Consider the following 72,089-nt stretch of genomic DNA (forward strand, 5'->3'; position numbering starts at 1 on the left):
GGTTACGATATTTCCAGATTTTAAAAGAAAAAGCATCAATTTTGCCCATACTCTTGCCTCTGATCTGGCTGACTGTTGGCAGCGTCACAAACTGTGAAATAACAGGTTCTTTTGGCCCATTAGCCTACTGTCCAATATACATGATGGTGGTGTTGGGGGGGGTATATTTTAACATTTTATATTTTAAAATTGTGGCATGTTGTTTAAAAAATGATTATTGAAAGCAGCTCTTTGTCAGGAACCTCGGCAGTAGAGCTGGGTGCCACACATTTCATTCAATGACACTTTCCCTATATTTTACTTATTTTGACTGAGAAATGCTTTATTGACAATTTTGATAACCCTTCACTTTTAATCCAGGTCTGTAGTGTGAAATGTTCTCAGCTGTGTTTTTGTTTAAAAATGTTTTCCAAATTGTAGCTGTGTTTAATTCATATCCAGAAAAATATATATTCCAATATAATATACTCAGCATAAACATTTTACATAGATTCTATATTTTTGGTCCATCCATGACATATTACTAAAGTAGCCTATTTACTGTTGTTGATGTGGGTCACTTGCTGTTAGCCAATTCACTTTCTCGTACCAGGAGAGCTGAAAGGAACGAGTATTATTCCCTACCTTTTTCACCAAGTCAATTTGAGGCATTGGTCTACCCTGCTCTTTAATTTTAATTTTTTCCTCGAAAGGAAGACTGGCAAATGGCTTCGCCAAAATTAAATCAGCAATGCTTGGCATCCGTGCGCAGCTTTCTTGCTAGCTGACTAGCCCCCTCAAGTTCAGTCACTCAAATAAACAAAATTTCTGGAACTAAGATAGCAAACTTGACAACACTATATTTACACTTTATTTACAATGAAAATATATACAAGCTAAAAAAGCTGGTAGAAACCGTATGTAATCAATGAAATCGAAATGTAAGCTGATCTCTTACAATACACCACAGCACTTGCAAATCCGCATGGGACTGAACTGAAATTCACCGCTGCCTGTCTATAGTTGAAACGAGCTGTCAATCAAAGAAAATATCCGGCCGCTTTCACCAATCACCAGTCTCCTCGTGGAAACTGCCATGTCCCTCCCATGTGAGGCTTGGAGTCCGTAGGTGGGCATTTTCACAGTATTTGTCCAATAACCGTCTTGCATTTTGAGACTGAAAAGCGCATAGCTCCCAAATGCCATTGAAGTCCACTGAGGCTGGGAGTCCGTGGGACTCCGTGGGCGGGCGTTTTCGCAGTATTTGTCCAATAACCGTCTTGCATTTTGAGATTGAAAAGCGCATAGCTCCCAAATGCCATTGAAGTCCACTGAGGCTGCGCTGCATCGCGCTGTCACGAGGGGGAAAAACTCACGCACACATTAAAGTTATAAGGGAATGATTTCGCACTGTAGTTGGGTTGATCACATATATTTTTATGATTCTGGATCTGAAATAGCAATGTTATAAGGTCGGCTATAACATAAGCCTAGCGCAATTCATCCTACACGATGTTCGTCATTTTTAGAGGAGGCTGAGCCTCCCTCGTTGTCTTAGAGCAATCACCCGTGATATATGCAAATGCGCACTTTGTAGTCCTAAGCCTCTCTCAGATTGACTTTCCAATCAGGACATATCCGTTGTCGCTGGGATCAATTCCAGACATGGAAAAACTTTCTTCATTCTTGTTTGGACTAATTCTGTTTTCATGAAAACATTCAAACATCCTGATGTTTGAAACCAATGGAGACATCGTACACATCACAACCAATGCAGACCTCTCTCACGATAAGCAACACTGGCACAGATGGTATTCCTCCTGACACAAATGTAATTTTCATCTAATTTGCTCAGGGGATGCCATTTGCTCTGAATAAAACAAAACCTAGTCTTACCCATTCAAAGATAAAATGTTCTGAGCAGCAGACCAAAGCAAAACATGGCCAGAAGTTCCCAAGCACTGAAATTTTCACCTGGGTACAAAATACACAGACGGGGGGAAAATAAATTAAAATACCAGAAGCAATTTAAAACTGCAAATGGTTTTTCATTGTTGGACATCAGTTTACCCCTTTAATACCTTATGTTGCATTATGGTGCCAATTACTGTATGGTATTAAAAACTCTCCTAGTAGGCATTAGTACTACATTATTACAGGACTTTATTACAAGAGAGTGATCTGAAGCATTCGTGAATAGTTAGGCTTCAACATAATGGCATGTACCTGATGCTCCTGGTCGCTAAAGAACGATTCTTATGAATCTGTAACAAAGGTTTCTGTCTGCATTCCTATATTTCTATCTCTACCTTTGTGTCTGATGGGTCTATGTTTGAGGGTCAACCTGTGTCAAACATTTCACTGAAATTTTCAAAGCAAATTTCATTGTCCACTTATGTCAAGGACAGCAGTGATATTTTGTTCTGTTCAATTTATATGTAAAATGAAAGTCAATTTGAAATGCAATTAAAAATCCCAGACTAAACACAAAGAAAATACCAGAAACAGAATGGCAAATTCAGAAACACAACAAAGAAACAATTTGAAGAGTTTGGTTCCAAAACATGATAAATCCACTGTAATGAAATATATATATATATATATATATATATATATATATATATATATATATATGTATATTTTTTTTTTTTCAAAAAATTGGAAGCATGAAAACCACTATTTTCTGTGATTTTTTTTTATTTTATTGGAAAAAAAACTGATTATTTTCCCCAACATGCAATATATCCATTACGTTTTTTTCTTCCTCCCAAAATGCTTTCAATCCATTACATCAGTTTTATATATATATATATATATATATATATATATATATATATATATATATATATATATATTGTGTGTGTGTGTGTGTGTGTGTGTGTATGTGAAATATAACTACAAACAAGAAGTCAAGTTGATCTACACATATGGCAGCCTCTGAACATGGACCATCTCTTATCCTGGACCACAGATTTTCCCAAATTGAATTCACTTGGGGAAGCCATGGCTCAATGGTGAGAGAAGCAGCTTTGGGACCAAATGGTTGCTGGTTTGATTCCTTGGACCAGCAGGAATGGCTGAAGTGCCCTTGAGCAATGTACGGTACCTAACCCCTAACTGCTCCCCAGGGTGCTTTGGCTATATGGGACATATAAATGTTTATTTGTATAGCACTTTTAACAACCAATATTGTTGCAAAACAGCTTTACAGAAAATGTAAGACTTTAAACATATGAGGTAATTTTATTCCTAATTTATCCCCAATGAGCAAGCCTGTGGTGATGGTGGCAAGGAAAAACTCCCTCAGACGACAGGAAGAATAAACCTTGAGAGAAACCAGACTCAAAAGGGAACCCATCCTCATCTGGGTGATAGTGTGATTATAAATAACTTGCTTCTATATTTGTTTCCTATATAGTCACAAAGTATAACTGTGTAACCAGGAAATTCATGATAGTTTTAGCATGAAGTCTATTTTGTTGAAGTTATCAAGTGTTCATTGAACACAGATATGTCAAGAAAAACACAACAGCAAATTCAAAACATAAAAAAGTAGAAGACTCCATTCTCCTCTCAGTCAAGTACATACCTCTGCCAAGCAACATTTTCAACATTTGCATCAAAATCTAATCAGTTAGATTTTTCTATCAAATCGGGAACAGGTGAAAAAAAAAATCCTGGCTCCACATACATTTCCAGATTTGCATCAAAATCTAATAAATTGTTCCTTGGCCCTGGCCCATCTTTCCTCGAAATTTCATCAAAATCCATTCATTCCATTTTGAGTTTTGTTGGGAACAAACAAACAAACAAACAAACAAATGGAGGTGAAAACAGAACCTCCTTCAACAAAGCTGACAGAGGCAAAAAAAAAATCCAAAACACAACATCAGATTAAGGAAAAAAAGTAAATAAATAAACAGACACCCTCTCCCCCACAAAAATGACAGCAAAACCAAAAAACAGACTAAATAAATAAATAAATTAATTAATTAATAAGCAAGTGTTGTCAGGCAAAACAAACCGTGCCCGGTAGCACTTATGATAAATATATCTGCTCCTCGGACCTGCCTGATCCATCCTGATGCCCTATGTCTGGTTGTAGTCTCAGCACATTGCTCCTGTGGAGGACGGCCCCATATGGACGGTTGAAAGTCACACTTGGAAGACGCTCTTGATTCTTACAGTAATGCTTTTGTGGCTGAGGACTACAGTTGACTTGCTAACTTTGGGACTGCAGTTGTCATGAACAGTTTTGCACTCAAGTTTCCATTAATGAAGAGTTATAACATCAACAAAACTGACTTCATGTTAAAACTGTTAATGTTATAGTCATGTTGTCTGTTGTTGTCCAGGTGAGGATGGGTTCCCTTTTGGGCCTGGTTCCTCTCGAGGTTTCTTCCTCGAGTCGTCTGGGGGAGTTTTTCCTTGCCACTGTCACCATGGGCTTGCTCATTGGGTATAGATTAGGGATAAAATTGGCTCATGTCTTGGGTCATTCAGATTCTGTAAAGCTGCTTTGGGACAATGTCTATTGTTAAAAGCGCTATACAAACAAACTTGACTTGACTTGAAGGAAGATATCATGAAAAAAATAGGTACCCTATGGATACATGTAGCTACTGCTTATAAAAATAAAATTGTTTTCTGATATCATGTCGATAAAGTAAATATAGCATATATATTTACTCTATGAGGCAGTAGCCACAAAAATGAAGCGTAATCCAAAAATGAAAAATTTACAAATCACAGAAGTAAAATATACCAAGTGTCATTATTCTATTCTTACCTCTTACAGTTTTCGAAACTGAAACCTCTGAACCGAGGCTGACATACATACGCTGTCGCCATGACCCAAACTCTTATTTCCTGGAAATGGCCCAGTGCTAGAGCTCAGTGGAACGCACTTTCCCTCTGTAATGAGCATAAACATGTCTGAAAGTGATTTCTTTAGTCTCATCCATTTATTTCGAATGGTGAACCAAATTGTATACACTCACCGGCCATTTTAATCGGAACACGTGTACCGTATGCACATGCGCAGTGTGCGATCGTTACTCACTTACATTCTTACAGTACGATGACATAGTGGCTAGCACCTCTATTTGAGGCAGTAGACACAACAAAAACGATTTTGACCTTTTTGGTGACCTTGACCGGATAACCCCCAAAATGTTGGAGGTTCTATTTGAAACCAGTGCCCATCTATCCTGAAAGTTTCATGAAGATTTTATCCAGCCATTTTCTTGTAATATTGTTTACAAAAAAAAAAACAAAGAAACCAGACCGAAAACAATACCTTGCCCTGCTCACTCCGTAGCCGGTGAGGTAATAAATAATAAAAAACAGAACATCGAATTCAGAAAGCAGACAGTAAAACTAAAAACACAGCAGAAAGCAGAAAGCTGAAGAATGCTTCCAGTTCAAGGAAATATGAGCATGAACTCATATTTCTACTGCTTTTATATGTGCTTATTTTCATCGAACGCATCCATATTACAGTATGTTGTTTTAGATACTGTATGCTGTCAGCACTGCCCTCCATCATCCAAACACTGAAATCCTGCCAAAAGGAAGAATTACTTCTCAATGTAATCAAATGAGTACCTTCACGTTAAATCTGTTTCTCCTGAATAATTAGAGGAATAATTCTCTTGACTAATTAGTGTAATTTTTTCCCCCATGTGATAGACATATGCCATCAACAACAATCAACAACAAGCATTTTCACTAAGGACCTACCCGTTCTGTTCAGAGCTAATCTTGATGTGTTGTTGAATTTGCTGCTTGGTGTTTGGCTTACTGTTGCATTTTTTTTGGTTTGTTAAAGTGTTTTTCATTTGCACGGGTCATATAGAAATGACTGTGGGACTCAAATCTTGTCCCATTCTTATGAGTCTTTTGATGGAGAGAGGAAACCCGTATGAAACAATATTCCGAGTGTGTGTGTGTGTGTGTGTGTGTGTGTGTGTGTGTGTGTGTGTGTGTGAGAGAGAGAGAGAGAGAGAGAGAGAGAGAGAGAGAGAGAGAGACCACAGGCTTAATATGACCTACTTTTATCAGGATAGCAAGGCAACTCGCTCTAATATAATACTGCATCAAAGAACAGTCCTGCAGGTCTGACGTTTATGGATTTGTGCAAACAACTTTTCTCAGTCCGCTCTGCAGAGAAATAGAAAATCAATGATGCAGCTAAGTTTTGTTCTTTTTGAATATATTGGGAACGATAGATACAATATGATTATGCTTATGGTTAGCTTGGAAGGATAAAAAAAACATGGAGAAAGCAATAAAACTACAGTCGGTTATGCTAATAAGTGGTTATTACTGTTGTGTGCGATTAATTTTTAATTATGTATTTCATAAACAGATGAGCCACCATGAAAATGCAAAATTAATATCTACAGTTATTTATTTAAACAGTGTTGCAGGGTGTACAGAGAATCAGTGTCTTATTGGAGATTTTCTTCAATTGTTTTGCTCTTTATGTCCCACCTATATTACATTTAACTACGGGAAAATACTTGGTGAGTCCCCTGACTCTTCCAAGGTGACTGGCCATTAATCCTATATTTGCATCACGATTGTGCCCTGGTGTGTCACACGCCTTGCTGTCTCGCCTTCTGAGCCACTGACTCCTTGATTTAGAGTTCTTCTGCCTCATCTGCCATTCCAGACTTCGTGCCCTTCTAGGGAGATGATGGCTCCCTATCATTGTTGGACCCCTCACATAGTTTTTCTCACCAGCCGAAGTGAGGTACCAGGGTGTGCCCACTGGTGTGCACTACCAGCTTCTTGGAGGCATATGCGAGAGTTGCAGCGGCCCTTGTCCATGTCCATATTTACATAGACATGCAGCTGATAAGGTGCCAAAGGTAGTACTCCTCAACAACTATACTACACCCCTAACAGATGAGAGTAGATGAGATGCAACAGCAGCTTTTAGAAGACAAAGTAGAGGGTAAGTGGAGAAGAGGGAAACAGTGAAGGACATGGATGCATGATATTATGGACTGGATGAAAATGAACTATGTCCAGTGTGTCCGTACAGCTCAAGACAGACAGAAATGGAAATCCATCATTGTCGACCTTCTGAGAAGATGACACTAATGAATGAATGAATGAATGAATGAATGAATATATTACATGTAAATAATATTGGCTGGCTTTTTTTAGTGGTATATCATATTCCATTCAGCAAGCATGATATTGAATGAGTCAAAGATGAGTAGCTGAATAGAATATATCTGATATACCACAAAAAAGCCAGCCAATATTATAATTATTATACATACACACTCTCTTCATATCAGCATTCTCGAAGGCCAATGCAAGCTTACCCGCAAGGTGGCACTGGTAGCGCGGCAGTGAAGTAACCTTCCAGCCGGTGTAGCGTTCATCAGTAGTGTTAGCGAATGCGAATAAAGTGATCAAGCCAGTGTTAGCAAGAGCAAGTAGCACAGGCTAACGACTGAGAACCTAAAATTTCTGTCTTCAGACTCTTCTTCCATGCATGCTCGCTACAGTATTTTTCACTCAGACTTAAGTATTCATTTCCCTATGTAATTTACTTATTTTTAAAATCAATATCGACAACTACACACAATGGAACGACCTGGCAGCCAAAATTCTCTCAAAATCTTTCTCATTAAATGAAACCTGGTCGCCATGTTTATTTACAAATTGTGAAAGTCACTCACTAGCGTGGAAGTTTTACGGTACACCTCTGACGTGTCTCTTTTCCAGTTTTTCGATATCCGTTGGTATGTTTTTCTCTTGTGAATATGTGTGAAGAATATCTAATGAAGTTTATTGACAATGTGCAATATCGTAACAGTATTGCACGTTCATTCTCCATTAAGTAGAGTGACATAATACACGTAGCAATTGTTATCGATATGCTAACAATATTGCATGCTATCAAACCAAATGAATGAAACCCGCTAGAAGCTAATAGAATACATGTTTTTATTCCATCAAAAAAAGTGTCCTGCATGTATAATAATTATGAATATTGTATGTTCATAAAGTAAATGTTAAAGAAATTTATTCATTGGTAAAGTGTTCATCACAACAAGCTATTTGTGATTTAAAACATTAATTTCACTTAAAATTACAACATCAACAACAACAGCAACAACAAAACCATACAGCACTTAGGAAACAGCATTTATGCCGATCCCAGCTAATTTAAACTGTACTTTACCTTCAAATATAATCAATAAAAGACTTTAAAACAATGTTACAAAGGCTAATCTTGGAATTATCCTTACAGTTGTTGCCAGGTAAAGGAGAGTAGAAGCAGAACAAAGAGAAACGTTGTACGTTTCAGTTATTTCTAGATCCTAGTGAAAGTGTAGATTCTTTCATCACCAATCATTGAATCTAGCTTCAATGTCAAGGCAACAGTTTTTCCTTTGAAATCATTTCAACTCTTGGAAAAGACTGTTCTGCCATGGATGAATATGCCTCAAAGCCCGAATCTCCACCTGCCCTCCCTGTGAGAGTCGGTCTTCTCATTTCTGACAAGATGAAGTCTCCATAATGACACTGACATCTTGCTAATAAACTTCAAATTTGGTTATGCCACCATTTCATTATAATTGTAAACCCATGGCTTCATCCTGAACAGGCCTGCACAAGTTGGAACTGAAATTGAGCACGTGAGTGGAAAAAAGAAAGAAAGGGAAAAAAAACACATTTGGAGGAGAACAGCATTTCATCTCTGACAGAAAAGAGTGTGAGGCAGGATGGAAATCATATCACAGTGATTCAATAACAAGATTAAGGCATAGCATATAGACTTTAATAAAGCTATCTGCAGAGACATGCAATGTATTCCGATTCACAATTATGAGCGAGTTGAACAATGTCAACTGAATTCCCAACGGATAAAGTTTTCAGAAGTTTGCTTTGTGTTTTGGAGTGCACTTTCACTACCTAAAGTTTGAGGACAAACAAACACACGCAAACGTTCACAAACACTAGACATGTTCTGCAAAGAAAATGTCTGGTAATTAACTTTATCTAATACACACACACATGCAGTAAATAAAAAGAAATAAAAAAATAAAATCCTGCTTGCTAATTAACTTGATCTAGCACAGCGATAGAACGACATAGATTCAAACAGAGCGAGTCCTTTTTAAAAAAGTTCTCTGCGATCTTCCTTCCTGACTCGTCCTCTTTTGTGCCTCCACAGGCTGCTGTAATTACTGACTAAGCATCACAACAATTAATGATAAACTCCCTTGCTCCCTACCAACAAAATCGACCATCTGGTTCACTAATTGACTTTAATTAATTGTGTCATCCTAAATTATCAGCCTGTTTATTGAGTAAATGAATGAATCGAAGAATGAATGAATTACTTCTTCTATTCTTTGATTCAGCTAGAACCTTCAGTAGTCACCACTGTAGATGCTAAACTACAGTCTACAATCAACTGCACTTTTTTTTTTTACCTCGCCTGCAATGGAGTAAGCAGGGTGAGGTATTGTAATCAGTGCAGTTTGTTTGTCTGTCTGTTTGTTTGTCTGTCTGTCTGTTAAAAATTTAGCATCTAGACAGTTGCACCGATTGACTTCAAAGATTCAGGGTAGGTGGGCAATGGTCCATAGATGACCTGATTAAATTTTGGGGGTAATCGGGTCAAGGTCACCAGAAAGGTCAAAATATTTTTTTTGTTTTGCGATAAATTTCTTCAAATTCATAATTTTGACTTCAAACCAAAATCAAAATGTGCATCTTTCAATTCTGCTTCCAACCATATGATGCATGATGGGTAGCTTGGACAGTCTCCATTGCAGTTGGGGAATAAGGTCGGGGGGGTCAAGGTCATCGGTCAAAATAACATTTCCATTATAACTCAAAAACGGTTGCCGATAGAAAGATGTTAACTATTATGAGCATATAGGAACTCCCATATAGCCTTCCATTTGGCACCATGATCTTTGACCTTGAGTGACCCTGAAAGGTCAAACTCAAGTTCACAGATTTTCAGAGGGCTATAACTTGAAAATGGTTAATGATAGCCAGATGTTTATCATTATCAACATATAAGAAGTCCCATATGGGCTTTCATTTGGCACCATGACATTTGACCTTGAATGACTTTGAAATGTCAAACTCAAGGTCATGGATTTTCATAGGACTATAATCTGACAGCTGATGATTGAGAAATATTACCATTATCAACATATAGGTATAAAGTAAGTGCTGCCGGGTGAAGTTTGTCTTGCCTGGCAACACTTGTTTTGTTTGTTTTTGCTTTAATGGTACATCATGATGCTCACATACTCAACACTCAGATAACACAGACCTCCTCCATGACCAATAGTCAGGTTTTCTATTATATCTACAGTATATCTACAACTACTTTATATATCTGGATTTATTCTATCCACATTCACTGGATATGAGCAATTGCACACTCTGATTGGCTAATCTACTACTAGGCTATCAGCTCCTATACCGTGAGTAGAGAAAAACAAAATGGTGGAGCATGTTGCTGAACCAACTGAGGACAAAATAAAAATTCGACTTGAAAACAAAACTAAAAAAAAATGTAACAAAAATATTTAACAGTAATAATGTATATATTTTTATTTTTATATTATTATTATTTTTATTATTATTATTGCATTTTTCACAAATTACTCCTGTCATTTCGCTGGCTTGTTTACATTCTAAGAGGAAATTATTTTGTCGGATGTTTTGGAGAAAGTTTTTATTTATTAAATTTGCAAAAAAATAAAAATAGAAATGCTCTGTTTCTCAAAATCTAGTGAATGTGGATAGAATAAAACCATTATTCAACTCAATCTCATCGTACATGGTTTATAGCCAACTCAGAGCAATGTGCCTTGTCGGCTATCAGCTCATGTACGACTCAATTTCATGGAATGACTGTTAAATATTTCTAAAATTAGAATTATTTGCCTACATGTGTATCCCAGAGCATTGCTGGTACCCATGAACATGAAGGTAATTGTGATATGGAGTCATCATATTTCTACACTGGCTGTTTTTTTCACACTTGAACTTGACTGTGATCTAATGGATTTTAAAACATATGTCAAATGCTGTATCTTGCAACGTTGACAAAAGAGAAAACTAATCCATGAATCCGCCCTATGACTCAGATCTGCTACAAAATTTAATTGGTTCTTCCTTGTTGGATGCTACACCCAGCCACCAACTTTTATGGAAATCAGGTTGGTCAGTTTTGTGCAATCCTGCTTACAGACAGACAAACAAACAAACCTCACTGAAAACATAACCTCCTTATGGCAGAGGTAATGAGCAATGTAAACCAAAGTGACAGAAATAAAGCTTCTGTGAGGTTCAGGTCTTGAGTAGTAGAAAAGCTAATGCATGTATGATGTGCCCGTGCCTGTATAAAATAAGCATTATATGTAAATAAGTGCTCTAGTTATTGAAATCTTCCAGAATAATGATTCAGTGTAGTTCTAAAACTAGACCACACTTACTCCATGGTGGACCCAGCACCGTGGGAGGGGGCGAAAGGGGGCGTCGCCCCCTCGTGGCTACAGCCCCGCCCCCTCAACGGAGACTCAGATCACTTAATTGTTTTCTTATGAAAATATAATGTATTATAGACGTATTAATAATTTGCATTTTCAAATACAAAATATTAAGTGGTTGCGCATTGCACAAAAATACATTTCACATAAATCACTACTAAAACTGGCACAGTAGAACAAATCTGATTGGTTGTTATGACATTTACAAGTGGACTGTCTCTGCAATATCCTGTAATATGCAGTCAAGTTTATGGGAGTAGTCTTTCCCCCACCAAATTAAACAAATTCAATCACAATATTGTGAATCCATTTTCTTTCTTTGTAGGCTAAGTTTATCTCCGTTTATGTTGGTGTATGTGTTCATATATGGTCTGCTTTGTGCGCAAATAGCATAAGAATATGTGTCGTTGATGTCACCCCCCATGCAGCGGGGGTGAAAATTCATCACTTCAGAGTGTTTTGTCCCCTACATGCCTAAACTGGGATCGCGGATTAAGTGGTTAGCGTTGACTCGGTGCGAGTCAGGAAACCTATTACTGGTGCAGCCGCGGGGTCTGTTGATTTTTTTTAAATTATGATTTTGGCCGCCGAGCCAAGTACCTTAGACTTGCATTGACGTTTTGTTTTCATGCTGCGGAGCTATTTGTAAGTATTTTAAATTTAAAGGACTTGCCTGTAGGTTTGTGTGTGTTGTTTTTGTTTGGCATCTTTCCGGTTGTAACGCGTGTCTGTGAGAAAATTGGAGGGGAGGGTTAACAGGTGGGCATGGGTGTTGATAAAGCGCAACTGCCCTGGCAATATGTCACATGATTTTCCCGTACTAAAGCAACCTTCGGGGCCGTGGTTTTGTGGTTGGCGCAGTTAATTGTTTGAAACATGTTGTCAGACTGCCATCACTACTACACACTATATGAAAAATATTTGCCCCCTTGCGATTTCTAATTGCCCCCTTAGTAAACTGTTCCTGGCGCTGGGCCTGCTCCATGGATGAATGAGACACTTGGTTTAAAAATAAATACATAAACACAGTCAAATTCCCAAAAGAGCTTCTTGGTTGATGCAATTTGACATTTTCTCCTGCAATGGCTCCTATCTTTTAATCATATCTCTCTGAAATATGCACAGCAATGGCAAGGGACAAAATTCCAAATGAGATTACTAATACAGACTGAGTAACTTTAAACTCTTCCAAATTGGTTTGAGATGTGGAGAGAACTTAAAAAAAGTTAAAAGAGCCCAAATCCAATATAAACAAGCAATTAGACAGCATGGATACAATAAGGAAATCCATTTTACACAATTTTAGGATCTATCATTCAGCTGGTAAGGGTTGCAATGGATCTTGCAACCCAAAATTGGGTACGAGGTGGGACTACACCCTGGGAATTCATAGTTAATGGCAGAAGGAATTTGCCTCAGCATCATCATCAGGTAGCCTAATGGAATGTTTACACTTCTATCTGTCCTGGTAATAAATATTATTACAGGGTGTTTCCAAAAAAATGATATTATTTCACAATCTAATAACTTTGCCAATTCTCATTCAAATGACCTCAAATTTTAACAGCATGTGTGGAAACAGGTCAAAAAGTTATTATTATTTTTGTTTGCTTGGTTTGTTTTTTATATTTTTAGGTATAGAAATGCCATTCACTGGAAAAGAAAAGGCATTTTGTGTGTTAGAGTACGCTCGAATACAGTCAAACAAGACTGTGCAGAGTGCATTTATGAGAGAGTTCTCTAAAAATGCACCAACTACAATGCAGATTTGGACATGACACAAAAAGTTCAAAAAGGAAGGCTGTATGTGCAGGGCAAAAGGATCTGGATGAACACCAGCATCGGAAGAGATGGTTGAGCGGGTTCACAGATATTGAAAATTTGTGAAATCATTCATGGAATTCACATACCTTTGAATTTCTCATTCAAAATTTGAGGAATAAATCTTATATTGCTCAACATTAAACCTGTTCAGTTTCATTTGCCTAGACTATGTAGTTTCTGGGATATTTACATCTCAAATAATATCACATTTCTTGAAACACCCTGTACATTAATATTAATCACAATAACATGAATATAATGAAGTTATTCCATGAAATTGAGTTGTACATGAGCTGATGGCTGACAAGGCGTGTAGTGCTGACTTGGCTAGAAGCCATGTACAATCAGTGCGTTTACATGCACATCCAAATCGAGCTGCTGTCGGTAATCGAGCTAAGGGTCCCAGGAGGGGTGCCAGAGAAATCCAATCCTACATGCACACAAGGAAATCGAGCTATTGTGTGAGGTACATTGTGCACCTGAGCCACAGGTGGCGCTACACGCCCCATTGTGTTGGTACACTTCCGGTTGTCGTCATGAAGAAGAGCTATTCAAGAGTATAAACAAAGTTATCAGCAGTGTTGCCAGATACTGCTGATGTTTTCCAGCCAAAACATGTTAAAATCCGCCAAAATGCACTTAAAACCGCCCAATCTGGCAACACTGGCAGTTCCGTGCTCAAGCTGTTAGGCTTGCTCTAACAGACTGTATGGCTACAAACTGTCCTGCGCAGACCACTGTTTTGTAAGACAACTTATTTTGCACAATTGTATATTTTTCTAAAGTCCATTTTTTGCTTACAAAAAAAATATTTTTTTTTGCTTACAATTTAACTTATGTCTTAATAAACACACAAAAAGTTCAATTGTTTTGTTTTTATTGACATTCTTCAGATGTTGGACATATATACACACACACACACACACAAATACAATGACTTGTTTATGTACACAATTCACAGCTATGCAACAGCTGTACAGATGTATTTGGTGATACAGTAAGTGAGCTAAATTTTAACAGTGCAAACAATGCCACAAAAAGAAAAGATTCATGCTGTTGTCATGATTCGTTGTCATGCCGACCGAGGCTGTTGTGTTTCCCGCTTGTAGTCTCGTCACTCCCGGAAGGGGCAGTGCTGAAGTAAGTACGTAGCTCGACTACGTAGCTCAATAGGGTATACATGCACTAAGTAGCTCGGCTAAAATCACATAATCTAGGTCGTGTAGCTCGATTACGCGAAATCAAGTTCGGTTCGATTTCAGCCTAGCTAAGGTGTTTCCATGGCATTTAGAACTTCGATTTCAGTCGAGCAATGGCAGAAATTTGATTTTCTCTATGTGCATGTAAACGCACTGAGTGAGACTGAGTGGAATAATTGTTTTATTAAATCCACATTCACTGGATTTTGAGAAACAGAGCATTTTTATTTTTTGCAAATTCAATAAATAAAAATCTTTATACAAAATGTCTGACAAAATCATTTCCACTTCGAATGTAAACAAACTGGCAAAAATCACAGTAGCAATTTGTGAAAAAAGCTATAATAAAAATTCTTGAAAAATAAAAATAAAAGATATGTTCTTACTTTTAACAAATACTTTTATTCCATATTTTGTTGCTTTTTTTTGTATTTTTTGTGGTTGTTTTTAAGAAGAATTTTTATTTCGTCCTCGGTTGGTTCAGTAACACACACTATCATTATGTTTTTCTCAGCTCATGTTACATGAGCCGATCAGCCTAGCAGGAGAGTAGCCAATCAGAGCACGCAATTGCTTATATCCAGTGAATGTGGATAGAATAATGTCAAATATTTGTGATGTGAAATACTTGGTGTTAGAGTTCCCACTTAACTTACTGTAATGTTTCTGCAAGGTTGGGGAGAACCAGAAGAACCTGGAGGAGCCTGACAAGGAGAACATACAGTTGCGGTCAGAAGGTTACATACAGTGATATGAATGTCATCTTGGAAATGAATGTCATGGCAATATTTGGCTTTCAGTAATTTCTTTGAATTGTTCTTTTTCTGTGGCAGAATGATTGTACAGCATACATCTTTTATATTAAAAAAAACACTAGAATTTGGTTTACAGTTTTAATTTTCTTTGGGTTGGATTGACCAACACACAGTAAAATGGGAAAGTCCAAGGAGCTCAGTGAAGATTTGAGAAAGAGGATTGCAGATATACACAACTCAGGAATCTCTCTTGGAGCCATTTCTAAACAACTGCAAATTCCAAGATCAGTTCAAACAATTGTATCCAAGTTATTGTGAGGTGTAGTCACTTTGCCAAGCCACTTTGCTTCAAGAAAACCTAAACTGTCACCCTCAGCTAAAAGGTAATTGGTTTGGATGGTCAGGAACAACCTGGGAACCACCATGGCACAGCCCTGCCATGAACTGGAAGCTGATGGATTACTGTCTACAGTTCAGATCACCATGGACTAAGAGGCTGCTATCCAAGAAATAACCCCCTGCTCCAAAATTGACACCTTCAAGCTTAACTAAAGTTTGAAGTTGACCACACAGACAAAGAAAAAGCCTTTTGGAGGATAGTTGGAAGGTCAGATGAGACAAAGATTGAGTTGTTTGGCCATTATGACCACCATGTACAGAAGGACACTCTACCAGCTGGTGGTGGTGGTAGGATCATCATGCTCTGGGGCTGTTTTGCTGCCAGTGGAACTGATTAATTGCACAAAGTGGATGGAATAATGAAGAAGGAGGTCTATCTCAGAATTCTTCAGCATAAACGATCAGAAACTTGAACATGACTTGGGATTTGGGAGTTACAACAGGACAATGAACTCAAACACGCATCAGAGCTGGCTGTGAAGGATAAAGCAGGCTAACATTAAGCTTAAAACAAGGACTGACCTCAACCCTATTGAAAATATATGGACCCTGCTAAGTCGAGTCCATGCCATGAAAAAAAAGTAAATTTAATTGAATTCTACCAATTCTACCATGAAGAGTCATGAAATATCCAACCAGAATTCTGCCAGAAGCTTGTTCATGGTAAACAAAAATGTTTGGTGAAGATGCATGCTGTACAATCATTCTGCCACAGAAAAAGAACAGTCCAAAGAAAAAAAAAAACCCTGAACACCCAAATATTGCCATGACATTCATATCTATGATGCCACTCATATAACGATATGTAAACTTCTGACCACAACTGTATGAAGCTCCTTCCATACAGACACCAACCTGAGCTCTGGATCGAACCAGAAATCCTGCAGCTTTGAGGCAGCAACATGACACCCTTTCAGATTCAGGGTTTCACGTCATAATCTGCAGTCAGAAGTGCAGATCCGGTTCCTTTTTGCCTTGCTTGTTTTTTATTCTTTTCTCTGTATGTTTCTCTCTTGTCGTTTTTGCGTATGAGGTCATATTAGTGATGAAAATGAAGGAGAGGCTGTCTGACAGAAAGGGAGGCACACAGATCTCAGAATAGACATGAACTGCATTCTTTTTTGTCTGCTCTGAGTCTCGCCATTGCCTTGCGGTGGCTCTTTTAATCCTGACTTCCTGTGCCCTGCTTTATCTAGGTCAGAAATGTTGTTGTTCTCTTCCCTTTTGCTCTGTCTGACTCATATTGCACTCTAATTTAAGCTCAAATGCCTTCTGCTTTTGTATACCAGGGATTTAATCATCAATCAACCTATTTTTCTTTCTTTCTTTTTTTTTTACATGTGCCTTCTGATTAGAAATATACCTCATATACTTCTCGAATACACACACACACACACACACACACACACACACACACATATATATACAGTGCTCAGTGTAAATGAGTACACCCCCTTTGAAAAGTAACAGTTTAAACAATATCTCAATGAACACAAACAATTTCCAAAATGTTGACAAGACAAAGTTTAATATAACATCTGTTTAACTTATAACGTGAAAGTAAGGTTAATATTATAACTTAGACTACACATTTTTTCAGTTTTATTCAAATTAGGGTGGTGCAAAAATGAGTACACCCCACAACAAAAACTACTACATCTAGTACTTTGTATGGCCTCCATGATTTTTAATGACAGCACCAAGTCTTCTAGGCATGGAATGAACAAGTTGGCAACATTTTGCAACATCAATCTTTTTTTCATTCTTCAACAATGACCTCTTTTAGTGACTGGATGCTGGATGGAGAGTGATGCTCAACTTGTCTCTTCAGAATTCCCCAAAGAAAATAATTTCTTTACACCACAAAGGTGAAGGCTACAAGAAGATCAGCAAAGCTTTACTTATCAGTCAGAATACTGTAGCAAAAGTGGTACAAAAATTTAAGAAAGATGGAACTCCAACCATCTCACAGAGACGTCCAGAATATCCACAGAAGTTAACACCTCGACAGGAGCATCTTCTGATGAGAAGGGTTGAAGAAAATCGGCATGCAAGTTCACTGCAGGTATCTAAAGAAGTAGAAAGCCAAACTGGGGTGACTATTTCCCGTGACACAATACGGCGTACACTGTAGAGGAATGGCATGCATGGATGCCGTCCACGAAAGAAGCCTCTCCTAAAGCCCAGGCACAAAAAAGCCCGCCTAGAGTTTGCCAGGGCCCATGCTGACAAAGATGAAGACTACTGGGACTCTATACTCTGGAGTGATGAGACCATGGTAAATGGTTTTGGAACTGATGGCTTCAAAACTGTATGGCGTCGCAAAGGTGAGGAATACAAAGAAAAATGCACGGTGCCTACAGTGAAACATGGTGGTGGCAGTGTCCTTATGTGGGGCTGCATGAGTGCTGCTGGTGTCGGGGAGCTGCATTTCATTGATGGCATCATGAATTCACAGATGTATTGCTCTATACTGAAAGAGAAGATGCTACCATCACTCCATGCCCTTGGCCGTTGTGCACTTTTCCAACATGACTAAACACACATCTAAGGCCACTGTTGGATTTCTGAAGAAGAACAGGGTGAAAGTGATTCAGTGGCCAAGTACGTCTCCTGATCTGAACCAAATCAAACACCTATGGGGAATTCTGAAGAGACAAGTTGAGCATCACTCTCCATCCAGCATCCAGTCACTAAAAGAGGTCATTGCTGAAGAATGGAAAAAGATTGATGTTGCAAAATGTCACCAACTTGTTCATTCCATGCCTAGAAGACTTGGTGCTGTCATTAAAAATCATGGAGGCCATACAAAGTACTTGATGTAGTAGTTTTTGTTGTGGGGTGTACTCATTTTTGCACCACCCTAATTTGAGTAAAACTGAAAAAATGTGTAATCTAAGTTATATTATTAACCTTATTTTCCCGTTATAAGTTAAACAGATGTTATATTAAACTTTGTCTTGTCAACATTTTGGAAATTGTTTGTGTTCAATGAGATATTGTTTAAAATGTTACTTTTCAAAGGGGGTGTACTCGTTTACGCTGAGCACTGTGTATATATATATATATATATATATATATATATATATATATATATATATATATATATATATATATATATATTAGACTAAATGCTGTTAAGTGTTTTTGGTCTGCTTCTCAATAATGTATATCTTATTTTCTTAACACTCTGATAAGAGTCCCACATGCAATATGTCTTGTGTGTTGGCTTATTTATCAGGTGGCACTGATAAATGGGCCACAGCCAGTTGATGATAAATATTATTTAGTCTCTGGTGATTAAACTGCAAAGGAAAAAAAACCCCTGTTGTCGTGTTACATTGCAGAAGGTACAAACAGCATAGATAAGCACAGCAGATGCATGAATAATGCGGTTGGATGAGTCTTATTCACCAATTTATTCTGGCTCTCTTCCTGAAGAGAGCTCCCATGGCCCCCACATCACAGGGAATTAAAATTAAACAATCAAAAATATATATCACGACCTTGACCAAATGATTTGTGACTCCTCCATTAAACAAGTAATATGATTATTTGGTGACCTGAAATGGTAACTCATCCAGTGTGTATTTCTGCATTGAAAGCAGTGTTCTCGGTCTAGGTTCAGGATCCATAAAGAATCATAATGAATGATAATATGATAATAGTACTATGATCTATCTATCTATCTATCTATCTATCTATCTATCTATCTATCTATCTATCTATCTATCTATCTATCTCTGCATGTTAGCACAGCAGGTATTGCTCCAGGCATAAAGTTCTAGGGCTCATTTCTGAACTTGGGGTACAGTCTAGGCACTGTATGGCATGTTCTTTCTCTGTTCATGTGAGATTTTTCTCAGGATGAAAAAAAAAAAATCAGTAGGTGAACTGACTTCCATAAATTGCACCTAAGCTTGAGGGCAGATTGCAGGTGTGGCATGGCTAAGATGAAAAATAGCATATATATATATACATATATATATATATATATATATATATATATATATATATATATATATATATATATATATATAGTGTCTTGCAAAAGTATTCATCTCCTTTTGTGTTTGTCCTGTTTTGTTGCATAACAAGCTGGAATTAAAATGGATTTTTGGAGGGTTAGCACCATTTGATTCACCCAACATGCCGACCACTTTAAAGGTGAAAATTGTTGTTTTATTGTGACACAAACAATAATTAAGATTAAAAAAAAGAAATCTGGAGTGTGCATAGGTATTCATCCCCCTCAAAGTCAATACTTTGTAGAGCCACATTCTGCTGCAATTACTGCTGCAAGTCTCTTGAGGTATATCTCTATTAGCTTAGCACATCTAGCCACTGGGATTTTTGTCCATTCCTCAAGGCAAAACTGCTCCAACTCATTCAAGTTGGTGTACATCAATCTTTAAGTTATACCACAGATTCTCAATTGGACTGAGGTCTGAGTTTTGATTAGGCCATTCCAAGACATTTAAATGTTTCCTTGTAAACCATTCCAGTGTAGCTTTAGCAGTATTTTCAGGGTCATTTTCCTACTGGAATGTGAACTTTTGTCCCAGTCTCAAACCTATGGCTGACTCAAACAGGTTTCCCTCCAGAATTGCTCTGTATTTAGTGGCATCCATCTTTCCTTCAATACTGACCAGCTTTCCTGTCCCTGCAGATGAAAAACATCTCCACAGCATGTCTGTGAAGATTCTCAGTCATCCAGGTCATAGTAACTGTGGGTGGTAAAAGAGAGCAACTGGACTTGCTTGAAGATTCTTGAAGACGCTTCACCTCTCATCCGAAAGGCTTCTTCAGTTCTGTCTGACTAGTAGGGAGTATCAGGTATTTATCCTCTCATGGATGAAAAGCTCATCTAAGGTGCCGTTGAGTCATCCTGTTGGTGTGGGTCACTGGGGGCTGGATGTGAACGGCCTCGAGAGTCATTAGGGTGATCAATGGATTGCCCGTTAAGGTGATCAATGGAATGCTGATTCTCTCTGTCCTCTTGTGAGTCACTGAAAACAGCTGGGTTTTGGTGTGCGTTCAGTTGTCTGGGAAGTGTGCCAAGGACTGCATTGTAGGTGGCTGATAAATGATGTCTTAGACCCCCACCTCTGTTCAGTGATGGCCGTTCCAGGTTGACAAAAATGGCTTCTTTAACTCCTCGCTCATACCAACGATCCTCTCTGGCTAAAATGCGTATGTTGCAATCCTGAAATGAGTGTCCTTTGTTGTTAAGATGAAGGTAGACAGCAGAGTTCTGGCCTGAGGAACTGGCTCTCCTGTGTTGAACCTTGCGCCTGTGAAGCGGTTGTTTAGTTTCCCCAATATTCGAGTCCGTGCAATCCTCACTGCACTGAATGGCATACACTACGTTGTCCTGTTTGTGTCTGGCTATTCTGTCCTTAGGGTGGACCAGTTTCTGCTTCAGGGTGTTACTGGGTCTGAAATGTACCAGAATGTTGTGTTTGTAGAAGATCCTCCTGAGTTTCTCAGATAGATCAGAAATGTAGGGAATGACAATGTTCTTGTGTTTGTTCCTGTTATCCTCCTTGTCCATTATGTGCCTTTTTCTTCTCTTGAAGAAAGACCAGTTGGGATACCCGCAGTTCTGAAGTGCTTTCTTGATGTGATTCTGCTCCTTCACTTTTCCCTCTACCATTGTAGGGATGTTCTGAGCCCTGTGTTGCAAGGTCCTAATGACCCCCAATTTGTGTTCCAGTGGGTGGTGAGAGTCGAAGAGTAGGTACTGGTCTGTGTGTGTGGGTTTCCAGTAGACCTCGATGCTAAGGCTTCTGTCTTGTCTAATGTGTACATCACAATCCAAGAAGGCTAGATTATTCCCACTGACGTCCTCCCGAGTGAAATTGATGTTGATATCCACTGCACTGATGTGCTTAGAGAAGGCTTCCACTTCATGGGTTTTGATTTCATGGATTTTGATTTTAACCCAGGTGTCATCCACATATCTGAACCAGTGGCTGGGAGCAACTCCTGAAAAAGTGGTCAAAGCTTTGAGTGAAGAACTTATCCAACAGGGTACTCACCCAACCAGAGAAAGATGTTTTATCCAAGGGACTTAACTTTGCAGTTTATATTAATGTGCTCATACTAATACATTATTCGGCCTCTTACAAGAGTAACAGTTCATTCAGAAGGACTTGTACAGTCAAGCCAGAAAGTCTGCACACCTCTTTTACCTTCTCCACATTTTATGATGTTACAGACTTATTGTACAATAGGTTGAGTTCAATTTTTTGTCACAGAATTCGACACAAAATATCCCATAATGACAAAATGAAAGCAGGTTTTTAGACATTTGCGCTCATTTATTAAAAATCAAAGTGTAAAATATCATATGTACACAAGTGTGCAAACCCTTTGATATGACACCCAAAAGTGAGCTGAGGTGCATTTTATTTCCAGTGATCCTGCTTGAGATGTTTCTACAATTTAATTGGAGTCCACCTGTCGTAAATTCAATTGATTGGACATGATTGGGGATTGCCAACACCTGCCTATTGTTAGGACTGGGACTGTTTTGGCCTCTAGAGGCCGCTGTTATTTCCTGTTTTTTGTCTATGTTTGTTTTGGCCTCTAGAGGTCACCACTGTGTCCTGTGTTTTGTGTTGGTGTTGATTGCCTGTTTTCATTAGTGTCACCTGTTTCCAATTTATTTTGTGTATTTATACCCCCTGAGTTCAGTCCTCTTGTCACGGAGGCTTTGTGCTGTTATGTTTAGCTCCAGTTACCTCTGTTCTGTGTTCCTTGCCGTTGTCTCTTTGGTTTTGCACTTTGCTTTTCTTTTTGGACTTTTTGGACTTTGTGTTTACTGTTTTTTGATCTTCTGAGCACTGGTATTTTTCCTTTACTTTTCTAGTTTTTTGCTTTTGTATTTAACTTTGACCTTTTGGATATTTTATTTTTCCCTTCATCTTCTGAGCATTTTTTGGATTATATTTTTGTTTGGACTGTCTCATCTCTCATCTCATTATCTTTAGCTGCTTTATCCTGTTCTACAGGGTCGCAGGCAAGCTGGAGCCTATCCCAGCTGACTACGGGCGAAAGGCGGGGTACACCCTGGACAAGTCGCCAGGTCATCACAGGGCTGACACATAGACACAGACAACCATTCACACTCACATTCACACCTACAGTCAATTTAGAGTCACCAGTTAACCTAACCTGCATGTCTTTGGACTGTTGGGGAAACCGGAGCACCCGGAGGAAACCCACGCGGACACGGGGAGAACATGCAAACTCCGCACAGAAAGGCCCTCGCCGGCCACGGGGCTCGAACCCGGACCTTCTTGCTGTGAGGCGACAGTGCTAACCACTACACCACCGTGCCACCTGTTTGGACTGTAAATATTGTTAATAAACTTTTTGATACTTTTCTACTTCTGCCTCATGCCTCTTCACTTGAGTCATCCCCCTGGTGGCCTAGTGGGGGTTTGCTGGATTATCACACCAACGAACCAGGTTCGAATCCCAGCAAAACCCTAACAGAAAGACTCCGTCATGACCGACTCAGCAGAGGCTGCTTCAACTGTCTACCCGGCCAACCTTCAGGGAATTATGGCAGCTTTGACACGCTTCGGAGCGACCATGGACGCTCATGGACGAACGCTCACCAGCCAACGTGAGGCCCTTGCTCGCCACGAGGAACTGCTTCAGCAAATTGGGAAAACCCTGGCACAGCTGACACCTCTGCCTGCATCTCCTCATCCTGATCCAGCTCCTGTTCTTGCTCCAGTGCCTCCCGCCACACTGTCTCCTTCACCTCGCGAACCCAGCCTTCCTGCACCACAGAGGTATGACGGCAAGCACGGTGAGTGCCGGGAGTTCCTTACCCAGTGCCAACTCACCTTTGAGCTCCAGCCTACCACCTACACTATGGATCGCTGCAAGATCACCTTTGTGATAACCTTGTTAGCTGGTAAGGCACGAGCTTGGGCAACAGCTATCTGGCAGAGACGGGGACCCGAGTGCTCTGATTTTGAACTATTTACTGAAGAGATGCTTCGGGTCTTCGACCAGGCGGACATCAGTACCGACGCAGCCAGAAAGCTCATGTCCATCCGGCAAGGAGGAAGCGTCGCAGATTACGCCATCTCGTTCCGGACGCTCGCAGCAGTAAGTGGATGGAACGAGACTGCCCTGGTGTCAGCCTTCCACCATGGTCTGTCTGACCCCATCAAGGACGGCCTGGCCTCTATTGGATGCCCAAGTGACCTCGAAACTCTCATCTCACATTCTACTCGTCTGGACAACAGGATGAGAGAACTCAGCCAAGTCCTGAGCCCCCCCAGCCTCCCTACCTCTACCTGGAGCCCGTCTACCTCCTCCAGTGACTGTCCAGAACCCATGTAAGTGGGTCGTACTCGCCTCTCCGCATCTGAGAGGGAGCGCAGAAGGAGGGACAAGTGCTGCATCTACTGTGGCAAGCCTGGTCACTTCCGAGCATCATGTCCCGAACTCTCGGGAAAAGGACCGCCCCATCCAGCCAAGGGAGGGTTGTGACGGGGCCTACCCTCTCTCCCGGACTCCCTGGCCAAGGAATCTACATCCCGGTCTCCATCTCCTGGGGTGAGTCTGTCCACTCTTGTCAAGCTTTGTTAGACTCAGGGGCGGCTGGGAACTTTATGGATATTCACTTCACCCAAAGTATCAATGTCCCGACTGCACCTCTTGAAGTCCCACTGTCTGTGTCTGCCCTGGATGGCCAAGCCTTAGGTGACGGAAGAGTCACCCAAGTTACTTCTCCAGTCTTCCTCCAGTCTCAAGGTCACAAGGAAGAAATATCCCTGCACCTGATTCCTTCACCTGAGTTCCCAGTTATTCTAGGCCTTCCTTGCCACAACCCTTGCATAGACTGGGTAACTAGCCAGGTTGTGGAATGGGGCCCTGCATGCCATGCCTCTTGTCTGCTCTCTAGCTCTCCTGTGTCTCCTGCCAAGCCCCCTGATCTCACTGAGTTATCTCAAGTTCCCACAGAGTACTGGGATCTCAAGGAGGTCTTCAGCAAGAGCAGGGCCGCCGTTCTTCCTCCGCACTGGGCCTACAACTGTGCCATCAACTTGCTCCCTGGGACTACCCCTCCTCGTGGCAGACTGTTTTCCCTCTCTCAGCCAGAATGCAAGGCCATGGAGGAATACCTCAAAGACACCCTGGTCTCTGGGTTCATTCGACCCTCCACCTCACCTGCTGGTGCCGGCTTCTTCTTTGTCGGCAAGAAGGATGGGGGGCTCCAACCATGTATTGACTACAGGGGCCTGAACAAGATCACTGTGCGCAACCGATATCCCCTTCCGCTGATGTCCACAGCTTTCGACCTGCTCCAAGGTGCCACTGTCTTCACTAAGTTGGACCTACGGAATGCATACCACCTCATCCGTATCCAACAGGGAGACGAGTGGAAGACTGCCTTTAACACCCCGTCTGGGCACTACGAATACCAGGTGATGCCCTTCGGACTCACCAACGCACCAGCTGTTTTTCAGGCCCTAATCAGCGACATCTTGAGGGACATGATTAACCTGTACGTTTTTGTCTACCTCGACGACATCCTTAACTTTTCCAAGACCATGCAGGAGCACCGCCACCATGTCCGCCAGGTTCTCCAGAGGCTGCTACAGAACAATCTGTTCGCCAAGGCCCAGAAATGCGAATTTCATGTTCCTGAGGTCTCCTTTCTGGGTTTTATTGTACGGACAGGCCAACTCCAAATGGACCCAGCCAAGACCCTGGCCGTCCGGGACTGGCCCACTCCCAAGTCCGTCAAAGAGGTTCAGCGGTTCTTAGGATTTGCTAACTTCTACCGCAAGTTTATCAGGAACTTTAGTTCTGTAGCAGCACCCATGTCGGACCTCACCAAAGGGACAGGTGGATCTTATGTCTGGTCTCCTCAGGCGGAAAATGTGTTCAAAGACCTCAAGGACCGCTTCTGCACGGCACCCATTCTGGTCCTCCCGGACACCTCCCAACCATTCATTGTGGAGGTGGACACCTCGGACAGTGGTGTCGGCGCGGTGCTCTCTCAACGTTCGGAAGGAAAGCTGCACCCCTGCGCTTACTTCTCCCACCGCCTGAGTCCTGTGGAGTCCCGGTATGATGTGGGGGATCGAGAACTGCTAGCGGTCAAATTGGCCCTTGAAGAGTGGAGGCACTGGCTGGAGGGAGCGCAACATCCATTCCTGGTTTGGACTGACCACAAGAACCTGGAGTACCTCCAGCAAGCCAAGAGACTGAACCCACGACAGGCTAGGTGGGCCCTGTTTTTCAGTCGGTTTGACTTCACCCTCTCGTACCGCCCCGGCTCCAAGAATACCAAACCTGATGCACTGTCCAGGCTGTTCTCTGCCACTAACAGGGAGAGTGAAGTCGGGCCTATTATCCCTGTGTCCCAGATTGTGGCCCCTGTCCGCTGGGGTATTGAGGAGGCTGTCTGACGAGCCCAACGCCAGGACCCCGGTCCTGGGACGGGGCCACCGGGCCTCTTGTATGTCCCACATCAAGCCCGGGCCAAGGTTCTCCAGTGGGGTCACTCTTCTCCTCTCATCGCCCACCCGGGAGCTCGGAGGACCCTGGATTTCCTGAAAAGACGCTTCTGGTGGCCTAACATGGAGAAGGAAGTAAGGTCATTTGTCCTGTCCTGTGAGGTCTGCACCAGAACCAAGAACCCACGACAGCGTCTCCAGGGTCTCCTGCATCCTCTGACCATTCCCCGGCGTCCCTGGTCCCACGTGGCAGTCGACTTCATCATGGGTCTCCCTGAGTCTCAAGGTAACACTGTCATTTTGGTTATAGTCGACAGATTCTCAAAGGCCTGCCGCTTCATACCACTGTGCAAACTCCCTTCTGCTCTTGAAACAGCCAAACTTATTTTTAATCATGTCTTCCGAGTCTTTGGTCTCCCACAGGACATCATCTCAGACCGAGGGCCCCAGTTCTCCTCCCGAGTGTGGCACGGGTTCTCCAAGGTCATCGGAGCCACTGCCAGCCTCTCCTCTGGGTTTCACCCACAGTCCAATGGTCAGACGGAGAGGCTCAACCAGGACCTGGAAACCACCCTGCGAGGCCTGGCTATGGATAACCCGACATCGTGGAGCACCTGGCTGCCATGGGCAGAGTACGTCCACAACACCCTGCAGTCATCGGCCACCAAGCTGTCGCCATTCCAGTGCCAATTCGGGTTCCAGCCACCTCTGTTCCCAGACTAGGAGGAGGACGCGGGGGTGCCCTCGGTCAACCAATATGTGAGACGGTGTCGCAAGACCTGGAGCAAGGTCAGGAAGACCCTCATCCAGACCTCCAGAACCAACCAGACTCAGGCCAACCTCCATAGAAGACCTGCCCACGCTTTCCGCCCTGGGCAGTGGGTTTGGCTGTCCACTAAGGACCTTCCGTTGCAGGTGGAGAACCGCAAGCTTGCTCCTCGCTACATTGGCCCCTTCAAGGTGGTGCACAGGGTGAACCCTGTCTCCTACCGGCTCCAGCTGCCCTGGACTCTGAGGATCAACCCCACATTCCATGTTTCCCTGTTGCGGCCCGTACTGACGTCCACGTATGCCCCTGCCCCTAGGAACCCCCCACCCCCCCGCATCTTCCCGGGTCAGACTGTGTTCACCGTGCATCGCCTGCTTGACTCCCGCCGGGTCCGCGGCGGGCTGCAATATCTTGTGGACTGGGAGGGCTATGGTCCTGAGGAGCGCTGCTGGGTTCCCGCTCGGGACGTCTTAGATAAAGAACTGTGTCGGGACTTCCATTCGGCCCATCCGGATCGCCCTGGGAACGTCAGGAGACGCTCCTGGGGGGGGGGGGGGGGGGTGTCCTGTTAGGACTGGGACTGTTTTGGCCTCTAGAGGCCGCTGTTATTTCCTGTTTTTTGTCTATGTTTGTTTTGGCCTCTAGAGGTCGCCACTGTGTCCTGTGTTTTGTGTTGGTGTTGATTGCCTGTTTTCATTAGTGTCACCTGTTTCCAATTTATTTTGTGTATTTATACCCCCTGAGTTCAGTCCTCTTGTCACGGAGTCTTTGTGCTGTTATGTTTAGCTCCAGTTACCTCTGTTCTGTGTTCCTTGCCGTTTTCTCTTTGGTTTTGCACTTTGCTTTTCTTTTTGGACTTTTTGGACTTTGTGTTTACTGTTTTTTGATCTTCTGAGCATTGGTATTTTGCCTTTTCTTTTCTAGTTTTTTGCTTTTGTATTTAACTTTGACCTTTTGGATATTTTACTTTTCCCTTCATCTTCTGAGCGTTTTTTGGATTATATTTTTGTTTGGACTGTAAATATTGTTAATAAACTTTTTGATACTTTTCTACTTTCGCCTCACGCCTCTGCACTTGAGTCATCCCCCTGGTGGCCTAGTGGGGGTTTGCTGGATTATCACACCAACAATGTAAGGTCCCACAGTTGACAGTGCATGTCAGAGTAAACACCAAGCCATGGGGTCAAAGGAATTATCTGCAGACCTCAGAAACAGGATTGTGTCAAGGCATAGATCTGGAGAAGGGTACAGAAAAATTGCTGCAGCTTTACAGGTTCCAAAGAGCACAGTGGCCACCATCATTTGTAAATGGAAAAAGTTTGGAACCACCAAGAATCTTCCTAGACCTGGCCACCTAGCCAAACTGAGCAATCGGGGAAGACAGGCCTTGGCCAGGGAGATGAGCAGGAACCCGAGAGTTACTCTGACAGAGCTCTAGCTTATCCTTGTGGAGATGGGAGAACCTTTCAGAAGATCAACCATCCAGGCAACACTCCACAAATCAGGCCTTTATGGTAGAGTGGCCAGATGGAAGTCACTCCTTAGTAAAAGGCACATGAAAGCCTGCTTGGAGTTTGCCAAAAGGCACCTAGAGGACTCTCAAACCATGAGAAACATGGTAATGTAATAAAACATGGAGAAGGTGAAAGGAGTGTACAGACTTTCCAGCTTGACTGTCTGTGGACATGCCTTTATATATATATGTCTTAAAGTAATAATGGACTGTCATTTATCTTTATTTAGTTGAGTGGTTCTTGACATAATATGGATTACTACAGTTGTGGAATAGAGCTATTTGCTGTATTTTTATTACTTAACATTTATGGAATGAGTGTGAGGTGTCTGTGCTCAAGAACAGTGACAGTGCTTTCCCAGCATGGGAACGTCTTCATGACAAAGGAGTTCCACTTAACAGTTTCTTAGTAAAAGTACTAGCTGTTTTTTTTTTAATTTTAGGCACACACATACAGAGAGAGAGAGAGAGAGAGAGAGAGATGCTGAGATGTTGTTTCACAACATTAAATCTTAAAGGAGATACGCAGAACCTTTATTTTTAAATAAATTTCTGAGTGGATAGTATATCCATCCTTGACTCTTGTATGCTGTATAAATGGGAATTTAAAAATATATTTTTGACAGTTAAAATCGACCGCAAAGTTGGCATTCGAGCTGCCCGGCTGAGTCAGCCAGCCCTGAGTGCATGATGTCACAGCAGTAACCGGTTTTAAGGCCGAGGTCTTTGACAGCTATTGACCAAAGTCATATAAATAAAAATTTATGTTGAAAATAAGAAATACTGTTACCGACTTGCTCAAATAAGACTGATTTGACTTCATTGATTGTGGGTTGACACTCATTAAAACAGGATAGGTGTTATAACTTATGCAACATACATGTACATGCATGCATTTTCATTGATAAAAAGTAAAAGGCTAATTAAATAATCAGATGAACTGAGACAATCACATTCTGAAGCAAATTAAATAATCTTACACTGCTAACTTAAACACACAATACAAGTTATATGTATTAATTTAAAATGCAGGTAAACAACATGTTTTTGTTGTTTTGTATCCAAATGAGAGTCGGAGCTTACCCATCTGTGTTCTCGCTTTTTGAAGGCCGATCTTGTGGCTAATTGTTTTGAAACAATCTGACTTTCAGTTATTCGTTCAGTTCTTCATTCATTCGCTTCTTCCATGTAAGGGCGAGATGGCAGCAATATTCAGCAGAGAAATCAGATGGCTGGTCCACTCATTCTTCATCTTCTCCATACTGAGTACTCCACCATTACTGCTCAGCTCAGGAAATTACTAAAACCCGGGATGGGACAAGCCGTCATTGGTTTTAGCAACAACCGCGGGGAGGTCACTGCCCAAGCGATAATGTGTCACGTCCCGTTCCGTCCCGGGTTTTACCAACAACCCTTGGCTCACACTCTGGGAGAACTGGTGCAGCTGAACTTACTTTCCTTTAAAAAATAAATGAAGAAAGAAATATTTTCCTTTTCTTGTAGTTTTATTTAGTTGTTGGTACTGCACCCTCTTTCAATACAGGCTTATAGCCAACACTCCTCAACAGATCAGAGGTTTTGTACAAGTCTTCAGTAAAATATGCAGAGGAGAGGAGAGACCACTTCGTAGCCACACAATGTGCCCATGAACTTCTCACAGAACCTGTCCAAATCTTTGCAGTTTGAACATTCTTGGGCCATGAATGCAACATAAATCCACCTTCTGTCGTGTTGCTGCACCGACCAGCAACACATTTACATGGCATGGCGATAAATTAGCTAAAATGGAGGATCGGAGTGGCAGTCAGCTCTGTGTTTTAGTATAGTGGAAATGGCGATGAGACTGATAGACTTCCTGCTGTGACGTTACGGATGTCAAGGTCATTCACTCAGACCACTACCAATATGAATCACTTAAATCATAAAAATTACGACATTAGATTTATTGTTAATGCTTAAAACTATTCCTATGTGTTAGGACTAGGACTGTTTTGGCCTCTAGAGGCCGCTGTTATTTCCTTTTCATGTCGTGTTCATTTTGGCCTCTAGAGGCCGCCACTGTTCCTGTGTTTTGAGTTTGTGTTAATTGCCTAATTATCTTCACCTGTGTCCTTAATTAGTTTGTCTATTTATACCCCTGAGTTCAGTCCTCTTGTCACGGAGTCTTTGTGCTGTTATGTTTATCTCCAGTTTCCTTTGTACTGTGTTTTTTGATCTTCTTAGCTTTTGTATTTTTGCACTTTGCTTTTCTTTTGGATTATACTCTTTGGTTTTTTTTTTGTCTTTTGTTTTGCCCTGTATATAGTGTATATAGTTTAAATACACCTTTTGATTCTTTTTCTACTTCCGCCTCACGCCTCTGCATTTGAGTCATCCCCCTGGTGGCCTAGTGGGGGTTTGCTGGATTATCACACCAACGAACCAGGTTCGAATCCCAGCAAAACCCTAACAGAAAGACTCCGTCATGACCGACTCAGCAGAGGCTGCTTCAACTGTCTACCCGGCCAACCTTCAGGGAATTATGGCAGCTTTGACACGCTTCGGAGCGACCATGGACGCTCATGGACGTACGCTCACCAGCCAACGTGAGGCCCTCGCTCGCCACGAGGAACTGCTTCAGCAAATTGGGAAAACCCTGGCACAGCTGACATCTCTGCCTGCATCTCCTGCTCCTGATCCAGTTCCTGCTCCTGATCCAGCTCCCACTCCTGCTCCAGTGCCTCCTGCAATGCTGCCTTCTTCACCTCGCGAACCCAGCCTTCCTGCACCACAGAGGTATGACGGCAAGCACAGTGAGTGCCGAGAGTTCCTTACCCAGTGTCAACTCACCTTTGAGCTTCAGCCTACCACCTACACTACGGATCGCCGCAAGATTGCCTTTGTGATCACCTTATAAACCCTAACACTATGCCATTCTTGAGGTCTCAAGACATTTATAAATGACAGTGAGGCCATGGTTCTGCGTGTCTCCTTTAACTATAAACTATAAAATGTGCAACATTTAATTCAATAATAACTTAAGCATTGTAACTGCTGGCAGATCTCTGTGGTATAAGTGAAATTACACACTCCAGAACGAGCAGTTATACAAAAATAATCCAGGCCAGGTTGGTGTGATACGGAATGCTGCAAAAAACACTGAGATTTCTTGCTGAAATAAGTATGTATTAAACATCAGTATATTTATTCGAGATAAGACCAAAAAAATTCCATCTAGAAATGAGTGGTGTTTGTTTGCTGTTCTCTTTTCTCTCACAGTGGGGGCTCATGGGGAAAAGCTTTGAATACATTCGCTCTACATTTGCTGTCAATTTTTTTTTTTGAAAATTGAGGGTTCTTTGCTTTTTTAAAAGGCTCCTCTCTCTCTGATGAAGGCAATTTTCTGGGAAGGATATTTTGTACCCTCCACCATTATTGGGAGCCCTTGTAAACATTACTAAAAAGAGTGAGGAAAAAAAATCCACCTTTTGGTGAAGTTGCTTCATCTCACACTGAAAAAAAATGAGAAAAAAATCCAACCTATAATTGAAATAAAGATATTCAGCGAAAAACAAATCCCTCATCAAGAAATAATTATTTTTAAAATTTGCCATAATTATTGGCACCCCTGGAAATTATAGTGAGCACAATGTAACTAAAGCATGTTTTCCATTTAAATTGTAGATGTTTGAGTTGATTGGAGTGTGTAGGAAATTTCACATTGTAATTCATGACTTCCTGATTAAGTGGGACACAAATATGAGGTGACAAGGAGCCCAACTCCATTAGTCATCCATCACTGTGGGAAAGATAAGAGAACACACAAAATGAATGAGGGAGAAGTGTGTTGACCTTCATGAGTCAGGGAATAGTTATAAAAAATAGCTACTTGCCTGAAAATGTCCATTTCTACTATTATGGAAGAAATTTAAAAACAAAGTGGATACCAACTGGAACTGTGACAAATTTGCCTGGAAGAGGACTCAAGTTTATTTTGCCCCCACATACAGTGAAGAGGATGTTAAGACAGGCCAAAAAATAAAAAAAATAACTAAAAATCCCCAAGGATCACTTTTGGTAAATTTCAAGAAAAAGTAAAATCTTGGGGTTTCAAAGTCTCCAAAACCACCATCTGGTGCCACCATCATGCCAACAGATTCTTTGAAAGGTATTCCAGAAACAAAACAAAACAAAAGCCTTTTCTGTCAGTTAACCACAAATGTAAGTGCCTGAGGTTTGCGAAACACTACTAAAACTGGAACCGTGTTCTTTGGTCTGATGAAACAAAAATGGAGCTTTTTGGCAAAAAAAAAAAAAAAGCTCAAGTTGGGTTTGGTGTAAAAAGAAGGATGGCTATAATGAAAAGAACCCGATCCCAACTGTAAAATATGGTGGATGTTCTGTGATGTTTTAGGGCTGTTTTTCCTCCAAAGGCCCTGGAAACCTTGTTAGGGACCATGGAATCATGGACTCCATGAAATACCAGGAATTTTAAATCAATATCTGGCTGCTCTGCCAGGAAATTAATACTGGGTCATCACTGGATCTTCCAGCAGGACAATTATCCCATGTCCAAATCAACACAAAAATGCTTCACTGACCACAGATTCAAGCTTCTGCCATGGCCACCTCAGTCCCCTGACCTGAACCCCAGTGAAAACTTGTGGGATGATCTGAAGAGGAGAGAGCACAAGAGAGGGCCGAGGACTTTGGATGATCTGGAGAGACTGTATAAAGAGGAATGGTCTCAGATGCCCTGCTCTGTGTCTCCAACCTTATAAAATGCTATAGGAGAGACTAAGTGCTGTTTTATTGGAAAAGAGAGGTTGTACAAGGTATTAAATGCAGGAGTGCCAATAACATTGGCACATGCATTTTTGTTGAAAATCATCAGTTCGTGATGATGGATTTGTTTTTCTCTGAATAAATGTATTTCAATCAAATGTTGAAATTTTCTTTTTTTTCAGTATGAGATGAAGCTACTTCATCAAAAGGTGGATTTTTTTTCTCACCCTTTATACTAAACTTTACAAGGGATGCGAATAGTTGTGTGCGAGAACCTCTATAATTTCACATAAAGGACACAAAGTAACCATTTGGTTGGTTATTAAATAAATAAATATCCTATTTACTTTGTAAATAGCTTGATTACTTTGGTTACTTAGTGTCCTTTATGTGAAAGTATTGAGGCTGTAACACACAATTATTGGCACCCCTTAGAAAGATTCTGCAAAAGGGCAAGCCATGGCCTAATGAATAGAGAAGCAGCTTGGGAACCAAAAGGGTCACTGGTTCAACTCCCTAGACCAGCAGGAATGGCTGAAATGCCCTTGAGCAAGGCACCTAATCCCCAAATGCTCCCTGGGAACAGTTGTACATCACTCTGGATAAGAACATCTGCTAAATGGCATTAATGTAATATAAATAAATAAATAAACACCTAATTTAGATAAAAGAAAAATGATGCTCCTTCAAGTTACGAAGGTTTGGATTAGCTGTAGATTGACTTGGTTTAGCATCAGTTGGCTGCATTAATAATTATGTGAGTGGAATGTGCTCACAAGGTGAAGATTAATTAGTTAGTTAAATTGGTTTAATAATTAATTGATCAAGTAATTACATTGACAAAATTAATACATTAGTTTGTGGATTAGGATATTTATATTCTAGACCGAGTTTTCTGTCATATAACGTCTGCCAATCTTCAACCTCACAAAAAAAAAGAGAGAAGAAAAAAAAATCTTTTATGTTGCTATGAATGATGCACACAATTTAGTGGCAGCCTGATACACAAGGTCATCCGTAATGAACAATCATAATGTGTGTGCTTGATTTACTTTATTCATGCTCTCAGTTTGCTCTCTTGAGTTCTTGAATTAATAAGTGTGCATCCACATTTTGGTTGATTTGTGCTATTCTGTAAAGATAATGTTCCCACTGAGTGCCCTGGTGGGACAGTGTGTGGACTGCTTAATAATGTCATATTATATCAGTAAATATAATGCATTATTTTATTGTATATTTTATATTCATAGATAGTGTGGGCGGCACAGTGGTGTAGTGGTTAGCGCTGTCACCTCACAGCAAGAAGGTCCGGATTCGAGCCCCGTGGCCGGCAAGGGCCTTTCTGTGCAGAGTTTGCATGTTCTCCCCGTGTCCGCGTGGGTTTCCTCTGGGTGCTCCGGTTTCCCCCACAGTCCAAAGACATGCAGGTTAGGTTAACTGGTGACTCTAAATTGACCGTAGGTGTGAATGTGAGTGTGAATGGTTGTCTGTGTCTATGTGTCAGCTCTGTGATGACCTGGCGACTTGTCCAGGGTGTACCCTGCCTTTCACCTGTAGTCAGCTGGGATAGGCTCCAGCTTGCCTGCGACCCTGTAGAACAGGATAAAGCGGCTAGAGATAATGAGATAATACTGTATATTTCACAGTTATTCCACTCAATCTCGTCATACATGAGCTGATAGTGGATGAGGTGCATAGCACCGAGTATATAAAACTGAGAATAACTTTTATTCTATCCACATTCACTGGATTTTGAGAAACAGAGCATTTTTATTTTTAGTTTTTGCAAATTTGAGAAATAAAAATTTTCAACAAAATGTCTGACAAAAATTATTTCCGATTAGAATGTAAACAAACTGGCAAAATGTCATTAGCAATTTGTGCAAAAGGCTATAATAATAATTCTTGAAAAAATAAAAAAAAAAGATATTTGATGGTAAGAACATGCTTTTTGCTATATTTTGTTGCTTTTTTATATATATTTTGGGGTTTTCTTCTTCTTTAGTTTTTTTTTTTGGCAGTTGGCAAACCAACTTAAAGGTGCATTACCACCACCAACTGGGCTGGAGTGTGGAACAGGTGTAATGGGGGGGGGACCAAAACAACAACAAAAACTATATTCTTTCAGCTATTTCTGTTTCTTTTAAATACTTGATAATTTTTTGGGTTTTGTTTTCAAGTAGAGTTTTTATTTCATCCTCAGTTGGTTCAGCAACATACTTTGCCATTCTGTTTTTCTTTACTCATGGTATATGCTGATATCCTCATTGCAGAGTAGCCAATCAGAGCCCGTGATTGTTTATATCCAGTTAATGTAGATAGAATAAAGAGTATTGTATACTGTATAATGTGAGTAAATTAGTCACACTTCCATCAGAGTGCTCTATGGGCACATTATCTTGCATGATCTTTGTCCACCTAATGGACTAATGTGCACAATTAAGAATAACTTGGCCATTGGAAAACAAAGACCAATTAAACCCACAATCTTTTCATGGCTTCTCCAGATGTATGCTGGAACATCACAAACCAGTGTACTTTCATTTCCATCCATGATTTATCAGGGATACAGGGGAAGCTGGAGCCAATCGCAGCTGACTTCATGGCCAAGAGGTACACCCAAGGCAGGTCACCAATCTACCATGGGGCTAAAGCAGAGAAGAACAACCCTTCATACTCACAGGCAATTTCGAGTAGCCAGTTGACTGAATCCACATGTTTTGGACTGTGGGAGGAAACCAGAGCATGCTTACACAGGCATGAGAAGAACATGCAAACTCCACACAGAAAGGCTCCAGACAGCCATGAGTTTCGAACCCAGAACCTTTTATGCTGTGAGACAACAATGCTTACAACCATGCCACCCATATTTTCATTTCAGATGAGCTTATTCACATTATCATACTATCTTGAAAGACTTTGGTTATTATGTCCAAATAACCTTGAGGTATCTGTTGTACCATTCTGATAAATGCTTTCTCTTTGACCAAGTGACTTTTTGTCCCTACATTCTGACGTATAAAATGTGGTGTCCTGGCAATGCCTAGAGCCCCAAACAATAAATATATCACACTTTGAATGTGGAAGGCTAATTTAGTGCTCTAAAAGCATAATTTGTTTTATTTCCATAACACCCTGTTTAAGAGCTTTGTGCAAAATATTGCCTTCTCTGCTGGAATATTTATCGGTAAGTGTTATAGGCCAAAAGCAGCTGCTCAAAAAAAAAAAAGAAGCTGCATGGTCTTAGATGTTTCATTTTCTGTTCATCTTTGGTCCTCCTTTTTCCATTCCACTATCAAAACACTGTAATATACACTTACCCGCCACTTTATTACAAACACCATTAGGAACAACAGATATTGGGGAGGACGTGCCTTTACTCGCAGAACAGCCTCAATTCTTCATGATATGGATTCTGCAAGGTGTTGGAAACAATCCTTTGCACAGCAAATTCCTCAGTGTTGAATTAACACTTTCAGAGTTAATCTGGGTCCAATTGGACCTATATAAACACAGTAGGGTGTTAAATCAACACTCTGGGTGTTAATTCAACACTGGGGATTTTGCTGTGTGGGATTCTGGTACATGTTGGTCCAATTAGTTTGATCTGGTAACCATAAGATGGGTAAATTGAACTTGAAACAATACTCAGATAGGCTGTGGCATTCAAATGATGGTCAATTGGTATTAAAGGGCTCAGTGTGTGTCAAGGAAACATTCCCCACAGCATTATATCACCACCACCAGCCTTAACTGTTCACACAAGGCAGGATGGGTCCATGGAGTCATGCAGGTGTCACCAAATTTTGATTCTACTATCTGCATGTTGTAACACAAATTGAGATTCATCACACCAAACTATGTTTTCTTTCCAGTTTTCAACTGCCCAGTTTTGGTGAGCCCGTGCCCAGTGTTGACTCAGATTCCTCATTTTGACTGACAGGATTGGAACCTGATGAGATCATCTGCCATTGTAGCACATTGCCTCAAGGTCCAATGTCCTGTGCATCCTGAGATGCTTTTCTGCTCACCACAGTTATAAAGAGTGGTTATTTGAGTTACTGTTGCCTTCCTGTCAGCTCAAACCAGTCTGTACCGAGGTTCCCAAAAAACATTTTAACACTGTGTCTTAACCAAGAGAGAGAGAGAGTTCATTGTGCTGCTCGCTCGACCATTTAATGATGATCTTTGTGCATAAATGGCATTTAATAGACACTCTTATCCAGAGCAATGTACAATGTACCCTGGGAAGCAGTTGGGAGTTAGGTATCTTGCTAAAGGGCACTTCAACCATTCCTGCTGGTCTAGGGAATCAAACCAGTGACCTTTTGGTCCCAAAGCTGCTTCTCTCACGATTAGGCCAATGGCTTCCCCCACCATTGTGCAATGTGTGCTTTTAGGAAACTTGGCACTGGCTATTCTCCTCTGACTTCTCTCACCAACAAGGTTTTACTGACAGTTTATCTGTCCAACTTTATTTGGCTTTGTTATCCATCAGCATTGGTGGTTCAGTGGTAGAATTCTTGCCTGCCACATGTGAGGCATGGGTTTGATTCTTAGCCAATGCAGATGCTTGTTTGAGTATCTTAGAAGGACAGCATATGTAGCATGCCTTGGACAGAGATGAGATTTAAATGGTTTGGACATGCAGAGAGGAAAGATCCTGGGTATATTGGGAAAGGAATGCTGGAGATGGAGTTGCCAGGTGAGAGGAGGATTTATGGATGTGATGAAGGAGGACATAAGGATGGTTGGTGACAGAAAAAGAGATGGAGGGACATTATCTGCTGTGGTGACCCCTAATAAGAACAGCTGAAATAAGATTGGACTTATTTGTCCTGTATCCAGTCTGTAAGAACAATCTAATCTTAATCAGAAGTGAAAGTGAACTCAATCAATTGCTTACATGTGTCATTGCTCTGAGATAAACTTACAATGGGCACACCAATGAATTGAAAGGCTACAATTCTGGCTCCAGACAATGTGTACATGCTTAATGTCATCATACTGACTGAAGTAAGGCAGAGAGCACTATGCAGTGTCTGTGAACAAAGGACTGATAGATGCTCAACTGCATTGGTGTTCTTTAATCACAGGCAATTTGGAGCAGAATAGCTGTTCTAAATGTGCCATCTCACTCCATGGTACAATAGTGCTATTGATGTTCTATTGACATACAGGTTAAAATTTTTGCCAAGATGTTCTAGTGATGCTTTTCTCATTACACCTGCAAAGCAATTATAGCCTGTTGTGTTTTAGTCTTTGTCTGCAGCAGGAAAAATAAATCAGTATCAAGGACAGAAATGTTAACAAGGTAATGGAAACAAAGGGTGAACATGCTTTCTATGTGAACATCAAGCTTAGCTGAGAAACATTATGTGAATAATATGCAAGCATGTGAAATAATGAGCGAAGGTGCATTTCACCAAGTTATGCCGTGAAATTTGCACAAGTAGCCTCATGTGAGATCATGTTGAAAATGTGATCACAAATCATAGAGGTTCAATATTGACATACACAACCCTGTACAGGGTCACAGGCAAGATTGAACCTATCCCAGCTGACTATAGGCAAGAGGTGGGGTACACCCTGGACAAGTTGCCAGATCATTGCAGGGCTGATACATAGAGACAAGCAACAATTCATGGTCAATTTAGAGCCACCAATTAGCCTAAGCTGCATATCTTTGGGGGAAACCGGAGCACCCAGAAGAAACCCACACAGTCACAGGGAGAACATGCACACTCCACACAGAAAGGCCCCCATCAGCCATTGAGCTCGAACCCAGAACCTTCTTACTGTGAGGCGACAGTGCTAACCACTACATCACAGTGCCACCGCAATATTAGCATATGAATATAAATGTGTGGGGGGGATTGAAATGAGTGAGATAAGTGAAAAATTACACATAAAATAAATGAATCATTTGAAACAAATAATGTAAATGTTTCATATGAAAGAAATCACATGAAAAAAATCTAATCAAAATAAAACAAAGCGAATCATGTGAAAATAAACCTCATCTCATCATCTCTAGCCGCTTTATCCTGTTCTACAGGGTCGCAGGCAAGCTGGAGCCTATCCCAGCTGACTATGGGCGAAAGGCAAGGTACACCCTGGACAAGTCACCAGGTCGTAACAGGGCTGACACATAGACACAGACAACCATTCACACTCACACCTACGGTCAATTTAGAGTCACCAGTTAACCTAACCTGCATGTCTTTGGACTGTGGGGGAAACCGAGCACCTGGAGGAAACCCACGCGGACAACATGCAAACTCCGCACAGAAAGGCCCTCATCGGCCACAGGGCTCAAACCCAGACCTTCTTGCTGTGAGGTGACAGCGTTAACCACTACACCACCGTGACGCCCTGAATCACATAATTACCTCCGCCAAGGAGGTTATGTTTTCGGTAGCGTTTGTTTGTTGGTTGGTTTGTCTGTTAGCAATATTACGAAAAAAGTAATGAACGGATTGCTCTGAAATTTTTTCCAGAGGGGTAACTGGGCACAAGTAACAATTCATTAAATGTTGGCGGTGATCCGGATCACCGCTAGGATCCCGGATTTTTTTAAAGGATTAATTTTTTCCCCATTGAAATGAATGGGCACGCGACGCAAAAAAACAGATTTTTCCTTCTGTAGGCCAAACCGTAAGGTATAAAGTCATGAAACTTGGTCCACTGATAGAGGAGTGGACCCTGATTGATTTCATCAAGTTTCATATTGGTAAGTCTCACGCTCTAGCGCCACCAACTGATCACAGTCTTACATGCGTTCATGGACGTAACTTTTGATCCGTATGTCCGATTTTCATAAGTCTGGTGCCATTGGAATCCTTGGAGGTAGACGATTCCAACGGACCCTATGACGTCATTCTCCGCCTCATTAGATTTTCCGCCATTTTGAGTTTTGTCCAAAGTGAAGGTAGAGTGATCCTGGCCGCATGTTTTGGCGGATCATCACGAAACTTGGCAGACATGATCTCCAGTACATGCCTAATGAATGATATTCGTTTCGCTCTCATATGTTGAAGCGTTCGCCCGTGTCAGCCAATCAAAATCAATGGCGAAGCCACCAAACAGGAAGTGAGCTCATATCACAGAAACGCTTTGATGTATCAAGACCATATTTAGTGCCATGACTTTGGACACCATCCCAACTACTCTCATCAAATATGGTGTCATTTGGCCACTAGGGGGCGTCACAATTAGCAAAAATGTATTTTGGCTCATATCTCAGAAAAGCTTTGACGTATCAAGACCATATTTGTTAAGATGACTTTCAGCACCAGTTCATGTACCCTCATCAAATCTGGTGTCATTTGGCCACTAGGGGGCACCACAATGAGCAAAAAAGTGTTTTGGATCATATCTCTTTACGGATTTACAACCCTGATTCCAAAAAAGTTGGGATAAAGTACAAATTGTTAATAAAAATGGAATGCAATGATGTGGAAGTTTCAAAATTCCATATTTTATTCAGAATAGAACATAGATGACATATCAAATGTTTAAACTGAGAAAATGTATCATTTACAGTGGTGCTTGAAAGTTTGTGAACCCTTTAGAATTTTCTATATTTCTGCATAAATATGACCTAAAACATCATCAGATTTTCACACAAGTCCTAAAAGTTGATAAAGAGAACCCAGTTAAACAAATGAGACAAAAATATTATACTTGGTCATTTATTTATTGAGGAAAATGATCCAATATTACATATCTGTGAGTGGCAAAAGTATGTGAACCTTTGCTTTCAGTATCTGGTGTGACCCCCTTGTGCAGCAATAACTGCAACTAAACATTTGCGGTAACTGTTGATCAGTCCTGCACACCAGCTTGGAGGAATTTTAGCCCATTCCTCCATACAGAACAGCTTCAACTCTGGGATGTTGGTGGGTTTCCTCACATGAACTGCTTGCTTCAGGTCCTTCCACAACATTTCCATTGGATTAAGATCAGGACTTTGACTTGGCCATTCCAGAACATTAACTTTATTCTTCTTTAACCATTCTTTGATAGAACCACTTGTGTGCTTAGGGTCGTTGTCTTGCTGCATGACCTACCTTCTCTTGAGATTCAGTTCATGGACAGATGTCCTGACATTTTCCTTTAGAATTTGCTGGTATAATTCAGAATTCATTGTTCCATCAATGATGGCAAGCCGTCCTGGCCCAGATGCAGCAAAACAGGCCCAAACCATGATACTACCACCACCATGTTTCACAGATGGGATAAGGTTCTTATGCTGGAATGCAGTGTTTTCCTTTCTCCAAACATAACGCCTCTCATTTAAACCAAAAAGTTCTATTTTGGTCTCATCTGTCCACAAAACATTTTTCCAATAGCCTTCTGGCTTGTCCACGTTATCTTTAGAAAACTGCAGATGAGCAGCAATGTTCTTTTTGGAGAGCAGTGGCTTTCTCCTTGCAACCCTGCCATACACACCATTGTTGTTCAGTGTTCTCCTGATGGTGGACTCATGAACATTAACACTAGCCAATGTGAGAGAGGCCTTCAGTTGCTTAGAAGTTACCCTGGGGTCCTTTATGACCTTGCCGACTATTACACACCTTGCTCTTGGAGTGATCTTTGTTGGTCGACCACTCCTGGGGAGGGTAACACTGGTCTTGAATTTCTTCCATTTGTACACAATCTGTCTGACTGTGGATTGGTGGAGTCCAAACTCTTTAGAGATGGTTTTGTAACCTTTCCCAGCCTGATGAGCATCAACAACGCTTTTTCTGAGGTCCTCAGAAATCTCCTTTGTTCGTGCCATGATACACTTCCACAAACATGTGTTGTAAAGATCAGACTTTGATAGATCCCTGTTCTTTAAATAAAACAGGGTGCCCACTCACACCTGATTGTCATCCCATTGCTTGAAAACACCCGACTCTAATTTCAGCTTCAAATTAACTGCTAATCCTAGAGGTTCACATACTTTTGCCACTCACAGATGTGTAATATTGGATCATTTTCCTCAATAAATAAATGACCAAGTATAATATTTTTGTCTCATTTGTTTAACTGGGTTCTCTTTATCTACTTTTAGGACTTGTGTGAAAATCTGATGATGTTTTAGGTCATATTTATGCAGAATTATAGAAAATTCTAAAGGGTTCACAAACTTTCAAGCACCACTGTAAAGAGAAAAATTAGGTGATTTTAAATTTCATGACAACAACACATCTCAAAAAAGTTGGGACAAGGCCATGTTTACCACTGTGAGACATCCCCTTTTCTCTTTACAACAGTCTGTAAATGTCTGGGAACTGAGGAGACAAGTTGCTCAAGTTTAGGGATAGGAATGTTAACCCATTCTTGTCTAATGTAGGATTCGAGTTGCTCAACTGTCTTAGGTCTTTTTTGTCGTATCTTCCATTTTATGATGGGCCAAATGTTTTCTATGGGTGAAAGATCTGGACTGCAGGCTGGCCAGTTCAGTACCCGGACCCTTCTTCTATGCAGCCATGATGCTGTAATTGATGCAGTATGTGGTTTGGCATTGTGATGTTGGAAAATACAAGGTCTTCCCTGAAAGAGACATCATCTGGATGGGAGCATATGTTGCTCTAGAACCTGGATATACCTTTCAGCATTGATTGTGTCTTTCCAGATGTGTAAGCTGCCCATGCCACATGCACTAATGCAACCCCATACCATCAGAGATGCAGGCTTCTGAACTGAGCACTGATAACAACTTGGGTCGTCCTTCTCCTCTTTAGTCCAAATGACACGGCGTCCCTGATTTCCATAAAGAACTTCAAATTTTGATTCGTCTGAACACAGAACAGTTTTCCACTTACCCACAGTCCATTTTAAATGAGACTTGGCCCAAAGAAGACGTCTGGGCTTCTGGATCATGTTTAGATACGGCTTCTTCTTTGAAATATAGAGTCTTAGCTGGCAACGGCGGATGGCACGGTGAATTGTGTTCACAGATAATGTTCTCTGGAAATATTCCTGAGCCCATTTTGTGATTTCCAATACAGAAGCATGCCTGTATGTGATGCAGTGCTGTCTAAGGGCCCGAAGATCACGGGCACCCAGTATGGTTTTCTGGCCTTGACCCGTACGCACATAGATTCTTCCAGATTCTCTGAATCTTTTGATGATATTATGCACTGTAGATGATGATATGTTCAAACTCTTTGCAATTTTACACTGTCAAACTCCTTTCTGATATTGCTCCACTATTTGTCAGTGCAGAATTAGGGGGATTGGTGATCCTCTTCCCATCTTTACTTCTGAGAGCCGCTGCCACTCCAAGATGCTCTTTTTATACCCAGTCATGTTAATGACCTATTGCCAATTGACCTAATGAGTTGCAATTTGGTCCTCCAGCTGTTCCTTTTTTGTACTTTTAACTTTTCCAGCCTCTTATTGCCCCTGTCCCAACTTTTTTGAGATGTGTTGCTCTCATGAAATTTCAAATGAGACAATATTTAGCATGAAATTTCAAAATGTCTCACTTTCGACATGTGATATGTTGTCTATGTTCTATTGTGAATACAATATCAGTTTTTGAGATTTGTAAATTATTGCATTCCGTTTTTATTTACAATTTGTACTTTGTCCCAACTTTTTTGGAATCGGGGTTGTAGAATTACATCTAAATTTTCATGTTAGTGATGCTCTGGGATGTCTCTGTAAAGAACCTTGCCAGCCTGTCATCTCCGTATAAGAATCCGCCTTGTGTCTTGGCCAAACTTTCGCCTGTTGACACAAAACTTGTTGTGTGGGCGTGCGGTCGCCTCTCTTGCTGGGTCGCCATGGCGGCGCCCCTGAGCAAGCATACTTTCGCATTTTCTCCAGACATGCATTCTAGTTGTTATTATTATTACCTCCGCCAAGGAGGTTATGTTTTCGGTAGAATTGGTTTGTTTGCTGGTTTGTCTGTTAGCAATATTATGGAAAAAGTAATGAACAGATTGCTCTGAATTTTTTTCCAGAGGTGTGGCTGGGCACAAGTAACAATCCATTAAATTTTGGCTGTGATCCGGATCACCTTCTGGATCCCAAATATTTTTTAAAGGATTCTTGGCAGAGGTCTGCGCTCTCCGAGTGCTTTTCTAGTTATTTATAAAATTGAATCATGTGTCTTTTCTGTCAGGGAGTGGTGGGGCCATGTTACTTCTTCACATGATACCTAACATGGTTTTAATCAGCTGTACCTTCCAATGAGTAACATTGTGGGGAAGCCATGGCGTAATTGTTAAAATAGCAGCTTTGGGACCAAAAGGTTGCTGGTTCAATTCCCTAGATTGGCTGAAGTGCTTGCCAGGCTACTCTGGGTGTGTTGTATGTCACTCTGGATAAAAGCGTCTGCTAAATGTCATTAATGTAATGGGTCTGTATGTATTGATGAGTCTTTTATTGGTAGATTTGTTCCAGAATGCTTTTGATTCACGAAAATACTTCTGCATGCTCTGCAATGCTAGGCTACCACTACTTTGTCCTCAGCAGTGCTGTTTGAGATTGTCAGTGACTGCATGTTCTTAGCTCCAGGCAATGTGGCCCCTTTGATTCAATTTTGGAACTCTTTAAGGGCATCAGTTTGATCACAAACCTCTTATCGTGCCAGACACCTTGGCCTTTAGCTAAAGCCCAAAGCCCCAGGTTGCCTGGAACCAGTGTCATGCTAAACAGTTGATCAAAGTCTGTTTGCTTGTGTAGTGTCACAAAAGCAGCTGCAGCTCTTAAACTGGAGTCGTGATTCATGCTTTATTCTTACAGGATTGATTTCTTACAGGGTGTTGATAATGGTGGACACCAGTGAAAATTATCACTATTATCGACACCTCATGTGACTTCTCAAACGTGCATTTAGATACAAAATGGCAACTGTCAAATGAAAGTGTAAGAAACAAAGTAGGTTTTGACAAGGAGATCATGAAATATCGGTGAATTTAATAAGTAAAAACATGTCCATGATCTTTCCATAATACTTAACTGCAATGAGAACGTCCAGGTTTTCCTCAAATTGCTGATCATGCAAAAAAAAAAAAATCCATCTCAGGTAAGGAGCTGTATCATCAGACGACAAGACCAAAGGGCGAGGCGGGGTCTTCTGGCTGATTAATTACCCGGTGATAACTGTTGTAACTAAAATTCACCTTTGTATAATAGTTTTTTCATAGGTAAATCTGAAAAGGTGTCGATAATTATGGACTCTTGATAATTGTAGCCGCCAAATTACTCTAATTATTTTTATGGAGGTTATTTCAGTTTTTCTTTGTACAGGAAATCATATATTGGATGCCATCCTGGAAATAAGCCATTGACCAGGAACTATGACCAACCCTGACTTAAGAGGACTTTTTGATATACTTACACTCAATCTAAACTAAAATCCTGTGGTTAAAACAGACAATCATGCCCATTTTGTCAGTTTGTGCGAGTGGATATGACATGTGCAGGTGATCTACATTGTCAATTGTGCTTAGCCTTAGATTAAATAAAATAATTACTGACCAAACTAGAACCATAAGGTATCTCTTTTAATTTGCATCCCTCACTGCCGTTTCTGCCTATGGCTATGGTCCTTTAATTTAGGTGACTGAGGTTAATTTACTCAGTTCATTTTTCTCTTTGAATTTGAGCCATTGAGCTTGAGCTCTCACATTCAGTATCAAACATGTCTCGACTTTGGCTTTGATCTCGTCTGGGACATTTCCATTGAAAATCTGACATAGTCAAAGTATCAGTGTCAGATTTTCAACAAAAACAGACAAGATGATGAGACATATTTTCTGTTTTTTTTTTTTCTTTTGCTCTTGCAAACCATCATAAAATGCTATAGAGGGTCCACGCAAATGGCGCTGTGCACACACGTGTAAAAATGATCACACACTATCAATACTCACAGGTGAAATGTCTGTCCACAACCTCTGACTTGGCGGTTTGTATGGTACAGTTCACTGCTGCACATGCAGGCATTTTTCTTGTAATTTTTCTCACCAACGACATCAATAACTTGTCCAGTTTTATGTAGCTTCCAGTAGCCTGAATGACTGTTATGCTCCGTAATGTGAGTGGTAAGATGGCGGTCAGATGGCTTCTCTCTGATGAGCCTATGAGCTTTCCAGATTTTTACGTAGAGCTTGGTGGTGAGCACCGACTAGTTTTACATCTGGTTTATGGTTTAAACATGTTTGACTTTGCCGGCTTTGTTGAAATAGTTCAAGCTATGACTTTTTTTCTTCCAAAATTGAAATTAAACCACAACAAGTGTTGCCAGGCAAACTTATTTTATACCTACGTATATGTTGATAATGGTAATATTTCTCAATCAGCTGTCAGGTTATTGTCCTATGAAAACCCATGACCTTGAGTTTGACCTTTCAAGATCACTCAAGGTCAAAGATCATGGTGCCAAATGAAAGCCCATATGGCATTTCCTGTAAGTTGATATAGGTAAATATCTGTCTACCATCAACCGTTTTCAAGTTATAGCCCTCTGAAAATTCATGACCTTGATTTTGACCTTTCAAGGTCACTCAAGGTCAAATATCATGGTGCCAAATGGAAGGCCATATGGGAGTTCATATATGCTCATAACAGCAAACATCTGTCTATTGGCAACCGTTTTTGAATTATAATGGAAAATGTCATTTTGACCAGTGACTTTGACCCCCCTGACCTTTAACTCCCAACCACTACAGAGACTGTCCAAGCTACCCCATCATGCAGCATATGGTTGGAAGCAGAATTGAAAGATGCACATTTTGGTTTTGGTTTGAAGTCAAAATGATGAATTTGAAGAAAGATATCGCAAACAAACAAAAAAGAAATTGACCTTTCTGGTGCTCTTGACCTGATCACGCCCAAAATTTAATCAGGCAATCTATGGACCATTGCCCACCTACCCTGAAATTTTGAAGTCAATCGATGTAAAGTTATAGCCCTTTGAAAACCCATGACCTTGAGTTTGACCATTCAAACTCACTCAAGGTCAAAGATCATGGTGTCAAATGAAAGCCCATATGGCACTTCCTAGAAGTTTATAAGGGTAAATATCTGTCTACCATCAACCATTTTCAAGTTACAGCCCTTTGTATATCTGTGAACTTGAGTTTGACCTTTCATGGTCACTCAAGGTCAAAGGTCATGGTGCCAAATGAATGGCCACATGGCATTTCCTATATGCTTATAATCGTAAACATCTGTCTATTGGCAACCGTTTTTGAGTTATAATGGAAAATGTTATTTTGACCGAAAGGTTGACCTTTCCAGTGACCTTGACCCAATTACCTCCAAAATTTAATCAGGTAATCTACGGACCATTGCCCACCTACCCTGAAAATCTGAAGTCAATCGGTGCAACTGTCTAGACGCTAGATTGTTAACAGACAGTCACACACACAAACAAACCGCACTGATTACAGTACATTACTCCATCGCGGACGAGTTAATAAAGGAAAGATTTAGCAGATGAGATTCCTTTATTTGTAGTAAAGTTACTTATACTGTGTTGTTTTACTGTTATGACAATAAAGACACAGCTATGTTACAATATCTGGGCTGTATTACTCTCAGTACTGTATTTCCCCAGAATACCATGTGAACAGTGATGATATTATGGGATAGTTAAAGTAGTGAGCTAGGTATCCTATGGGTTTGAACTTCGTATTTTACCATAGAAATTATTTACAGCGCGTGTGCTTGAAGTGTATCTTCTCCATAGCCTGAGGATATAACACATCGTCAGAATGATGCACTGGAACCTTAAACACATCTATGTTTCCAATCCCAAACACTGCATACACTCTACAGGAAACAAATTACCCCATATGTTGTGTGGTATAGAGATTTTTTGGAACGGGAGGGGGTAATTTCATATTACTTCCAATTCAATGACTCCAGGGAGAGACTGAACAAACACACACACACACGCATGTGCAAACACACATATGCCCCATCTCCACCACATGTCAGCTTCTGTGAAAGATGGCACACAACAGATGTGTTTATCTTTCATTTCCAAAGGCCACAATCTTCCACACACCTTGCTTTCAACAAAATGTTGTTTTGGACAACATCCAGTAAATTAATTCAAACCAAATCTGACAAATGATAACTGACTCTGAAGGTATTAACTTGATCATGGCTGAGCAGTAGTACATGTTGCTTTTTGCAGTATCTGACAGGTACCTTATTTTCCTTAGGCTTCAAACAGGAAATGTATGCTAATTAGCCATGACACCAGGCTGACTAATGCCTTGTCCTTCACCACACACTGTGCCAGAATGTTTGATGCACAGGAAGAGAAGAAATAGCAAAGAGCAGCTACACACATCCATAAATCCACTGGTCCCGGTGGAGGGAAAGAGGGTGATTGATTGGCACCTGGTTTCCAAGTTCTCAGCCAATAGGATAATGGGATAAATACTGCAATAAGCTTTTGGCATGCAACACAAACCTGGAATTGTTCAATAAACAGAAAGTCATTATAGAATATAAATCAAACTGCAGAGTGCAAATGAGGTTCACTGGGTGTTCCAATATATGCATCCTTTTCAAAATGTTATTATTACCATATTCGGCTGTACAGTGCCTTTCATAAGTATTTACCCGACTTGAACTTTTCCAAAGTTAGCAGTGTTACAAGCTAGAAATGAAATGGACTTAATTGGGATTAAATGTCACAAATCGACACAAAATAGCCCATGTTTTTTTTTTTTTTTTTGGGGGGGGGAATCAATATACTTTGGAAAATTATTGACAAATAAAAATATCATTGTTGCAAAACCCCTGTGTTAGAAATTAACTAATCATAAATTAATACAAACTTGACACAGTGATCTGGTAAATTTGCAAATTAAATGACATTTGTCAGAGAAGAGAATCAGTTAAGTTCATTTCAGTTCCAGGTTGTAACACTACAGAATGTAGAAAGGTTCATAGTTTGATTGTAATAAAATGCTACTGGGTAGCAATACAAATGACATTTTGAGCAGACTTACAAGCATTCTCGACAATTTGCTTGTCTGTAAATATAAATAATACTCCATACCTGGATTAAAGTGACACAGGTCGATGTGCTGGTTCAGGAATCATTTAATCCACTCCCCTTTCTGAATTGCTTGAGCTGATACCCATCCCCATAGCTGGTACGCACCATCTGGTTTCAATACATTTTTATTTCCTAATGTGAGGCACCCTAACCATGTGTTAGTCTGTTTACAAACCGCTTGCTCAGCAGCCAGTTCGGAAAAGTCACGTGTGGATCAGAGGTTGCGACCGCAGAGCCATATAGCAAACATTGCCCAAATCGAATGAAGACTCCTAAATCGAGACAAAAAATGACCAATTTAAGGAATTATCTGACATTGTCAGAGGCAAAATGTGCCAGAAAAGAGAGGGAAAAAAAAACACTGTGGACAAGCCGAGTAAATATTGCTGGCCAGCTTTCCTGATGAAGACTCTTGAGTGCTCACTTCTGTGTCAGAGGCTGCCGGGTCCAGCATGTTTGTTGCAACCTCACGCATTATAATATTATGAGGATAAACTTTGTCTGTTTCCATACCCAAGTGTAAACATTAGCGTGTAGTGTTTTTCCAGCTCATTCTCCTACACAAGCATGAGTCAGTGGGCAATACAGTGTGTGATTCAAGTATTCAAGTACCTAGGGGTTATTCTAGCTCCACATGGTACTATTCATCTTTTTTAATACATTGACCTGTGTAACTTTAAAGTGTTACACTGGGTGACATAGGTGCTCATAGTAGAGTAAAGAACTAAAGAGGCAGTGATACTGTATATACAGTACATGAACTGATATGGGCAACGGCATCATGACGATGATAGCATGATAGCAGACGCTTCGACTAGAGGTCCAGTCCAGTGAGGTACTCATAGGCGGAGAATTACATCACTGCAGATTCTGATGAATGTGGCACACAATGGCTTTTGCTAATTATAATAATGACATCATGTCTACGACTTTGTATTGTCCTTGAGAGTGTGTACTGTATATATCAGTGAGTGAGTATATGAGTTAAAACCCTACAGGCTGCATGCATCACTTCAACCAACTATAGCACTGTACCTTTCCTGTTCACACTTTTAACACAGTCACACAGCCTCAGGGGCCGAAGCATCCAGTGGAATAGCCTCAATGGTATGAGAAGCCGAGCTAGATTCAACTATTTTGTACGAGTGCCGCATGTGTAAAATAGTGTGCCTGCCTGCTCATGTCTCATATCAACACAGATTGAATGCAGTGTGTAGCAGTGAATGTTGTATTCAGCTGATATGGTCACTGCTGTTCAGGGATGCTATAAATTTTACATTTATATGAAAGACCAGAACTCACAGCTTTGTCATGATAAAAAATCAAATAAACTTTATGATGATTTGAAGCTGCATACAGTAACCCTACATACTGTGTATTTGTGAACAGTAAAAATGTTAGTATAATTATTTTTAACACCAGCCATATGACAAGGGCAGGTATGGGGGTGTCTGCAGTTCTCTACATAGTTCTTGCTTCGTGAAACGTATCTTATTATATAGAAATGTCTTGCAGACCTAACTCCACCGATAAACTAATTGCTTCATTTCATAAAAGAAGAATAAGGAAATGGATTACAATCATCAATGTATCATCTCACGCTAGCATTGGAAATGAAGTCGTGGGTGGAATGGCTGTCACTACATAAGCTTGCAAGCTAAAGTTTAGGTCAGATGGTGCTTTTCAAGGCTGTTGTTCAGCACCATTACCCAGTGGCTCTGTGATCTTGCTGAAGGCAAAGAAATGATGCTTACGTGTTTGCAGAACTCAGGCCCATGCTTCAAATGAATGAGATGTTTCTTCAGGTCTAATTATCACCCTGAAGACACAAAATAAGTTCCAGCAGCAGGTATTGGATTTGAATTACCTTTGAGGAATAAATAGGTAGTGTTTATTTATTTATTTATTTTGGACACGCATTGCCCAATTCTGTCTTATGATTGACAAGAATTCATTATGCCAATGTCAGATGCTGCATTTGCTGAAAAGAACTGCTAAGATTTAAATGCATTAGCAGAAGCTTCCGAGCAGAAAATTCATCACTGTTTGGCCAACTCGGGAATTCAGAACTTTATTTTTAGGGGATGAGTATCTGCTCTAAATAAGCAATAATTAAATTGAGCATATGTTTTGTATGGATGCCCTGAAGAGTGAAATCTGTTCCTGAGTCAAGTTTCCATATTGCATTATGTGTACCAACAAAGGGGGGGGGGGATCAATTTATTATTGTTTTCACTGTTGATGTACACTGATATGGTAATCGAGACAAAATAGGACTGAACTGGCTAATAGTTATTGTGTCATACCAACTTTAATGCCAACATAATGGGTGGGTTTTAATCCTGAGCTTGGGTTCTCCTGTCTGTGTGGACTTCCTCTGAGTTCTCAGTTTTCCTTCCAGCTCCCAAAAACATGCCTGTTGGTGGAATGGCTAGCATAAAGGGCCCCTAGTGTGACTGTGTGCACACATGGTGCTCTGCAATTGACTGGTGTCCCATTCATGGTGTATTCCCACCTTATGCCCAGTGTTCCTGAGATTGACTTTGGCTACACAATGACCCAGGTCAGGATAAAGTGACTACTGAGGACAAGTGTAAGTGAATGGTGATCATCTTCTTCCTTGTCCACCACTGCTGCCAGGTCGGGGTCCATGCAGACCCTACTGATCCACCTTTCATATTACTTGGAGCATAGTTTTATGCCGGATGCCCTTCCTGCCACAACCATTCACACACACACACACACACACACACACACACACACACACACACACACACACACCTATGGACAATTTAGAGTAGAGGTCTGCGCGGGTCGGATTTTTCAGTCCCGCTCCCACCCGCGCCCGCATTGTGCAGTCCCACTCCCGCCCGCGCCCGCAAAGAATTATGATTTTCAGTCCCGCTCCCGCCTGCGCCCACAAAGAATTATGATTTTCAGTCCCGCTCCCGCTCGTGCCTGCCATATTTTGTCCCGCTCCCGCCCGCAAATCCCGCATGATGCAGACGTTCGCGTTATTTCTCAGGAAAGTTCTTGTCTTGACACAGCGTGATGGTGCCCCGCCCCCTACTTTGAGTGGATTTGAGCATAAATATTTACAGCTCACGTTCACTTTTGTTATTATTTACCTTGTTTCTGAATTCAGCACGTAGTGTCTCTAATAATAATAATAATTAGTGCTGTCAAGCGATTAAAATATTTAATCATGAATCGTATATTTTTGTCACATGAGAAACCATTGTAATTATCTGATCAGCATAAAAAAGTGAATGGGCTTGCTTTGTACCAATTTTTTTATTTTTTTTTATTTTTTTTATTGCAAAGCAGAGCTAGCAAGAGAACCATGAGTGAAGTGATTTACTGCTTGAGTTAGTCTACAACTCTAATCAGAGAGACAGGTTACACAGTGACGGTACGTTTGACATGCTTGATTATAATATAAAGTACACTATTATATTAACTTTAAGTTGTTCGTTGATAAATATTGCATTGAATCTGATCTTTACTGTTTCAGCTCACTTAACACATTTTGTACTTTTACACTTTCTGCCTGTTGATGCATCGCGCTGTCCAATCAGAGGCGACCAAATTTGCATATTACAGGAAGGATTTCTGGGATAGCATTGAGTTTACAGACGCTGTCTTCTTAAAACTGAATAAGTATTTAAAAAGAGCCAAATGAGCCAGTCTTTTGAACGGCTCTTTTCAAAGAACGGATCACAAAGATGCGGATCCCATCAAAGAGCCATAAATCCCATCTCTACTAGTTTCAAAAGCTTATGAAAAACCTACATCATGTCACAGAGCGTTAATATCGCGATAAAAAAAATTATCGCCGTTAAAATTGAGTCAAGTTAACGCGATAATAACGCAACATTTTTTACAGCACTAATAATAATAATAATAATAATAATAAAAGACAGGCAAGCACGTAATTCCAAGTGGAAATTTGGTATATTTATTGTTCAGCCATACAAAACATTAGGCTAACCCAGTTTACATTTGTTAAGCATTTCTAACTAGAATATCCTATAGAATACCCTATAAGCATAGCATATATAAATGTTATAACAAAACACAGTCCTAGCCTACAACAACAAAAAATCGACAGTATAGGCTACTGTAGCCATTATAGGGCTATGGTTGCACATTTCTAAAACTATTTGGGCTTGAGCCTCTGTGCAAGTGTTAAACTCAATATAACATAGCTGACCTTGTTTGAATATGAATAAGAAAAACGAGAAAATCAAACGCAGGTAAACAAAACAACTAAGCCTATTGCTTAGGCTATCGGGTTCTTTGAACAGCTATGGAGAAACAGCAAATTGTTCACTGTTGAGGGCTTCAACATACTGTGCCTTTCCTCCAGTATGCGACCACATATGCTGAACGCGCGCTCGGATGGTGCGCTGGAACCTGGAATGGGCAGTACATGCCGTGCCAGTTTGGCAAGTGTGGGAAAGTCATAGCAGTGATTTTTCCACCACAGCAGGATATCTTTAGATTGGTGTGATTCGGATCCAATGAGTTTCACTTTCAGATAATCATCAATCTCGGAGTTGAAAGACTTCGATTCAGCACCCGTAGCACCGACATCCTCCCATTCCTCAAACTCACGAAAAGTGACCTTTTTAGGTGGAGGTGGCTCCGCGCTTTCATCAGTTTGGACATCAAACCCCAACTCCTCGGTCATCTCTTTCACAGCTTCCGTCACGTATTGTCTTTCATTTGCATTGATCATCCTAAGATTTCAGGACTCTTGACTTTTTAACGGTAAATGTACCTCTTTTTAAAGCAGCACTTACTTTTGAAGCACTGTAAGATTCAGTAAAGGAGCTCTGCTCTTCTGCCATGATCGGAGATCTCAAACATGAAAGAGGAAAGGAATCGAGAAACGAACGAGAGTTATTTATCCTCTCCTGGATCAGAATCAGAATCAGAATTCTGATGACCAGCTCATCTAAGGTGTCATTGAGGCATCATGTTAGTGTGGGTCACTGGAGGCTGGGTGTGAACGGCGAGTCATTAGAGTGATCAAAGGATTTCCTGTTAGGGTGATCAATGGCAAATTTAAGATGCCATTCCTCACTCAATCTGGCAATCTGACTCTCTCTGCAAATTTAGGCATCTTAAAATGTTTTTATTAATGCCAAATAAAATATCCAGCACAAATTATATATGATAGACATAAATTAATAATTTATAAATTTTATTTCAAACACTTTTTTAGTTAGCAGGACTGCAGCTTATCACCGCTCCCGCCTGCACCGCATATGTGCACTCCCGCTCCCGCCCGTGCCCGCATATGTGCACTCCCGCTCCCGCCCGCAATGAGCTTTCAAAATTTGTCCCGCGCCACACTGCTTTGCGGCGGGTCTAGCGAGTCCCGCGGGACTCCCACAGGAGTGCAGGGCTCTAATTTAGAGTAGCCAATTAGCCTAACTGCATGTCTTTGGACTGTGGGAGGAAACTGGAGCACCCGGAGGAAACCCACACAGACATGGGGAGAACATGCAAACTCCACACAGAAAGGCTCAAACCCAGAACCTACTTGCCGTGAGGTGACAGTGCTAACCACTGCACCACCATGCCACCCAGTGAGTGAATGATAATGTAATTCATCCAATGTTGATTCATCCATCCATCCATCCATCCATCCATCCATCCATTAATTATCTGTAACCACTTATCCTGTGCAGGGTCACGGGCCTATCCCGGCCTATCCCAGCCTATCCCAGCTGACTATGGGCAAGAGGCAGGGTACACCCTGGACAAGTCACAAGATCATTGCAGGGCTGACACACTCACATTCACACCTAAGGTCAACCGATGGGACGGGGGCGTGTGCCACTGGGCTTGAACCCAGAACCTTCTTGCTATGAGGCAACAGTGCTAACCATTGCACCACTGTGCTGCCCAGTTGATTCATGTAAGAAGAAAGTTTGCCTACCCAGTGGTAGGGGAAACATTACATTATATAACCGCCATTTAGTTCTTATCCAGTGCGACATACAACAAGCTCACACACACATAGCCAGTGCCTGGGGACAAGTTGGGGGTTAGGTGCCTTGCTCAAGGGCACTTCAGTCATGGATTTTTCTACTAGTCCAGGGAATCAAACCAGCAACCCTTTGGGCCCAAGCCTGCTTCTTTAACCTTTAGGCCATGGCACATCATTATATCCTGTCCTCCTCTGCAATACTTCAAAATGCATCTCATTCCTGTGGCTTTTGAAACCCTGTCTGCTTTATTTTACATGAGTAAGAAGAGAAATATTTGCCTGAGCAAGGTCATTTTATATACAGACCTCTTGAACCTCCATTACCACCCAACCTCTATTTCTGGGTCATTATGGTTAATGCCATGTCTCATTAGGGTAACATCGGAGTTCAAGAGAACGGTCACCCACGTCATTGTAGTTTTTGACCCTGCGGTTAGATTCAGAGGGTTGAGTACGAGGACGCAAGAAACAAAATGTCATCTCAAAGGGAAAGACACATGGATGAGCATCACTTTATATAGTTTAGCATCCAATAACACAGGGTTAGTCAAATTATGTCAACACTAATGGATTATTTTTCTCCTGCAGATAGACATACACCATGGGCGACAGATTAAATGGTACTGTTACTCGCTGTTTTTTTTTGTGTTGAACATGATGGCGAACAGGTTGAGACTGTCCTGTAAATCAGCTTGCACATATGATGTATGTTTTGTGAATAAATGGTTTCTACCATTTAAGTGTTAACATAATTTTGACTAACCCTGTATACTGTGGCATGCAAAAGTTTGGGCACCCTTGCTGAAAATGTCTGTTACTGTGAATAGTTAAGTGAGCAGAAGATGAACTGATCACCAAAAGGCATAAAGGTAAAGACGAGACATTTCTTTTCAGTGTTTTATGCAGGATTTGTGTATTATTTTTGTTTTGTACAATTGGAGAGTGAAAAAAAAGGAACACCATGCGAAAGTTTGGGTACCCGAATAGATTTGAGTTCTCAGGTAACTTTTACCAAGGTTCCAGACCTTAATTAGCTTATTGAGCTGTGGCTTGTTCAAATTCTTCATTAGGAAAGGTCAAATGATGCAGATTTCAAAGCTGTATAAATTCTCTGACTCCTCAAACTTGTCCCGAAAATCAACAGTCATCGGCTCCTCTAAGCAACTCCCTAGCATTCTGAAAAATAAAATAATTGATGCTCACAAAGCAGGAGAAGGCTACAAGAACATAGCAAAGGGTTTTCAGGTAGCTGTTTCCTCAGATCGTAATGTTATTAAGAAATGGCAGTTAACAGAAACAGTGGAGATCAAGGTGAGGTCTGGAAGATGAAGAAAACTTTCTGAAAGTACTGCTCATTGGATTGCTAGAAAGGCAAATAAAAACCCCTGTTTGACTGCAAAAGACCTTCAGAAAGATTTAGCAGATCCTGGAGTGGTGGTGCACTGTTCTACTATGCAGCGACACCTGAACAAATATGACCTTCATGAGAGAGTCATCAGAAGAAAACCTTTCCTGCATCCTAGCCACAAAATTTAGTGTCTGAAGTTTGCAAATGAACATCTAAGCAAGCCTGATGCATTTTGGAAACAAGTTCTGTGGACTGATGAAATCAAAATAGAACTCTTTGGCCACAATGTGCAAAGGTATGTTTGGAGAAAAAAGGGTGACAAATTCCAGGAAAAGAACACCTATTCAACTCTGAAGCATGGGTGTGGATTGATCATGCTTTGGGGTTGTGTTGCAGCCAGTGGCACAGGGCACATTTCATTGGTCGAGGGAAGCATGGATTCGAATTAATACCAGCAAACTCTGGAAGCAAACATCACACCATCTGTAAAAAAGTTGAAGTTAAAAAGAGGATGGGTCCTACAATAAGACGATGATCCAAAACACACCTCAAAATCTACAACCCCGATTCCAAAAAAGTTGGGACAAAGTACAAATTGTAAATAAAAACGGAATGCAATAATTTACAAATCTCAAAAACTGATATTGTATTCACAATAGAACATAGACAACATATCAAATGTAAAAAGTGAGACATTTTGAAATTTCATGCCAAATATTGGCTCATATGAAATTTCATGACAGCAACACATCTCAAAAAAGTTGGGACAGGGGCAATAAGAGCCTGGAAAAGATAAAGGTACAAAAAAGGAACAGCTGGAGGACCAAATTGCAACTCATTAGGTCAATTGGCAATAGGTCGTTAACATGACTGGGTATAAAAAGAGCATCTTGGTGTGGCAGCGGCTCTCAGGCTACATCCACACAACAACGGCAACGAGATGTTATTTAAAAAAATATCGCATCCACACAGGCAACGATCAGTAAAATATCAGGTCCATATGGCAACGCAACGCTTGCTGAAAACGATGCAATACACATGCCACACCTCTAGGGGCGCTGTAAGACGGTCCCTTCGAAGACACCAGAACAATAGAAGAAGTAAGGATGCATGCGCATAAACTAGTATGCGCGAGACTTCATATTAGCCACAAAGTCAGAAAAATCTGTTCGTAAAATTACATTATAATGACCAAATACAATGAAAAGTATTTTTCCAGTCTCACCTGTGAAAGGTAATCCCATATGATCTCGTTTGGACGGCAAACCTGTTGGTATAGTTAAACACAGCACATGAATGAGGCATCTTTATTCTCCGCTTTGACCCATCCAATATGGCGGCAAGGATGACGTATGATTCTATGCGGAAGGCGGCATCTTTAACGGTCCGGAATAAATTGAATGCTATACATTGATGGATTACTTTGTTCTTCTACGCCCTTTTTGAGGAATGTATTGTAGGACTTAAACCAACATCTGAAGAGGTGAGATCGCTCCTTTTTTTCCCTATTTTTGCTGGCGGGATTGACTCTGCCCTAAGGGCTATTCTCTCTCTCTCTCTCTCTCTCTCTCTCTCTCTCTCACTTTGCACCATTACACAATAAATATTCACAGTGAAAATATTTTGTAAGCGCGTTTCATGAACCAAGTTATAGGATTTGTTGACAACTCGCATCGAGTTCGTTACACTTCTACCCGGCGTGAAGCACTGACAGTCATGTGGTTGTGACGTCATCGTAAACAAATCCGTTCTACTCATCCAGACGACTTTGCAACGGCAACGTTGCCAGATCTTTCCACTCTGGAACCCGTTCTCAAAAGATTGCGTTTTGGGGCACCCAAAACGCCGGTGCCGTGTGGACGCCAGGCTGAAACGATAAACAATTGTATCGGATTCACCTGAATCCGTTGCTGTGTGGACAGGGCCTCAGAAGTAAAGATGGGAAGAGGATCAAATAGTGCAGCAATATCAGAAAGGAGTTCGACAGTGTAAAATTGCAAAGAGTTTGAACATATCATCATCTACAGTGCATAATATCATCAAAAGATTCAGAGAATCTGGAAGAATCTCTGTGCATAAGGGTCAAGGCCGGAAAACCATACTGGGTGCCCGTGATCTTCAGGCCCTTAGACAGCACTGCATCACATACAGGCATGCTTCTGTATTGGAAATCTCAAAATGGGCTCAGGAATATTTCCAGAGAACATTATCTGTGAACACAATTCACCGTGCCATCCGCTGTTGCCAGCTAAAACTCTATAGTTCAAAGAAGAAGCCATATCTAAACATGATCCAGAAACGCAGACGTCTTCTCTGGGCCAAGGCTCATTTAAAATGGACTGTGGCAAAGTGGAAAACTGTTCTGTGGTCAGACGAATCAAAATTTAAGTTCTTTATGGAAATCAGGGACGCCGTGTCATTCGGACTAAAGAGGAGAAGGACGACCCAAGTTGTTATCAGCGCTCAGTTCAGAAGCCTGCATCTCTGATGGTATGGGGTTGCATTAGTGCATGTGGCATGGGCAGCTTACACATCTGGAAAGACACCATCAATGCTGAAAGGTATATCCAGGTTCTAGAGCAACATATGCTCCCATCCAGACGACGTCTCTTTCAGGGAAGACCTTGCATTTTCCAACATGACAATGCCAAACCATATACTGCATCAATTACAGCATCATGGCTGCGTAGAATAAGGGTCCGGGTACTGAACTGGCCAGCCTGCAGTCCAGATCTTTCACCCATAGAAAACATTTGGCGCATCATAAAACAGAAGATACGACAAAAAAGACCTAAGACAGTTGAGCAACTAGAATCCTACATTAGACAAGAATGGGTTAACATTCCTATCCCTAAACTTGAGCTACTTGTCTCCTCAGTCCCCAGACGTTTACAGACTGTTGTAAAGAGAAAAGGGGATGTCTCACAGTGATAAACATGGCCTTGTCTCAACTTTTTTGAGATGTGTTGTTGTCATGAAATTTAAAATCACCTAATTTTTCTCTTTAAATGATACATTTTCTCAGTTTAAACATTTGATATGTCATCTATGTTCTATTCTGAATAAAATATGGAATTTTGAAACTTCCACATCATTCCATTCCATTTTTATTTACAATTTGTACTTTGTCCCAACTTTTTTGGAATCGGGGTTGTACAACGGAATACCTCAAGAGGCACAAGCTGAAGGTTTTGCCCTGGCCCTCACAGTCCCCTGACCTAAACATCATTGAAAATCTGTGGATAGATCTCAAAAGAGCAGTGCATGCAAGACAGCCCAAGAAACTTGTAGAACTGGAAGCCTTTTGCAAGGACGAATGCGTGAAAATCCCCCAGGTAAGAACTGAAAGATTATTAGCTGGCTACAAAAAGTGTTTACAAGCTGTGATACTTGCCAAAGGGGGTGTTACTAAGTACTGACCATGTCAGGCGCCCAAACTTTTGCTTCAGGTCCTTTTTGTTTTTTGGTATTTTACACCTGTAAATGATGGAAATAAAAATGTAATCTTGCGGAAAATATTAAAGAAATGTGTCATCTTTACCCTTATGCCTTTTGGTGATCTGTTCATCTTCTGCTCACTTAACTATTCACAGTAACAGACATTTTCAGCAAGGGTGCCCAAACTTTTGCATGCCACTGTATATGCCTTCGCAAACAAATCACCTTTACTGTGAGCCAACCCTCATATCTGAAGAGCCATTTTAAGAAATTAAGGCATGGTAATTAGTTTCCCTGACAGAAAATGTGGGCGACTTTGTTTGGAATGCATCCACTGAATCTAATCTTATCCGAGGTGTTTCATAGCACATAACAATTTAGAGTCACATCTGGTGATGATAAAATGCATGTTGGACTCTCTGAAGACAGGTCAAGTAAGCAAATTTATTATCAGGATTTTTTTTTTTTTCCCAGAAGCACAGTACAATGAGAAACACACAGCACAAGTAGAACAAGACATTACAATGTAAATATTATCTTTCCCTACTTCCATCAACAGCTCCACCCTTTTTAACCTTCTCTCTCTCTCTCTCTCTCTCTCTCTCTCTCCCCCCCCCCCCCTCTCTCATGCATCATGCTTTCCTCTTCTGTCTTTATAAAATATTAGGCTACAAGTTCATCATTAAAAAAATAGGCTATTTTTCACCAAATTCTATTTTATAGGCTTGCAGGCTTGCAATTAAGATATTAAAGTGTGTCGCCAATACTGTTAGTTTGTGGTGACCTCATGAATATGGTAATAAGCACGACTCGGACCCTTTCCAAATAGTGATCACAACAATTACCCATAACATATTCTCAGCGTACTACTAACAGTGTTTATTGGAAACTTTCTCTCTTCTCATTCTTATACACTATATGGCCAAAAGCATGTAGGCACCTCATCCATCACATCCATACGTGCTCGTTGAACATCCCATTCCAGGTTTAGTGCCCCTTTTGCTGTTATAGTAACCTGTACTCTTCTGGGAAGGCTTTCCACTAGATTTTGGTACATAGCTGTGGGGATTTGTGCTCATTGTGCTCATTCAGCCAAAAGAGCATTGGTGAGGTCAGGCACTGATGTCAGGCGAGAAGGTATAGCATGCATACAGTGTTCCAGTTAATTCCAAAAGTGATCAGTGGACTTGAGGTCAGGCCGCTTGAGTTCTTCCACTGCAACCTTAGTAAACCAGGTCTTTATAAGCCTCGCTTTGGGCACAAAGGCATTCTCATGCTGGGATGGGTTTGGGCTTGGCCCATTAATCCCAGTGAAAGGAAATCTTAATGTTACACCATACACAGGCATAGTAGACAGTTTTGTGCTTCCAACTTTGTGTCAACAGTTTGGGGATGGCCCACATACGGGTGTGAAGGTCAGGTGCCCACTTACTTTTGATCATTGAGACTATATATCCTATTATTCAAAAATTATTGTTATTATTATTATTATTATTATTATTATTATTATTATTATTATTATCTCCCGCTGTTATGCTCGTGAACATTCTTTCTCATTCACCCGACTTCAATATCCTGTGCAGATTCATGGCATATGAATCATATGAAGTGGAATATTTTAATAAGTAGTTTCATTTAATAACTTGGGAGCTATTGGGTGCACCAGTTCCAACCATACTCTTTCTGTAAGGAATGTCCTGCTTCACCAGAAAGCCAATACTTTGGCTCCTTTCACTGAAACAATGACATTGTTTTAATTGTCCAGCTGCAGACTGAAAAGCTCTGGCAAACCTTCAGGGATAATTGATATGGCTGCCATCATGCCATCATTGATATGGCGAAAATTCTCAATGAATCTGCACAGTGCCAATGAACTGTGTGATTCAGTGTTAGGGAGGAAGTCATCATTGAAGAACTCATTATCATTATGTACCTGAACACTGTAATGTGGGTGAGGTGGGTGGCTGTGCTCTGGATGGTCTGCTCCTTGGTGGGGGCACAAGTGAGCCAGTGATTAAAATATAGCATTATACTGATGTTAGCAGCCATCAAGGGAGACAAGGTCAGTCGCATGCATCTTAGCCCATGTTAAAATTTGAAGAGCATACCTGCTCTTACCGATAGCACGGTGGTGTAGTGGTTAGCATGGTCGCCTCACAGCAAGAAGGTGCTGGGTTCGAGCCCAGTGGCCGATGGGGGCCTTTCTGCATGGAGTTTGCATGTTCTCCCCATGTCTGTGTGGGTTTCCTCTGGGTGCTCTGGTTTCCCCAAAAGACATGCAGGTTAGACTAATTGGTGGCTCTAACTTGACTGTAGGTGTGAATGGTTGTTGGTCTCTCTGTGTCAGCCCTCTGGTGACTTGTGCAGGGTGTACCCTGCCTCTCGCCCATAGTCAGCTGGGATAGGCTCCAGCTTGCCCGTGACCCTGCACAGGATAAGTGGTTACAGATGATGAATGGGTGGACCTGCCCTCACCATTGTCCTCAAAGTTTGAACTACATCTGCCCCAATAGCATACAAAAGAGGTGTTTTATTTAACAACCAGTTCAAACACCAATCTTGAATTAACAAGGAAATAAGTTGAGCAGAACTTTGATTTGAACAGTGGGATCTACCTTTCTAACTGCACCTGGCATCCCAATTTACCAATAAACCAATTTACCATGGAGTGACAACTTTGCTGGGGTCTGATATTGACAAGGTCTTGAACCCTCAAAAGGTTAAGACCTAGCAGCAGAACTGTAGTTTGTTCACTGAGATATTTTCATTATGATTCACCTATCTGACGTAGTCACCATCCAATGGACAACAATGATGGTTATAAAGCACCCAATCACTAGCCCCTGCCCTTTAAAGGAACAGTCCACCGTACTTCCATAATAAAATATGCTCTTATCTGAATTGAGACAAGCTGCTCCGTACCTCTCCGAGCTTTGCGCGACCTCCCAGTCAGTCAGACGCAGTCAGACGCGCTGTCACTCCTGTTAGCAATGTAGCTAGGCTCAGTATGGCCAATGGTATTTTTTGGGGCTGTAGTTAGATGCGATCAAACTCTTCCACATTTTTCCTGTTTACATAGGTTTATATGACCAGTGACATGAAACAAGTTCAGTTACACAAATTGAAACGTAGCAATTTTCTATGCTATGGATAGTCCGCACTATAATGACAGGCATACTAACACCTTCTGCGCGCTTCGGCAGCGCATTGATATCTGATCTCCGTATCAATGCGCTGTCGAAGCGCGCAGAAGGTGTTAGTACGCCTGTCATTATAGTGCAGACTTTCCATCGCATAGAAAATTGCTACGTTTCAATTTGTGTAACTGAACTTGTTTCATGTCACTGGTCATATAAACCTATGTAAACAGGAAAAACGTGGAAGAGTTTGGTCGCATCTAACTACAGCCCCAAAAAATACCATTGGCCATACTGAGCCTAGCTACATTGCTAACAGGAGTGACAGTGCGTCTGACTGCGTCTGACTGACTGGGGGGTTGCGCAAAGCTCGGAGAGGTACGGAGCAGCTCGTCTCAATTCAGATAAGAGCATATTTCATTATGGAAGTACGGTGGACTGTTCCTTTAAGGATGTAGTCCCTCTCCCCAGATGCTGCCAACACTCAAAAATCCAAGCCACTTAGTCAGTCATTATTAGCATGGAAGAAGGTCTGAGATACAGCTGTAGACATAGCATCCTTATGCTGGTTGAGGTGGACTAGCCACTGAGCTACAAGGGTGGACCTGTTGAGAAATATAAGCCTCTGAGTTTGTGTTGTGTCAACTCCTGGATCACTGATTTCAGCTAAATGATGCCTGCCTGTATATCCATTATTCATCTATGTACACAGGCGTCATCGGATTCAGATACAGCAACCTTGAGATGTTCAATTACAAGGCACATACAGTAACTTGAGATTCTGATGCTATACAAGATATTCACTCACTATGGTCTGGTTTTTATAAAATATTAATATTTCTCACCCTTTGAAGCCAGTAGTAGTGCTACTAATGGAACAGATATTTCTTTAAGCACAAGGTTTTATCAGTCAAGTCAATAAAAATGGGCTTTTGTGCTGGGAAGCTGAAGTGCTGAAGAGGTTTGCATTAGTACCAATAAGATTATGAAATCTGTCAGAAAGTGAGGCATCCTTACTGGTGTGTCTGCAATGATGCTAAAGGCTTTTGCCCATGTTCATGTCAGGAATGGAACTAGAAAAAAAAACAATCTTTTAAATCCTGATCTGGAGTGTATCTGTTGTTTCTGTCATCTTTCTTCTTGCTTCCTCTTTTTTCAATCTTTAGTTAGTATGCAGGTAGTGACATTATTTGTGTGATGGGATGAAAACATTTGAGTAATGGGCTTTTTGCATACTTTCGCAACATAAATCCAAACAGGCCTTGCTTTGGGTAGAGCAGGTGATGTATTCTAAGTAGTCATCACATTTCCCAACAAAAGTCCTTCCCATGCCACAATGCACATCAGGCAACACCAATTTCTACTTCTATAGCCCTCGGCCTCTCACCTATTACATAGATAGGGTTACAGTGGGGGGCTAGTCCTCTGGTAACTGTGAGAGTTTGTCACTCTACTCACATCTATATCATGGCGTGCCTTGCCAGATGGCAGTAGGTACCAATTTTATGATGGTCTTTGGTATGACCTGCCCATGAGTAAAACTCACGACCTCCCAGTCAAGGGGTGGATACATTAATCACTGAGCCAACTGAGCCAAAGAAGGTTCTGGGTTCGAACCCAGCAGCCGGCGAGGGCCTTTCTGTGTGGAGTTTGCATGTTCTCCCCGTGTCTGCGTGGGTTTCCTCCAGGTGCTCTGGTTTCCCCCACAATCCAAAGACATACAGTTAGGTTGACATGGGGCGGCCTTGGGCTGAGGTGCCCCTGAGCAAGGTACCTGACCCCTGACTGCTCCCCGGGCGCTTTGGTGTGGCTGCCCACTGCTCTGAGTGTGTGCGTGTGTTCACTGCATCAGATGGGTTAAATGCAGAGGATGAATTTCACTGTGCTTGAAGTGTGCATGTGACGAATAAAGGCTTCTTCTTCTAACTTTCAGTTCAGGCATCACACGTACAGTGGTTAAAATTCTACAATATTAAATATAGCTCAATGAAGGGCTACACTATCTATTTGAAACTCAAGTTCTTAGATTACACTGGTGGCCCCCTGGGTGTCAGCATCAGGAGGAATATAAATAAAATGAAAACATTTGATCTGGTTAATCTGCTTTGAGATATAATAATGCTTCAGATTTAACACCAGTAGCTTTGTACACAGCTGATTTTTACTGCCCCTTCCGAATTCGGAGTCCGGCGATCTCAACGCTCGCAAGGGGGTGATTCCTGGAATCACTGGTAGAAGGGTGAATACAGGCTGAAAGCCAGGTGGTCCAAATGCTCTGGCAATTCCTGTGGCCAATGCAGACATGTACCCTCATCCTCCCAGGAGCCATCATCATAGTTGCAGCCCCCCCGTCAGCCCTAGTTGTCCTGCTCCCTTGCTTGCCACCTGGATCCCCGGCAGGGAGCAAAGTGGTGCAGATGAGGACTGCACACCCTCATCACCACCATCAACAACAAATCCTTTGTGCAGGCTATGCTTGTCCCTTGTTTCAATAATGATTTTTACTGCAGTTTTATTGTGATGTGTATAGCTTTAGAAGACAGGTTTCCGACCCTGGTGTTGGAGTACCCCTACAACACACCTGATTCAACAAATCAGTGAATGTGTGATAGACTAGGGAAAAACTAAAATGTAAAAAAAAAGTTAGCATGGGCAAATATGGTGGACTTGGCTCTCCTGCCAGCTAATAGCCAGCAGAAGAGAAAAGGAAAGCCTGCCTAGTGAGCGCAACTGCAATATAGAGCAAGATTAGATGACGTGTCATTTTTCTGGACAGATAACTAAATCATACTAGCTAGTGCTTAGCTATCTTAGCCTTAGAATGCATGAGCTTGACTCCACGGTAGCGAGTATGGAGTTATACACCTAATGTTTTGATCTTACAGAGAAAGAAATGATAACACAAAAGCAGTAACAGAGAAAATATATATTTGTATTTTGTGTCACGGATCTATTTGCAAACATCAACCACAAATTACATACAGTGGGGCAAAAAAGTATTTAGTCAGCCACCAACTGTGCAAGTTCTCCCACTTAAAAAGATGAGAGAGGCCTGTAATTTTCATCATAGGTACACTTCAACTATGAGAGACAGAATGGGGGAAAGAATCCAGGAAATCACATTGTAGGATTTTTAATGAATTAATTGGTAAATTCCTCGGTAAAATAAGTATTTGGTCACCTACAAACAAGCAAGATTTCTGGCTCTCACAGACCTGTAACTTCTTCTTTAAGAGGCTCCTCTGTCCTCCACTCGTTACCTGTATTAATGGCACCTGTTTGAACTCGTTATCAGTATAAAAGACACCTGTCCACAACCTCAAATAGTCCCACTCCAAACTCCACTATGGCCAAGACCAAAGAGCTGTCAAAAGACACCAGAAACAAAATTGTAGACCTGCACCAGGCTGGAAAGACTGAATCTGCAATAGGTAAGCAGCTTGGTGTGAAGAAATCAACTGTGGGAGCAATTATTAGAAAATGGAAGACATACAAGACCACTGATAATCTCCCTCGATCTGGGGCTCCATGCAAGAATTCACCCCGTGGGGTCAAAATGATCACAAGAACGGTGAGCAAAAATCCCAGAACCACACAGGGGGACCTAGTGAATGACCTGCAGAGAGCTGGGACCAAAGTAACAAAGGCTACCATCAGTAACACATTACGCCACCAGGGACTCAAATCCTGTAGTGCCAGACGTGTCCCCCTGCTTAAGCCAGTACATGTCCAGGCCCGTCTGAAGTTTGCTAGAGAGCATTTGGATGATCCAGAAGAGAATTAGGAGAATGTCATATGGTCAAATGAAACCAAAATAGAACTTTTTGGTAAAAACTCAACTTGTTGTGTTTGGAGGAGAAAGAAAGCTGAGTTGTATCCAAAGAACACCATACCTACTGTGAAGCATGGGGGTGGAAACATCAGTCTTTGGGGCTGTTTTTCTGCAAAGGGACCAGGACGACTGATCCGTGTAAAGGAAAGAATGAATGGGGCCATGTATCATGAGATTTTGAGTGAAAACCTCCTTCCACCAGCAAGGGCATTGAAGATGAAACGTGGCTGGGTCTTTCAGCATAACAATGATCCCAAACACACTGCCCGGGCAACGAAGGAGTGGCTTCATAAGAAGCATTTCAAGGTCCTGGAGTGGCCTAGTCAGTCTCCAGATCTCAACCCCATAGAAAATCTTTGGAGGGAGTTGAAAGTCCGTGTTGCCCAGTGACAGCCCCAAAACATCACTGCTCTAGAGGAGATCTGCATGGAGGAATGGGCCAAAATACCAGCAACAGTGTGTGAAAACCTTGTGAAGACTTACAGAAAACGTTTGACCTCTGTCATTGTCAACAAAGGGTATATAACAAAGTATTGAGATGAACTTTTGTTATTGACCAAATACTTATTTTCCACCATAATTTGCAAATAAATTCTTTAAAAATCAGACAGACAATGTGATTTTCTGGATTTTTTTTCTCATTTTGTCTCTCATAGTTGAGGTATACCTATGATGAAAATTATAGGCCTCCCTCATCTTTTTAAGTGGGAGAACTTGCACAATTGGTGACTGACTAAATACTTTTTTGCCCCACTGTACCTGCGACTCAAAACTCTCCGAGGTCAATGCAGAGTCACAACGCTGTCCACACATCACCATCTTGGTGTGACGCAGTTCCATAGTTATGCTAATTAGTTAAATTACCTCACATTTGGCTGTTTCCATAGGGCCATACTGTTGACCTCAAGAGGTAGGAAAACAGTCCCAAAATGGAGAAAAGCAACCCTCAGCGCATCAAAATGATCAAATCTCGACCATATGATATTGTTCTTGTGAGACATAGGAAAATGCCATGCACAATAAAAAGTTTGAAAATTTCAGATGACTTTATAATCAGCACCTTTAACCAATGGATAAAAATATTTTTCATGAATAAAGGCACACAGACTCCTTGTTTTATAACTGAGTTTGTACTGCAGTCCAATCCAATAAGCATAACGTATTCTAAATTTTTAATGAATCTGAGCCTGTCTCTGAAAGCCAAGTTTCTGTCAAACAGATAAATGAATAGTGATGATGTAAACTGTATTATACACTTGCTCATAATTTGTCTGCTTTATTCCTTATACCTTGTACATCTTCCAGGAGGCTTATTGGTAATGGCTTTGAGCCTATTTGAAATCATCTAGTGGGTGGCACCGTGGTGTAGTGGTTAGCGCTGTCGCCTCACAGCAAGAAGGTCCTGGGTTCGAGCCCCGGGGCCGGCGAGGGCCTTTCTGCGCGGAGTTTGCATGTTGTCCGCGTGGGTTTCCTCCGGGTGCTCCGGTTTCCCCCACAGTCCAAAGACATGCAGGTCAGGTTAGGTTGACTGGTGACTCTAAATTGACTGTAGGTGTGAATGTGAGTGTGAATGGTTGTCTGTGTCTATGTGTCAGCCCTGTGATGACCTGGCAACTTGTCCAGGGTGTACCCCGCCTTTCGCCCGTAGTCAGCTGGGATAGGCTCCAGCTTGCCTGTGACCCTGTAGAAGGATAAAGCGGCTAGAGATAATGAGATGAGATGAAATCATTTACTGGACCACATAAGATGTGACTTATCTTAAAAATCTCACTAAATAGTGACAGACACATTACATTACAGAGCAGAGAGCTCCACCCTTTTACTTAATTTCATTTTATAACATTTGGTTGTCAGGACATTTCTTGATTTGAGATGTATTTTATTTTTGTTGCTAATTCGTGCTTTGGGCTAATGAACAATGCCGGATTTTGAGTTAAGTGTGAGGCCGAGTATGCAGTCAAGTTCAATAAAAAAAAAAAAAAAAATTGTTAAAACATAAACACAACTGTGACAAATGTTGGCTTCTACTTCTGTCAGACTTAAATTGCTGTCAAGTTCTACATCAGAAGATCAGATGAACAAATAGCTCTGATTCACTGAAAAGAGCCATAATTGCTGTCAGGAAGAAGATAAAAAATGACATTTTGGAAGTGCAAAATGTTAATTTATAAATGGGTGGCACGGTGGTGTAGTGGTTAGCACTGTCGCCTCACAGCAAGAAGGTTCTGGGTTTGAGCCCAGTAGCCAATGGGGGCCTTTCTGTGTGGAGTTTGCATGTTCTCCCCATGTCTGTGTGGGTTTCCACCGGGTGCTCCGGTTTCCCCCACAGTCCAAAAACATGTAGTTTAGGTTAATTGGTTGCTCTAAATTGACCGTAGGTGTGAACATGAATGGACGTTTTTCTAGAAGTGTCAGTCCTGCAATGATCTGGCAACTTGTCCAGGGTGTACCCTGCCTCTCGCCCATAGTCAGCTGGGATAGGCTCCAACTTGCCCGCGACCCTGCACAGTATAAGCGGTTATGGATAATGGATGGGAAATGTGAATTTATAAATCTAAACCAATACAATATGCACCAGTTTCAACTGACTGGTCTAAATGTAAATAATATCCATGTTCCATAATGCTGGACCTGAATGGAATTTATGTGTATCATATAACCAATAGTGAAAGTAAGCTGGTATGGTCAGGTACACCGAACCAGCAAGAAATTTCCTGCCAGTATGCAGTAAGTGCAAAAGAAAGAAAGAAAAAAAAATCTAATTTGTCAGGTGCAGACCCCCAATTTAAAATGGGAAAGCTCTGTAACATTCAGACATTTAACCTGCAGGTCCACTCTGCTATTAAATTGCTATGTACTGTCACTCAGCCAGTCACTCACCTCCAGCGAAAAGATTAAATGAAAAAGAAAAAAGCTTGTTAAGAAAAGCTAACCTATCTAATTAGCTTACCAGGCTATGCTGCTGCTGACGGGGCACTCAAATCTAATTCAAATATTATATTTTATCTCACTGAAAAAAAAATACACAGTATCACACAATGAAACATTATTTTCCACACACACAAACACACGGTATGCATGTAAAAGATCCTATGTTTGTCAAAATTCATGTGATCCATCTTGAACTAGCGACTGTGTCCTGTTTCCAAAAGGATGAGATGAACAAGCCTTAAGATTGGCTTTGGTTGAGTAATTATCAATGTCGAGATCAGCGTATTTGCACCAATACATTGAATGTTCAGAAATGTGATTGATTGTCCATAAACAGATTCCAGACATTAAAGCATGTTTAAGGTTTTGATTTAGATACTAAAATAACTAAGATACAATTTTGATATTAAAATAACTAGAAATCTTAAAGGTAGACTGCCTTTCAGATTTTTCAAGTTTAGGTCATAAAAAGAATTTTCCCATGAATGAATTTAGGGTCACGTGGCCCTGAATTCTCCACTATTTTTTCCTGCTTCACCATGACCCAATTCAAGATACTACTGTATGCCAGGCATCACGTGCTGGGCTTTACTCATTCACGCAAGGCATTGTGGGATACAAATCTGAAATAGGAGAAGAAAATTGAAGATATGAATGAAACGTGAAAGACCGACTACAGTAACAGAAAGTGAGAAGAAAATGTTATGTTGTGAAGGAAAGGAAACACAGGACCAAACTCATAAATATCAGCGGTCAGCGAGCACCTCGGTGTGATCAGCTGTTCATTTAGTGACAGAATGATGTAACTGTCAGTGCACAGTCAAGTTAAACCTATAGATGGCAGTCATGCAACATTGTGGATGCCAGCTGCTGTAAAACCCAAAAGAAGAAGAAAAAGAAGAGTAAGCAGGTAAACCTGCGCATGCACACACAGACTTCCTCTGTCTGCTTGACTGTGCAAAGCAAGCGATTTAATGCACGTTATTTGCTCGGGAAACCCCTCAAATTAAATAACTTACCAGCCACAGAATGGGCTTATTTTTTTTTTAGATATTACAGAAATAAACATAGATCACAATGACCAAATTTCAGAGGGAAGTAAATTTCACTGATTTTATGAAATCGATAGACCGTCTAGGTTTAATAACAGTGAAAATCTACTATCTGGGTTACTACAGTAATTTTAGCTTCAAGTGATTGACACTATCCTTGACCTCACTTTCAAAAGCACCAAGGCCAAAACAATATTAAAATCTGATATCTCAGACTTCTGAGTCTGATCTCTGCAGAGCTGTTGGGATGAAAGAATTTCCTAGGAAAAAAAAAATCTTTGCTACCTTGATTCCTTTATACTTCATTTCCTGGATTTCTGTGAGAAGTAGACATGTATGCTGAAGGAGCTCATTATTTAACTAAGGCAAGTTTTCCTTATTCCTTGACATTTGCATTGCTAATTGCAATTTATATGGCATATACTGGATCTGTCATTATCTACTAAGATTTTAAGATACTACAGCTTGTGTGGTCTTTTAAATTGTATTATTATTATTATTATTATTAATAATAATAATAATAATAATAATAATAATAGGAGCAGTTCAAATTAAATACATGAATAGTAAATCTATGATATTATTTTATGATGTTATTAGCAGGAAAAAGTCAGGGTTGGAACCCGATACAAATGAAAGTTGTACGCATGATTGATTGATTGATTGATTGATTAACTGAAATGCTGTGGAAAACAACAAGGTAAAGTTTCTAATTTCATGAGGGAGGCATAAAGCTTGTTGTGTTATGCGCTTATGAGATTCATTCATTTTACATATATACTGTGTATATATATATATATATATATATATATATATATATATACACACACAGTATATATGTAAAATGAATGAATCTCATAAGTGCATAACACAACAAGCTTTATGCCTCCCTCATGAAATTAGAAACTTTACCTTATTGTTTTCCACAGCATTTCAGTTAATCAATCAAACAATCAATCAATATATATATCTCATCTCATTATCTCTAGCCGCTTTATCCTTCTACAGGGTCGCAGGCAAGCTGGAGCCTATCCCAGCTGACTACGGGCGAGAGGCGGGGTACACCCTGGACAAGTCGCCAGGTC

The sequence above is a fragment of the Neoarius graeffei genome, chromosome 8 (assembly GCF_027579695.1).
Source record: "Neoarius graeffei isolate fNeoGra1 chromosome 8, fNeoGra1.pri, whole genome shotgun sequence".
NCBI classification, from domain to species: domain Eukaryota; kingdom Metazoa; phylum Chordata; class Actinopteri; order Siluriformes; family Ariidae; genus Neoarius; species Neoarius graeffei.